Source organism: Balaenoptera acutorostrata, chromosome 17, assembly GCF_949987535.1.
Source record: "Balaenoptera acutorostrata chromosome 17, mBalAcu1.1, whole genome shotgun sequence".
In the NCBI taxonomy this organism is placed as follows: Eukaryota; Metazoa; Chordata; class Mammalia; order Artiodactyla; family Balaenopteridae; genus Balaenoptera; species Balaenoptera acutorostrata.
In genome coordinates, this window is record NC_080080.1 from 38569089 (window position 1) to 38623049 (window position 53961).

Sequence of the window (53961 nt, forward strand, 5' to 3'; positions counted from 1 at the left end):
ATGATGAATGTGGGTTATTCATATAAAAATATTACTTAGGTAATGTTTTTAAAAAGCAGAGCATAATCACACAGACAGAATTCTGTTTCACGCACAGTTCAGGCGTGCAGCTGGTCTCCAGGTGCTCAGCTCACAACTTGGCTGTTCAGGACACTTCCGGACCGAATGAAATCTCTGCTGCTCAACCAGAAGGCAGCAGCCATACTGTACTTATTCGGTGGCTCGGCAGACACCTAGTAGGATCACCATAAACACGTCCATTCATTTCACTGCTACAGAGAATAAGACCATTCCTATCAGTCTTTTTCACAACAGAAATGGACACTTTCCTGTCTATCTATTTACGCAAATTCTGTCACACTGTTTTGCAAGGTATATTCCATGCATTCTCCAGACAATAGGTATGCACAAAAAAAAAAAAAAAAGTGGTGGTCTGTGAAAGACAGATTTCCTTCCTATAGGTATTTGCAGAGCCTCAACTATACAAATATTCATTGTGGATCTGCAATAGGAGGGTACAGTATATGGCCTTCCCCAAATTTATGTAGCCATGAAACACTTTTTTCCCAGGAAACATCTCCAGGGACCAGTGCTCCCAGGAATGTATTTTGGGAAATGCTAGTCTATCCTCTCAGCGCATAGTTCTTTGACCTGCCACCACAAAGCAGAGCAATTGTGCCCTGTCCCCTGTGAGGAGGGCAGGGCAGCAGGGCCCACGCGGGGTGCTGTACGGAATGAGACTCAGTGACGCAGCTCGCTCAGACTTCTGTCATCAAGCGAGCTAAGCCACAGAAGTGGCTTAGAGCCTAGAAAACAAATGAGGAATGGCCCATCAAATATTAACAACCAAGCACCAGGTGACATTTTAATTTATTCTGCTTACAGAAACCAAAAAAAAATTATACTATTTTTTTCAGTCTCATCTGCGTTGGACACAAATACTTTCAGAGGCAGGGTGAGAGGGAAAATGACAGACGTTTCACTGGCTACTGTAGTACTGCTGTATCTCTCCCCAACTTGTCACTCCCAAAGACAGTCACTGCCAAACGCTACTGCAAAAACACAATGCATTTACGTCAATGACACCTAACTGTACATTTAAATAAAAAATTAATACTAATCCCACCTAAGCTCTGCTAGAAATGTATGGCAGAAAACGACGGAGTAAGAGTATGAGTGAGACATGCACAGCCACTAAAAGCTGATGAGCACCTAGCTTCCCTGCAAGTGGAAAAAAGCAGTGATGACGCCACTCTTCCTATGGGGCAGGAGGAGACCCCTCTTTTATACCCTGCTCAAAATGTCAGGTAGACAACGGGACTGCATGAACGTTTAAAAGCAGCTCGACATTTTAGCTATTACCTTGCAGAGGTCATCGCTGCACTGCACGGCCGCACTTCCCAAAGTATGTCCCTAAGAACACGGGTCCTACAAAGTTCTCCTTGAAAACAGAATTTGGGGCTCAAAAAGATTTATAAGATACTATAGACTATTATCCACTTCTTAGAGAATCACAATGTACATTATCACATGGAAGGTTCTAGAAGTCCTTTAAAAAGAAGTGCTTAACTGTATTTATTTATTTATTTATTTATTTACTTTTGGCTGCATTGGGTCTTTCTTGCTGAGTGCAGGCTTTCTCTAACTGTGGTGAGCAGGGGCTACTCTTCATTGCGGTGCGCAGGCTTTTGATTACGGTGGCTTCTCTTGTTGCGGAGCACGGGCTCTAGGCGTGCAGGCCTCAGCACTTGTGGCATGCGGGCTCAGTAGTTGTGGCTCGCAGGCTCAGTAGTTGTGGCAGACGGGCTTAGTTGCTCTGCAGCATGTGGGATCTTCCCGGACCAGGGCTCAAACCCATGTCCCCTGCATTAGCAGGTGGATTCTTAACCACTGTGCCACCAAGGAAGTCCCGCTTAACTGTATTTAACCCAGAGTTTCCCACTCTGTCCTTGGACTCTTTTCCTTAGGTAACATACTTCATAGAATATATTTTGAGAAATGCTCCTCTATGGCTTTGAAAAATTCTTTGCAGAAACAAAGCACAGAAAAATTAAGTAACTCCTGGAATCATGCGCTGGTCAACAACACAGAGGACGAGTGGTCATAAGACCACAGACCACCACTCTAGTTCCATCTCAACACTTTTGCCATAAACTGAACCTGTCTGAAAAGAGGCAACAATACATTTTCCATGATTTCCTTCTTTATGGTGTAAAGCGTTCGGCCTGCTGATCAGAGTACATACAGAATTGAACGTGGCCCACAGGGGCCCATACTTCATGCACAGAGACCAGATGTTTCTAGTCTTTTCCTCTTTTGTAACAATCAAATCATTAAACAACCGTCGTCGCTTATCACGTGACTACAAGATTTTTCAAATAGACTTGACAGCCCTTTGTTCTTGATAGGACACAAGAAAACAATAGAGCTTCTAATTATTTTCAGCAAGAATTACACAGACCAAGAAATCAAAATACAAAAGCTTTTGGCTATATATGCCAAAAAATTTTAAAGTATTACAGCATGGACAGGGAAAGATGGAAATCAAGGACATTACTGGAGTGAGGTAAACATTTCATCCATTTGCATAAATACATAATTTTTTTAATTCTCGTTTCCAAGGAATTTCACATGACATATTGAAACGGAAGACAGCAAAAACAACTCTCCGGTTGTGGGACTTGGCAAACACAGTTATTATCTGTGCCAGGATGTAAACCGACCTCACACCTCAATAGCGATTCTCGCAAATCGATACTGCAGAGAGGCAGGCGGCCTCAGCAACACGAGACCCCTCTCCACTCCTGGCTGGCTGGACAGTGTATCCAGCAAGCCCGTCAAACTAACAAACCCCAGGGCTTCCCCACAGCCGACAGCCATGGAAAAATCTCCCTGTGTGACAAAGCCAAGGAGAACTCTGGAGCAGTGAGAAGTCACAACCGGGAGAGGGCCTGACCACAAGCCCAGGGTCAGAGGCTGGTGTCCAGCTGCAGGGCCCCCCTCTGCCAGGCCCTCAGATGCAGCACAGCCTCGCTTCTGCCTCTTCTCTAGTTTCTTCTTCTCCTTCTGTTTCCGGATCTGGCTCTTGAATGGGTCACTATGCTTGGGTTCCTGGGGCCCACAGTACAGCCGATCCTGGCTGAGCTGGAGGAGGTCCTCCTCAGCTGGAACACAGATCATGGTGTGCGGCTCGGGGCTGCCCTTCCTGAGCAGGGACAACCTGACCCACACCAGGGCCTTGGGGAAGCGGTCGAGGATGGACAGGCAAGCCTCTCTGCTCAATTCTTGCTGCCCTCTGCCAGGAGCTCGCGGGGCTGCCCGACTGTCCCCAGAACCGGGCCCACACCAGGCTGACAGCTGCCTCAGGAATTTTCTACTCCTGCATGAAGTGGGAGACACACGTTTTGAGGATATTTTGTTCAAGGAGAAAATATGCAGTTAGAAGACTGGACATTGCTAGAGTTCATTTGATTTTTTAATACTCTATAGGGGGAAAGGATCAAAACTTCGATTTTTTAAAAATCAAAAATACACATTTACACATTTGTGTAATGATACTTTTCTTTTTATGTGTCTACTATTCTGAGACTAAAGGATTAAAGGTTTAAAGTTGAAGGCAGAGAATAATAAGACAGTGGAGTAGAATCTATGGCTATATTCACAGTGAGAGGATTAGAGTAAAAAGGAACTGATGTTTTGATGAAAAAAGAAACTCTAAGGGACACTTATCTGAAAAGTAAGAAGGAAGGATATGAAATTACTGTACAGAAAAATAAGTATAAAGCAAAGGGGTGGCACTCTTTTAAAATCAGAGCACAGAATAAAGGGTAAATGACAAGCAGAATCGAATAGCCTGCAGCAGCACTGAGAGAAGAACACATTTTACACAGTAACCTCTGTGATATGACAATATCACAGTGAATGGGGATCGAGTCAGCCACAAACGCAGATCATTCAAAAGCAATGGGAAGAAATCTAATTCAACGATTTAAAGAATGCTTGCAGGGGTTCTTCATTACTTAAGATCACCATCGTGAGGGGACTGCTTTGTGAGCAAAGACTAAATAAAAAAGGTCATAAACTCCTTGGTTTAGGTCTACTGATGTGATATTTTAAATCATTTCATCAGTTAGCAACATGCCCCAAATCAAATGTATGTGATTTAGCCTTTTCCCTGGGCCCTCTATGATTCACTGGCTTTCCCTTCCAGAAGGTCCATAAATTCACTTGGGCTTTGTGTAAAGGAACAACGATAACTTTTACTTCCTGTAGCCTGGTCAGTATCAAAAAAACAGACAATCCAAAAACGTACCGGGAAGTCGTGTGCACTTACCTCAGAACGCAGAGGAGACTGCCAGTGGCACCCTGACCCACTACGCCCTCAGTCCCCGCCCAGGCTGGACCATCTGTGTCCATCACTCCCTTGGGCCCGCTGGAGTCGTTTAGGGGTGTGCCCTCGTCATCAGACAGCTGACGAGTCCTTCCAGGCGTGGGAGCACAAGACACCACATCTCTCCTCAGGCTACTCTCCTCACCGCCTGGAGAGGAAGCTGCAGACGATTCGTCTTGGGCCTGGACTCTTGATTCCCAGTCTCGAGTTAACTGCTCCCAGGGACAGCAGAAAGGTGCCAGGGTGCCAAGCTTAACGTAGTTGGGCCGTTTTGCCGGAGGGCGTCTAATGGAAATCAAAGAGGAGGACCAATTTTGAACAATTTAAGATGGATAATCAAAATAACCATGGCCACCGTATTCCACCTCTATTTTAAAAGCAAACATACAAAAAAGTTTTCTAAGAAATACGATTTTAAAAAATAATAATAACCAACTCTACTGGCTGAGCTTTTTCGTTTTCTTCGGTTTTTACCGTAATAGATAATGCACCCACAAAGTCGCCCTTCGTGCACCACTCCAGGGAGTGCCACTCCTGGAGAACTGCAGGTAAAGGGTGCTCCTGGAGCTGTGCAGTGATGCCCCTGAATACTCACAGGGTTTCAAGTTCAAAAGGTACAAAAGGGGGACTTCCCTGGTGGTCCAGTGGTTAAGAATCCGCCTTCCAACGCAGGGGACGCGGGTTCAATCCCTGGTCAGGAAACTAAGATCCCACATGCCATGGGGCAACTAAGCAACTCTGAGCCTGCACACTCAGGAGCCCGCGTGCCCCAACTAGAAAGCCCACGCACCACAACCAGCGAGCCTGCATGCCGCAACTACTGAGCCTGTGCACCACAACTAGAGAGAAGCCCGTGCACAACTAGAGAGCACACCACAACTAGAGAGAAGCCCACGCGCTGCAACACAAGATCCCACATGCTGCAACTAAGACCCGATGCAGCCAAAATAAAAAAAATTTTTTTTTAAAAAGGTACAAAAGGGGTGATGGTGAAGTTTCTCTCTCATCCTTGACCTCTGGAGGACCCAGCTGTCCTCCACAGAGACAATATCATCATCTGTTTCTTATATATCCTTCTAGAGACATTTTATAAACTTACAAGCAGATATGTACATATTTCTTTTTTTACCCATTTTACACAAATGGTGGCAAACCGATCCTGTACTCTTTTGCTTATCTTTATTCATTTAACAAAATATCTTGGAGGTCATTTTATATTAGCACATCAAGACATCCCTCACTCTTCTGCACAAGTCTTATCCCACTGGATGGTTATACCCTAAGTTATTTACACAGTCCTCTCCTGCAGGATGTTTTGGTTCTTTTCAAGCTTTTGCTTCTACAAACGATGCTGCCATGAATGACCTTGAACATGTTGTACAAGTACAAGTATATCCACAGGATAAAGTCCTGGGAGTGGAAGTGCTAAGGCAACAAGCATTATTAGCACTTGCAATTTTGACAGATATTTCCAAACTGCCCTCCACATGGGTGATACCAAATGACCCTTCCAGCAACATGTAAGTGAGGGAGAACCTTCGAAAAACCACAGACTAGTGGGAACCAGGGGCTGCTCTGGTGTGTAATGACCCCAAGAGGTAGGAAGCAGCCTGGCCATGGGCCCTTCTGGGCTGGGGTACTCTGTGGGAGTCCCAGCCTGCACCCTCAGGCTGATGGTCTCCTCGGGGACAGGCCCAGACATTCCTTCCCCCCTTTGTTTCTTACTGTGTGCTATGCCCTAGGACCTCAAATGGAAATGAACCTGTACGCTTAATCAGAGGTTCAGTTTGAGCCTATATTCTGGAGATGGAACCAAATGTGTTCTGGCCTCCTGAGAGGGGCAGCTGGTGAAAAACCCTCTCAGGGTACTTGCCTCACCCAGAAACCTTTAAAAAGAGAGATGGGCAGTTTACAAAAAAAGAGACAAAAAATGGTGAAAACACTTAAGAGTACCCAACCTCACTTGTAAGCAAACAAACAAAAAATGAAAACGGTAAGATGCCATTTTTTCATCTATGTTTTGTTAGTATTAAAAGATTGGTAAGGACTTCCCTGGTGGTGCAGTGGTTAAGAATCCACCTGCCAATGCAGGGGACACAGGTTTGAGCCCTGGTCTGGGAAGATCCCACATGCTGCGGAGCAACTAAGCCAGTGGGCCACAACTACTGAGCCTGCGCTCTAGAGCCCGCAAGCCACAACTACTGAAGCCCGCACGCCTAGAGCCTGTGCTCCACAACAAAGAGAAGCCACCGCAACTAGAGAAAGCCCGCGTGCAGCAACAAAGACCCAATGCAGCCAAAAATAAATAAATAAATTTTTTTTTAATTAATTAAAAAAATAAAAGACTGGTAATAGCCCATGTTATCAAGACGTGAGGGAAAACAGGCACCCTCAGAACTAGAGGTAAAATTCTACACTAATACAAATAGCAATTTGTCAATAGTACATCAAATCCTCAAAGCATGCATCTTTTTTTTTTTTAACCAGAAATCTTATTTATGAGATTGAGCCTAAGGTCCTTCTTTGCCTTCTTTCCCCTACAGCTCCTCTCAAGTGATAGCTCTTTCTTTTTCACACCCCACAGGCCTAGGGGTGGGCACATTCCTCCTGATGCCCCCAGACCGCTTTTCTTCTCCTTCCTGCTCCCCTGAAGCACAAGCCATCAGATAAACCACTGGCTCTCCCTGCTCAGCCAGGTCCTCGGTCAACTCCCCAGGCACCCCATTCCCCACCACTCTGCCTTCCCCTCCATCCCGACCCATTCTCAATGGCTTCAGCGGCTACATATATCATCCTTCTAGTACCCTGGCCCACCAGAAACTTCTCACACCTTTTACTTCACCCACTCTCCTGGTCACACCTTACCTTTGGTCACTGCCAACACCTGCTCCACCTTAAAATCTCAATTTCCAGTATCCTTCATTCAGAATGATGCCTCCTATTTTGCCTGCCCATTTACCTCTCCACGGCAACAATTCCTCAACCACTGGAACTTACTACGGTAAGTCCCCTACATACGAATGAGTTCCGTTCCAAGAGCGAATTCGTAAGTCCAATTTGTTCGTAAGTCCAACAAAGTTAGCCTAGGTACCCAACTAACACAATCGGCTATATAGTGCTGTAATAGGTTTATAATATCAATACTTTTCACACAAATAATACATAAAAAACAAACACAAAAACTAAAGAAAACATTTTTAATCTTACAGTACGGTACCTTGAAAAGTACAGTAGTACAGTACAATAGCTGGTATACAGGGGCTGGCATCGAGTGAACAGGCAAGAAGAGTTACTGACTGGAGGAGGGAGAGGAGGTGGGAGATGGTAGAGCTGAAGGATCGTCAGCAATAGGAGACGGAGGGCAAGCTGCAATTTCACTCATGCCTGATGCTGATGGAACACACGTTCACATCGTTGAAAGTTCGCAACTTGAAGGTTTGTATATAGGAGACTTACTGTATTCGTTTACCACTTCATCACTGCTCACTACCGTCCTCACATCTCTCTCCTTGGAAGCCTAGATGCCACCGTTCCTAAGAGACTCACTCCCTTTACACATACCCCCAAGTCCCTACCCCGGCAAAGCCCCTCCTGGTTACATTCAACCCTCCACTACCCCAGGCCAGCACCTGATTGGCAGAACATGGCTGGGGAAGAACATGCGGTAGTCCTGAAGGGTCTCGCTATCAACACAACTTAAGTGGACTCTTACATTTCTTACAAATCTGATACGTTTCTCCAGTCGATTCTATCTTCCACTTTCCCAGAACACTGTTTATATCAATTCCTCTCTCCTCAAATCTCCAACAGCCTCTCTCCCCCTTATTCCTAGATGATAACCTTGCCTATTTTTCACTGAGAAGACGGTCACAATCAGACTACTACCCAACCTCTGTGCAGAGTCTAGCCTACCTAAATCTGTATTCACATTTTCAGAGTCAGCCTTCCAGCCTATTAAAATAAGACAGCTAAGCCTGATCCTAAGGAATGCCACTCCTCCCCTTATGCCCTGGATGCTACCCCATCTTCCTCACTCAAGGGCTTTGCTCTTGCCATTTCAGCCTCCCTCCCCTTGCCTGGATCCCTCCCACTAGCGTAGAAACATGTACTTCCAGCAAGAATAAGCTCCATTGTAGTTTTGATTTGCATTTCTCTAATGATTAATGATGTTGAGCATTCTTTCATGTGTCTGTTGGCAATCTGTATATCTTCTTTGGAGAAACGTCTATTTAGGTCTTCTGCCCATTTTTGGATTGGGTTGTTTGTTTTTATGTTATTGAGCTGCATGAGCTGTTTGTAAATTTTGGAGATTAATCCTTTGTCAGTTGCTTCATTTGCAAATATTTTCTCCCATTCTGAGAGTTGTCTTTTCGTCTTGTTTATGGTTTCCTTTGCTGTGCAAAAGCTTTTAAGTTTCATTAGGTCCCATTTGTTTATTTTTGTTTTTATTTCCAGTTCTCTAGGAGCTGGGTCAAAAAGGATCTTGCTGTGATTTATGTCATAGAGTGTTCTGCCTATGTTTTCCTCTAAGAGTTTGATAGTGTCTGGCCTTACATTTAGGTCTTTAATCCATTTTGAGTTTATTTTTGTGTATGGTGTTAGGGAGTGTTCTAATTTCATACTTTTACATGTACCTGTCCAGTTTTCCCAGCACCACTTATTGAAGAGGCTGTCTTTTCTCCACTGTATATGCTTGCCTCCTTTATCAAAGATAAGGTGACCATATGTGCGTGGGTTTATCTCTGGGCTTTCTATCCTGTTCCATTGATCTATATTTCTGTTTTTGTGCCAGTACCATACTGTCTTGATTACTGTAGCTTTGTAGTATAGTCTGAAGTCAGGGAGCCTGATTCCTCCAGCTCCATTTTTCGTTCTCAAGATTGCTTTGGATATTCAGGGTCTTTTGTGTTTCCATACAAATTGTGAAATTTTTTGTTCTAGTTCTGTGAAAAATGCCAGTGGTAGTTTGATAGGGATTGCATTGAATCTGTAGATTGCATTAATCATTAGAGAAATGCAAATCAAAATTACAATGAGATATCATCTCACACCAGTCAGAATGGCCATCATCAAAAAATTTAGAAACAATAAATGCTGGAGAGGGTGTGGAGAAAAGGGAACACTCTTGCACTGTTGGTGGGAATGTAAATTGATACAGCCACTATGGAGAACAGTATGGAGGTTCCTTAAAAAACTAAAAATAGAACTACCATACGACCCAGCAATCCCACTACTGGGCATATACCCTGAGAAAACCATAATTCAAAAAGAGTCATGTACCAAAATGTTCACTGCAGCTCTATTTACAATAGCCAGAACATGGAAGCAACCTAAGTGTCCATCATCGGATGAATGGATAAAGAAGATGTGGCACATATATACAATGGAATATTACTCAGCCATAAAAAGAAACGAAATTGAGTTATTTGTAGTGAGGTGGATGGAGTTAGAGTCTGTCATACAGAGTGAAGTAAGTCAGAAAGAGAAAAACAAATACCCTATGCTAACACATATATATGGAATCTAAGGGAAAAAAAAAAAAAAAGGACATGAAGAACCTAGTGGCAAGACAGGAATAAAGACACAGACCTACTAGAGAATGGACTTGAGGATATGGGGAGGGGGTGGGGTGAGATGTGACAGGGTAAGAGAGTGTCATGGACATATATACACTACCAAATGTAAAATAGATAACTAGTGGGAAGCAACCACATAGCACAGGGAGATCAGCTCGGTGCTTTGTGACCACCTAGAGGGGTGGGATAGGGAGGGTGGGAGGGAGGGAGATGCAAGAGGGAAGAGATATGGGAACATATGTATATGTATAACTGATTCACTTTGTTATAAAGCAGAAACTAACACACCACTGTAAAGCAATTATACTCCAATAAAGATGTTTTTTAAAAAAAAAAAAAAAGAATAAGCTCCACAGGGGCAGAGCAGACTTTGCCCGTCCTGTCCTCTGCTGCAGCCTCAGCGCCTAGAAAGGTTTTTGACACATGGCAAGTTCTAAGTAAACATGTGCTAAATGAATAAATCAGACAAATACATAGAGATACAAATGGAAAGCTGTTCACAGAAGCACAGAGCAAAAAATCAGAAAGAACCTAAAGGGCCACTGATAAATCACAAACAGCCATACTGCATTGGCAAACTGTAACTCACTGGGCGAACCTGGCCCACTGCCTGTTTTTGTATGACCCACGAGCTAGGAATGGTTTTTACATTTTTCAATGGTTGAAAAAAACACAAGAGGGAATTCCCTGAAGGTCCAGTGGTTAGGACTCCGCGCTTCCACTGCAGGGGGCCCGGGTTTCATTCCTGGTTGGGGAACGAAGATCCCACAAGCCGCGCAGTGCAGCCAAAAAAAAGAAAAAAGAAAAGAAAAAAACACAGGAGAACAATATCTTGTGGCACATGAAAATGCTATGAAATTCGAATAGGATTGTCCGTAGCGTGAGCCTGGAACACAGCCGTGCCCACTCATTTACACATCCTCTGAGGCTGCTTTTGTGCCACATGGCAGAGTTGAGCAGCTGCCATGGAGACCAAAGGGCCCACAAAGCCAGAAATAGTTATCATCTGGCCCTTTACAGAAAAAGTTTGCCAACTCTTGGTTTAGAGTCATATTTATTGATATGGGAAAAATTTCCATAATATACAGCTAAATGAAAAAAGCAGGTTTCAAAATAGTATATGTAATACAATGCCTTAAAAAAAATTTGTGTCTATGAAAAATTTATATACATAAAAAAATCTAAAGGGTGAGAAATAAGTATTACTGTCAATTATTATTTAACAAGCATGGAGAAGCCCCGGCACACTACAGTAGGCATAGGATGTACAACACACAACGGCTGCCCTCAAAGGGCTTGTAAACCAGCAATCCAGGAACGTATCCCCGTTCACTCACTCACTCATTCATCCATCATTCAAACAATAGCTGGAAAGCCAAGCAGGGCCTGTCTCTGAGGTTGCAGCAGTGCATAGAAGAGCACAACTGTGGAGCTCACAGTCAAGGAAATACAACATTCAATTAGTCACCCATTCATCAGTCAACAAAAAAAAAAAGGTATTAAGGCCCACTGTGCACTAGGCACTGGCTAGATACTGCAGATGCCACAACAAACAAGAGAGTTTTTGTGCTTCCAGAAGTCTACAGTTCAGTAGGAAATACAGGTGCCCTATGTTTCCTTCCCAGAGTATAAAGGAAATAAAGCCCCTCACTGGCCACTCCTCCAATGGAAAAAGAAAAAAGTCTAGATGGATAGATACCAAAATGTAAAAACAGTGCTTATCTCTCTGGATAAAAGGAATACACCAGTTTATAAAGTATTTTTGTTTGTTTCCATACTTTCATTAAAATTCACAGGTATGTACTCCATCTATAACCATTACGAAAAACACAATTTCCATTTTGAGGAGGCAGGGCTCAGTAGCGGGAATCAATTAACAAGCGCCTGGAACTCAGGTCCACAGCTTAGGTGTACACCATCATCAGTGAAGCAAATAACCAAGAGAAAGGTTTGTAACCTGCATGGGCTATAAAATCTAGATATAGGGCAATCTCCTGACCTAAGTAGTATCTTCTTAATTATGTCTTGGGAATGTTGACAAGTCTAGGAACTCCACATTATATAGTAAGAGTCCCTGAAGCCAGGACAAACATGATTGTTCAATGTGTCTTCCCCTTGAGACATCAAACTAGGGACTTCGCTGGTGATGCAGTGGTTAAGAACCCGCTTGCCGGGCTTCCCTGGTGGCCGCAGTGGTTAAGAATCCGCCTGCCAATGCAGGGGACACGGGTTCGAGCCCTGGTCCAGGAAGATCCCACATGCCGCGGAGCAACTAAGCCCGTGCGCCACAGCTACTGAGCCTGCTCTCTGGAGCCCGTGAGCCACAACTACTGAAGCCTGCACGCCTAGAGCCCATGCTCTGCAACAAGAGAAGGCACCGCAATGAGAAGCCCACACACCACAATGAAGAGTAGCCCCAACTCACTGCAACTAGAGAAAGCCCGCATGCAGCAACAAAGACCCAACTCAGCCCAAACTAAATAAATAAATTTATTTAAAAAAAAAAAAGAATCCGCCTGCCAATGCAGGGGACACGGGTTTGAGCCCTGGTCTGGGAAGATCCCACATGTTGCGGAGCAACTAAGCCGGTGCGCCACAACTACTGAGCCTGCGCTCTAGAGCCTGCGAGCCACAACTACTGAAGCCCGCACGCCTAGAGCCCATGCTCTGCAATAAGAGAAGCCACTGCAATGAGAAGCCCGCGCACCTCAATGAGAGTAGCCCCTGCTCACCGCAACTAAACAAAGCCCACGCTCAGCAATGAAGACCCAACGCAGCAAAAAATAAATAAATTTATTAAAAAAAAAAAAAAAGACATCAAACTAGAGAAGCCAGTTTCTTACCTTTCGTACTTTTCAAGAAGATTCTTAGCTTGCTCTTCAGCAAAGAGAATCCCAGCAGGGCAGTCTGGGAAATCACCTGGGACATTAGGTGACCTTTTATACTGAGAATGCACTACAGTCTCTTTTAATCCTCCAACTCTTGCACCTCGATAGATCTAAAAGAAATGCCAGAAAGATCCTGTTACTATACCAACTTAAAGTGAAACTGCTAAATTCTTTGTATGGGGAAACATGGGAAACCTAAATACCCATCAAAAGTAGAATGGATAAATACACTGGGGAACTACCCCATAATGGGTTACCATACAATAGTAAAAATGAATGAAATAGAGCTTCACCAATCAACATGGAAAAATCTCAATGTTGAGTGAATATTGCAAGTTGCAAAAACATTTATACAAGGAATAAAGTTTAAAAACATGTCAAATATAGCTATTTTATTTTAGGATATACACACACACTTAATAAAGCTATAAAAACATGCATGATAGTGACAAACACCAAAAATAGGACTAGTGACTCCTTTAGAAGGAGAGAGGGAAATGGGATTGGAGAGGGATACACAGAGTGCTTCCAATGAACCTATAATGCCTTATTTCTTAAGCTGGATGGCGGGTGAAAGGTACACAGGTATACCTTCTGTATGCTTAAAACAGTTCATAATTTTAAAGTTAGATTTAAAAATATTCCCACTCCTAAATGATTAACTGAATGTCCTTTGCACTATGCATAATCACTAAAATTAATTATCTGCCTGAATCTAACAGTCTTACATGTCATGTCCTTTATGCTCTCTAGCTCAAAGTAATTATTTAACCAGGGGAAAAAAAACACACATTAGATTTTTAATAAAATTTTTAGCTGCAGTTAATAAAAGAGGAATATATGGAACAGCACTTACAAAAAAAACTGTATTCTATACATCTATAAAAACTAAGTCTTTTGGCTTTTAAACTGTAACAAATTTCAAGTAAAGAAACCTCAACATTTTGTTGCCACTACTATTCAAAAATCAGGCCACTTTTAAAACCTCAAAAATTCAAAAAATGTCAGCACAACTCTTAGTAATGAAAACCGGGCTCCAGGGACTCTATGAAGTATCTCATATCCAGGATTATAGCTCAAAGGGCAGAAAACTAGCACTCAATTTCTAGGTCGTGCGTAAAGTCAGGAACATTTTCAGGGCTTGGCATTCACTAGGAATGTATTTTAAATGTTGTAACTGTTGGTCAGCATCGAAGAGTAACTTACAAATGGAATCCAGAAAGCCATGCCCCAGCCCTTTGGGAGGAGGACATCCCAGCCACTTCCCCAGCCTCGTTGGTCATCACCGGTCACTTTTCCTGGCTGTTGAATCAAAAGTATAGGAACCTTGGATTCATGGGGACCTAAAAAAAGCTGCAACCCGGGCACCAGCAATTCACTCCTCTTCCGGTTTAAATCCTGAAGTGGAAGAAAATAATTCAAGACAAACAACCCTAGTCTTCCGGAAGATCCTACTGGGTCTCCCTATAAGCAACTTTAGAAAGTTAAATGCTCTTTTAAAAAGCAAGAAAAAGGTGTTTTCAGTAAATAAACGTGAGCCATTTTAAGTACAAGGTATTCCTCCCAGGATGATTTTCCTCTATACAAGTGCTTTGGTAGAAAATGCCAAATGGTCTTAAATTAGAATATACTAGGTGATTCAAAGTAATAAAATAATATACATTCATTCTGCTAATTCCTTATCTATCAGGATTAATCTCATATTTTGATACTCTGTCCCTACATTTATTTTGGTTAAGATTGGTGGTCATGAAGTAAAAGGGCTATAAACAACAACTTCTCAAGGAGGGGCAAGTGGGAAAATACTCCAGCTTTTAAGAAAATTTCTCAGCAGGTCTTAAAAGAGAAGATACTATAAATTATCTATTAAGTGGACTGCAGGGAGTGGATAACAACATCCTTGCAGATTTTTCTTGCCAGCTGGAGACAGGCCTGCCGCTCAATTGAGAAGACTACACAGGAGACCACCTCCATGCTACAAAGTCTAACTCATGAATGCCCTTCATGCATGATCAAGTCCCGAGTCTCCTTTTTTTACCTTTGGTCAAGTTTCCACTACCTTCTACATATTGGTAATTCCAAAATATCTATCTCTTTAGTCCCAACTTTTCCTCCTGGGATAGAAACCTGTCTCCTGGACATCTGCTCCTGGGACATCCTGAGGCCCCTCAGTTTATCTGAGACTAAACTCATCTTCCCCGCTGCGTCACTCTCTTCCCTGTGTGCCCCGGCTGGCTGAATGACATACAATTCTCACAGTTCATTAGCTCATTCATTCATCCTTTCAAATATTTAGTCTTCATTCATTTCCTTGTTCATTCAAATATTTCCTAAACACCTGTTATATGCCAGGCACTTAGCTAGAACTTGGGAAGACAGCAGTGGCAAGTCAGACCTGGCTCTGGCTCTCTTTTAGCTGAGCTCCTAAAACCAAGCTAGACCATTAGGAGCTAACCCACAGGCCTCCTCCTTTCTCACTTCCCATCTTCCAATCAACCACTGAGTCTACTCAGTTTTACCTTCCAGGTATATGTATTAAACCCCAGCCCCTCCACTCCAGCCATACTGCCACACTTCAGGCCCCCATCATGCCATCTGGACTACTTCAAGGGTCTCTTTTAAGGCCATCCAACCACAAGCCCTCTCTCCAGCTCCTCCGCCCCCTTATCCCCATCCCTAGTCTCCACAGCACTGCCAGAGTGAAATCTGATCATGTCATGGCCCAACTCAAAATCTTCAATGGGCCCTGCATCTTCAGTCCAAATCCAAAAATGTCTCAAGGTCTTTTATGCTATAGCCCCTTTTTATCTCCTCAGTTCCATCTCCTACCCTACCCTTCTACCTGGAGATTCCTGAACATGCCATCCTGTTTTTGGCCTGGGCCCTTGCCCTTGTTCTCAACTCCAACAATCCTTTCTCCACTGTAGCCTTGGCTCCTGGCCCCTGGCCGCAAGAAGTCTGGTTAATTCTGACCACACACTTAAGAGTTAACTCAAATACCAGCTCCTCCACCCAGGAAGCTTTCCCCAGTTTCCCTAGTCCGGGCTCAGTACCCCTTCTTTGGGCCTCCTTTGTGCTCTGTACTTCTTCGACCTAATCCTAGTCATCTACCCCATTATCTAATACAATACCTGGGGCCGACAGGAGCTCAATCATTGTGAAATTAATGACAGAGAACATTTAAGGGGAAAAATAATAAAAGAAAAAAAAATTTAAACCATAAGATTATCATTTCAAGAAAAAGTATTTGTATTAACCTTTTCTAGAGATTATTCTTCTCTAAACGGAAAATAGCATTGTATATATCGTAGGGGATTTAAAAATTGAAAATAAAAGGAAGTCTATGGGATTCTATAAAGTATGAAATAACGTTCATGGTCTCTAGGGTGATGAATTTCAGCCTGTTTTCACGACTTTACCGTTAGTTACCTGATCCGAGATTTTATTCTCTGTGACACTCTTACAGATATCTTGGTTCCAAAGAAAGCTATGCGAACACTCCACAGGCACACCCTCCAGAAGCAGCTGTCTAACTTTCTCATTATCTAAGAGGGAAAAGAAATAGCCTTAAACCACATTCCTTAGATCAGTGAGGTCAAATTCTAAACAATGCCAGGTGACCTTGTGTTACAAGAAACTATTCTACAGGCTTCTCTAGAAGCCTAACTTCTCTAGAGGAATTTATTTACTTGAGTAGAAATTGTTATTCTTACAGTTGGTTTCATAATCTGTGAAACAGCAAAGGCTCCTAAACTTATTTCTTTGACATTTATTTTTAGTCTGTAAGATGCAAATATTACTTTAAATTGCCTCTAAATATCTGCCTGATTCCACATTTAAGATAATCACGTTCTAGGCATCACTGCAGAGGCGAACCATTTCTTGATTATATGCTCTGACGGCACAAATCATATTTTAACTATTGGCTTCAGGGCTCTTTATATCATCCCTGACCCAATGGTCTTGAGCCAACAAATACCATCCTTTTCTTCTGTCCTATTACTTCAAGTCTCTGATAACCCTTTTTTATTGAATTGAATTTATTCCTTTCTGTAAAACATATTTTTCTCAGTCCTTTAAAATGAATATATTTGTTGTGAAATATGTTGTTTCATCCCTTTAAACGAGCTACACCATGCCAAAAAGTACTCTAGTGGGAAAGGAGGAGGAATTTTTTCAGTTATAAACATATATATTGATAGAAGAGACTTCCTACGTGCAATTACTTAAACACTAGGGGGAAAAAAATCTTTCAAATCTTATTTTGTTGGACTGAAGAATTAAAAGTAAAAAGTCAGACAATTCATGAGTTTAGGCTAAGGTCCTAAAATGCCAACATAGAAAGGTCACTCAACCTGCATGGGTCTGATGGCTGAAAAAAATAAGTTGGAAGTGACTTGGCCATAATGTGACAGATATCAGGGATAAACAAGTTAGAAAAAACTAAACTGATGAAAAGATCTGAGATGAAAGCTCCTTAAAAGCAGCAACTGCTTCTAGTGCTGCTGGAAAGAATAACCAGCACCATCTCAAGTGACGTGTGCTGTAAAAGTTCACACAGCCTGTCTAGGAGCTAAAAAGCCCCATCAAACAGCTGTCTGCCGAGAAGGCTTTCCTGTGGAGTGCTGCCACAGATCTGAGTGACAGAGCTGGGATTTTATTCAGACTTGGCTGCAGACAAAAGAGATGGCTAATACTTAGGGTGTAAAGGCATAGGAAAGCACAACTTCATCTTCAAATATTCTAATATATAGTAAGTAAATAGATGAAACAAAGTAGATGGTACATCCAGACAATGGAATATTATTCAGCACTAAAAAGAAATGAGCTATCAAGCCATGAAAAGACAAGAAAGAACCTTAAATGCATATTACTATGTGAAAGAAACCAGTCTGAAAAGGCTACATACTGTGTGATTCCAACTATGTGACATCCTGGAAAAGGCAAAACCATAGAAACTGTTGAAGGATCAGGGGTTGGAAGCAGTGAGAAAGGGATGAATAGACAGAGCACAGCTGACTTAGGATAGTGAAACTATTCTGTGTGATACTATAATGACAAAGCAGAGTATGTCTGAAGGCAAAGGAGGCCTTTTAAGTCAACAGTCTTCACTACTGAGAAAAAAATATTATCAGCTGAGTCAGCACGCCCCTCAGTGTGCCCAGAATGACTGTCAATTCCGAGCGTAATTCTAAGTCCTTCCCCCAAGACTCACATAAAGCACATTCTCTTTCATCTCGGACCAAAGCTAACTGACTACATAACTCCAGAATTGTGACTTAAAGGTTGAATAGCTTATCTTCTCCTTTCTTAAATGTATTTTAAGATCACCAGATTTTAAAATTTTCTTAAGGGTTTCTTAGAGAAGCAAAGGAAATGAATAAAAGATTTAATCATTTGGGATTCAAATGAACCAAAGTTACAGCCTTCAAATTCACTCTATTTTAAATTAAATTTGCAGAACAGTTAAAAAGGCCCAGCTGAAGCTATCAGATATTTTTTCTCCCAAGAGCAGAAACTGAGAAGTCATGGCAATAATGACCAATAACTGGGCACTTGAGAAAGTCAACTGTTTGGGGTACACGGTAATAGAGAGGGTGCAAAGAGAAAGACTAAAAAGAGCCCATGAGCACAATGTAAGGTCAGTGTTTTCCAAAGCAAATTCATCTCTGGAAGACAAAGACTAGTTAAAATAATCTAACAAAGCAAACCAGATGTTAAGGAGAGCAAATACTAAAAGAACAGATAGTAGAGCAGAACTTGTATTTTTAAATTTCACCCAGAAAACCAGTTCTTTACACAGTGAAATGCTGTGTTAATGAAGTTGAAAAGATTCGCAAAAACATATTGTTAATATTTATCAAACTCAAGAAATAAATGATAGGACTTCCCTGGTGGCACAGTGGTTAAGAATCCGCCTGCCAATGCAGGGGACACGGGTTCAAGCCCTGGTCCAGGAAGATCCCACATGCCGCGGAGCAACTAAGCCCGTGCGCCACAACTACAGAGCCTGTGCTCTAGAGCCCACGAGCCACAACTACTGAGCCCGCATGCCACAACTGCTGAAGCCCGGGTGCCTAGAGCCCATGCTCTGCAACAAGAGAAGCCACTGCAATGAGGAGCCCGTGCACCGCAACGAAGAGTAGCCCCCCGCTCACTGCAACTAGAGAAAGCCCGCGTGTAGCAACAAAGACCCAATGCAGCCATAAATAAATAAATAAAAATAAATAAATAAATAAATTTATTAAAAAAAGAAAAAGAAAGAAATGATCAAGTAAACTTTTTCAAAGCACCTGAGGATGTGCATCATCACTTCAGGGTCTTCACTGAAAGAGAAAACCATTTCCATCTCTGAACTCTATTCTACTCTCAATATTTCTGACGCTCTAGTGTGTGGGTGTTTTTCCCACAGCAAACAATTCTCTGACACCAGCTGGGTGTCCTACAATTTAACTCAATCCTGACACTACCTACCTAGAGATAGCATCAGATCCCACAGGTTAAGGGCTCAGTCCCACAGACAGCTCCCACTTCAGACGCCAATTTTAAGTCCTGACCAACTGGCTATAAATTGGCCACGTCCAATAGTTTGCTAGAATGGCTCCCAGAACTCAGGAAAACAGTTTACTTACTACATTACTGGGTGATTTTTTAATAAAAGGATACAACTCAGGAACAGCCAGATGCAAGAGATGCACAGGGCAAGGTAAAGGGGAAGGGGTGTGGAGCTTCCATTGCCCTCTCTGGGCACCCCACCACCCAGCACCTCCAAGGGCTCAGCAAACAGGAAGCTCTCCAAACTCCACTCTAGGATTTTTAGGGAGGTTTCATCAGGTAGGTATGATTGATTCACCATTAGTGATTAAGCTTAATCTCCAGCCCCTCTCCCTTCTCAGGGAGAGAAGGGGTGGGGCCTGAAAGTTCCAACATTTTGGTTGGTTCCCCTGGCAACCAGCCCCCAACCTTAGGGGCTTTACCAAAAGACACCTCATTAACATAAACTCAGGTGTGGTTGAAACGGGCTTGTTAGGAATAAGAAAAGGCTCTCCTTTTAGCCTTTAAGGCTCTTGTCACTTAGGAAATGACAAGAATTTTAGAAGCAAGGTTTCAGGAACCATGGACAAACACCAAAACATGTATTTCTTATTACTTCACAGTATCACATTGCTGTATCTTCTCCTTTCCAAGCTCTCTATAATTCCCAGCACACATAAGAAGATAAATTGTTTATGTTATGCAAATCAGGCAAACCCTTCCTACCTATGGTTTAAATAGCACCAGAATTGATCTGTTTTGTCCAAGTCAAAACAAAGAATGACTTCAGATATGGAAAGATAGACTGGAAGTTATGTCAGAGAATTAAGACCATCATGACCTTCAAAACGAAGAATGACTTCAGATATGGAAAGATAGACTGTAAGTTATGTCAGTGAATTAAGACCATCATGACCTTAAGATTCTTCCAAGGATTAATCTTTTATTAACTGACCCAGCTCATCAAAGTATATTTCTAAAATTAGTTTTGAATTATCATCCCAGATGGTATGTTACACTTGTTAATAATATTTGTGTAATACTAACTCCTTAAAAAGTTTACTTTTTTATATAGCTCACATGCCGATACTTCTTCAAAGAAATTACTTAAAACAGGTTTTAATAAAATACAACAATAACATTGGTGGCCACGATGGTGAAGTTAAGACCCTGAACGTACCTCCTCACATGGGCACACCAAAATTACAACTGTTTACAGGGCAACTATCTACGAGAACGTCTTGAAGACTAGCAGAACAGGCTCTCCACGACTAAAGATAATAAAGAAGGAACCGGGTAGGAGAGGTGGAGACATGGTAGAGTCAAGACACGCACCCCTGGGTAGGCGACCCACAAACAGGAGGAGAATCATAATTGCAGAGTTTCCCCGAGGGAGCAGGGGGACCAAGCTCCACATCAGGTACCCCAGCCTGGGGGTGCTGCATAGAGAGAATGAGCCTGTAGAACGTCTGGCTTTGAAGGCCAGCTGGGCTTGAGAACAGGAGAGCTGGAGGGCTACAGGAAACACAGACTCCACTCTTAAAGGGTACACGCAAAATCTATATGTTCCAAGTCCCAGCACAGAGGCAGTAATTTGAAAAGAGCCACTTGCTGATCTTAGAGAGTTTCCCAGAGAGGCAGAAGGCAATTGGGAGTCCTCCTGGGGACACAGATCTGGCGAGGATGTGGAGAAAAGGGAACCCTCATACACTGTTGGTGGGAATGTAAATTGGTACAGCCACTATGGAGAACAGAATAGAGGTTCCTCAAAAAACTAAAAATAGAACTACCATACAATCCAGCAATTCCACTTCTGGGTATATTTCCAAAGAAAATGAAAACACTAATTCGAAAAGATACATGCACCCTTATGTTCACTGCAACATTATTTATAACAGCCGAGGTATGGAAGTGTCCATCAACAGATGAATGGATAAAGAATATGTGGTATATATACAATGGAATACCACTCAGACGTAAAAAGAATGACATTTTGCCATTTCCAACAACATGGATGGACTTGGAGGATATTACACTAAGTGAAATAACTCAGAGAAAGACAAACAGCATATGATGTCTGTCACTAATATGCGGAATCTAAAAAACAAATGAACGAACATAACAAAACAGAAACAGAGTCCTAGATACAGAGAACAAACTGGTGGTTGTGAGAGTGGAGACATGTGGGGGGATGAGTGAAATAAGATGAGGGAGATTAAGAGATACAAACTTCCAGTTATAAAATAAGTAAGTCATGGGGATGTAATGTACAGCATGGGGAATATGGTCAGTGATATTGAAATAACTTTGTATGATGACAGATGGTAGCTAGACTTATCTTGGTGATCATTTGGTAATGTATAAAAATATTGAACCACTATGTTATACACTTGAAACTAATATAATATTGTAAATCAATTATACTTTGATTATTAAAAAACACAATGACTCATAAGATGGTAAGCTTTAATAGTAGAAATTAAATCATGTTTTTCAAGATAGACTTTAATTTTCCTTGAACTGATTTATATTAAGACAAAAGCCTTAGGAAGAATTTAATACTGCCTTATTCCAAAAAAGGATTTGAGGCAGCAAGAGAAACTAAGTAGAGTTAAACTACAGTTTTGAGATGATTACGACAGTAAACATTTATTGGTGCAGTAGACGCTGTTAACTTTTATGGTTGTTCCAGACCATATTGCTATTAAAAAAGAAAGAGGCAACAATTCATTGATTAAAGTGTTAGGCTCCGTAATTAACTAACTTACCTATATATCTTAAACTCCTCCCTCATCCAATCCGCCTTCCATGTAAAGTTCTGGCAGAGTATTTTAGTGCCCCCTTAATAAGCTATCTAACTACATGTGAAGGTAAAAAAAAAAAAAATTCTGAAGTTGTTTCTACACACACCTGTATCCTTTCTCCAAAAATTCATAAGCTGATTTTAATTACTCTTCCAATTAACCGTGTTTAAATGACAGTAAATACGAGACATTATCACAATTGCTGCATATCGTAAGTTTAGACTAAAATTTTAGCCAGCCCCTACCCATCCCCCACCATGTCACCCCGAAGAACTCCTGCAGGCCACTCTACTGAGTCTAAACCAAGACATCTTACCCTTCAGCACCTGGGATGGCCTTGCCAGGATTCGAACCTGGATCATCTGTATGGTCAGACAGAGGCTTCCAAAGAGCACAAGACCAGCTGCGGGTGCAGATCCCTTCCTCACAATTAAAATTCTGAAAAGCCAGGCATTTTCAGAGAACCAAGTTTGCAGAGACAGGTTTTACTAGATACTAAAAATAGAGAACTCAGGGGAAAAAATGAACATAAGGATCAGGCTACATGTTTACAGCTAAAAGATACTTCCTCATACACCATCTCCTTTGATCATAATCACCTTGAAAGGTAGGCAGATAAAGACTGCCCTAATTCTTCTACAGATAAAGTTACCGCAGAAGTGTCACAGACAGAACTCTTCTAATGGGACTGACTGCTCTAAATAGTAAGGAAAACCAGGTTGTCTCAAGAACTTTACCTTGGCATTTTTCTGGATTGGGCAAAACTTTGGACCTCTTTTGAGGCAAATTTATTCGTGGATCACCAACTGTCAGTCCCAGAATAGTACCTGCTGGAATTTCTGCTGGTGATGTTATTCCTTTAGCAAAAAACAAAACAAAACAAAAAGCAAACAGAAAGTTATTCACAAACACATATATATTTGCTTTTATTTTCAAATTTTTCTAATGAAACTTTCATCTTGGGCTAATTATGTAAAGACATGTATTCCCCTTTTTTTCCCCAAAGATACTTTCAGAGAATAAATTAACGTTCATAAAGAGTGAAGTTTCTTACAAAAAACATTAAATTAACATAACAGGTTATTTTATGACATGAACATGTATGTTCCTGTCAATAACTACAGGAGCTTCACACACAAATGCAATCATGTGAAGGTAAGTAAGATTTTATTTTAGTAGCTGGTACATGCATTTATCTATAGCAATGGAATGCCAATTATTCAGAATACTAACACTTCATTTGTGCTTTCTTGCTGTATTTTAACAAACAGTTACAAGTTAAAAAGCACCACTACATTTAGGTAGCTCAACTGCAAGATGCTCTTTTAACCCATTTCCCACTCTTCCCTTCTTCCCCAGTACAACCCAGTATCCCCCCTGTTATACCTCCCAACAATTCAAAAATGGTTTCCTGTCTGTGATGAAGGGAAACGCTATCAGGATTCCTGCAGGTTTCAATCCACCAAGAGTGAGGTGTCTTCTCTGTGTCCTCTCCCTCCTGGAAAACAACAACTCCTGTTCACCAGACAAATAATGGACCAGACTTAATAATTTGGGTTAAAATGGTTGTGCTATTGGCCCCCATCCTTTTTTCCCTGTTTGTGGGAATGAATCTTTTATGAGGGGAACCAGGGAAACTGTCATATCAGACTAATGATTCTTCTAATTACAGACAAGGACACAGGACTATACTTCTCTCAAGATTTCACAAACTAAGAAAAACATTTGTGGTTTTCTGAGAGACTACCTACCTAACTTACTGCACACCTGTGGTCTCTGTAGCACAGTGCCAACAAGAGATGCCTTGCTCCTTGTTCTTCTCCCACTCTACCAACTTCATCACCACAGAATGAAGCAATAAAATTTTCCTCACCAAAGAAAAACCAAACCAATACCTTTTGAAGAAATCTTCAGCGAAAGGATTTATTACTACTATAGTATTTCTAGAAATCTCAAGAAAGTTACACAAGTATTTTACTTGCCTTTTTTCTGAACAGAACTAGGAATTGGGAAAGGTTTCAAACAGCACTTCAAGTATTGTAAGCATGCCCAGGAAGAGAACCTACAGCCATGATTCATACCAAAGTTCACTGAAGTAGGATGTGCCCGTACAGATTCTAACCTGTAATACATGCGCCCTTTACCTCACACAAACTAGTGGTTCAAAGTACAGGCCCTGGAACCAAACGTCCTAGGTTCGAATCCTCCCTCTGCAACTTAGGAGCTAGCATGGAGTAACAACTCTGCACCAGGCACTGTGCTAAGCCCAGGGGACAGAGTAAAGAATGGGACTGCCCCGTCCTTGCCATCACGAAGCTCAGACTCTAATGAGACACGAACATCGAACAGATAATGCAAACAAATCTAGACGTAAATAGAGGAAATGTGCAAGATGGGACGAAAACAACAGGAGGAATATAATTTAACTTAGGGGATCAGAAAAGGATGCTAGAGGAAAATGATATAGATGTTGAAACTTAAAGAATGAGGAAGGCTTAGCCAAGAAGAGCGATAGAGGTGGGTCATTCAGACAGGCTCTAAGGGAGGTGAGATCTGACATATTCTAGAACCTGGAAGAAGGCCAGGGTGGCTGAAGTGCCAAAGGCGAGGAGAGATGAGGCCAGACAGACATGAAGGTATAAGATTACCAGTCAAATTAAGGGCTCTGGAATTTATCTCAAATACAATGAGAAGCTATCCAAAAGCTTTTAATCAGGAAGTAGCACGATGTGAATAAATTGTCAAAGTATCACTTTGCCTCCTGCGTGGAGAATAGAGTGAAAAGCGAGAGCAATGAAGGAAAGTTAAGAAGCTGCTTCAGGATCCAGGAAAGAGACAACAGTGGTTGAGACTACTGTGGAAACAGGGAAGAGGGAGAGAGAAGTCGTCTTTGTTTTTTAAAGTATCTGTCTTCTAACAGCTCAAACTCTGTTCAGATCTATCACCATATTCAATGTGTCCAATCTGCGAGAGGCACAGGCACTGAGAGGTTAATTGCACAAATACCGAAAAACAAACCGAATCTGAACCCAAAGTGTCTGATTCCTAATCTAGTCTCTACTCTCCAGACCTGCACTGTCAACATGGCAGCCACTAGCCACAGAGAACAGTTTGAATTTAACTGTTAGTTCATTAAAATTAAAGAAAGGAACCAATTCACTTCCTCAGTCACGCTAGCAACTCGGTAGCTACATGTGGCTGGTGACTCCAGAATGGACGGCACAAAGAAACATCACCCTCGCAGAACGTTCTAGTGGACAGAGAAGCACTCAACACACTGTTCTCAACCTGTTAGATATCACCCTTAAAACTGGCCCCAGAAAATATGCATCACACAAGTACAAACAAAAAAAAACTAGCATATACTTTCCAGGATTTTAGGGGCTCCCTGTTAGCTGCCTATGGAGAAGTTAAGAACCTTCTACAAGACTCAGAAGCTGCAGGAGCAGCCTGTATTTAAATAAGAACAAGTCAGTTTACTTATTACATTCACTTAGATTTGCTCTTCTAGGAAAAGGGAAAGATAAAAGTCTTTTATAATAAGAGTAAGTAGGGAAACAAACATTTACAAGCCATGGCCCAAAATGTTACCAAATTACGTTAGGTTTCACAAATTTGCTAAGAAGGAGGTGACCAGAATAAAACATTACAAGCACGTTTACTCTCACAGTGTGGACAGAAGCAGCTTTGAGTGCTTCAGTTAGGATGGAGTGGGAAAGTGGACCAATCAGCCGGAATCTGTTCATCTCCATCGTCAAATCACTGAAAGAAAGAAAAGGTCTTAAAATGGAAACTTCCATCGTATATGATGTCTGTTTCACCGGCAATAACAGAGCACACCTTCACTGAAAACGGTCAGTAGGTTCAGAGCAAATTCAACCCATACCTGATTACAATGCCTGTGGTCGGAGAGACCCAAGAATATGGTTGAAGTGGATCTCTAGTTCCATCACCGATGATTTTTTTAATTGGTTTAGCATTTTCCTCATCATCTTTCCATTTTCTTTTCTTGCCAATTTTCTCTTTGGGCAGGTCAGTTTGGCTTTTTTCTTGGGATGGTGTCAGTAGGGGATCAGGGAGGCAGACAGTCGACTTGGTGGGTTGCATACACTGGCACACTGCTTTTATTTCCTCTAAGATATCCTAAGGATATGTTCAAACATTTTACTTTTAAACTCTGGAATTTAAATATGTTTCAAATTTAAGCTGGTTTAGTGTATGTTATTTTTTCTACCTTTAAAAATGTACATTTTTATTCTTCACAAATTAAACTAAATTTATCATCATCAAAAAGGTTTTTTGATTCCTCTGCACTTAGAACAAAAAAAGAACTCTGAAATGTCAAAGATTAATGAAAACAACATGAATACTCTGACCAGTTTTTTTTTAAAACTAGTTTAAAGAGGAATTTGGAGAAATTTACAGTCTACTGTATAAAAGCAGTGAGTATGCTAAAAAAGGAAAGCTAAGCTAAATGCAGTATTAAAAAATAATCAGAATTACTCAAAACAGATTCTCATCATCAAACAGGCTCTCACAAGCACCTGAATACCAATGAACCAATTCAGGCTGATGGAAGGATTAGTCCCAGTGCACCATTTCAAGCCCTTTGCATAATAAGATTGGTTTTCATCTCTCCTTCTACTTAGAGCTTACTAAAAGTCAGCTCAAGATTTGCTCCACTTAATATTCACATAACTATCCTCCCTATATTCAAATACCAAGCTATCAATCAAACTTTTAGACTATTGAAATTTCTATAGCACTGATTTCCAACAGTAATCAAGAATACAGTAACAGAGTGATGAGGAAATACTGTCAAGGATTATACCTGTTTAAGACTTGGATGAAGCCAGATCCACAACTGCCTGCTCTCAGAAGTGTCACCAGGGGTCCTCTCAGCCTTCCAAATAAATGTCACAGGACCCAGCATTTCTCTAGGATATTTATTTGCCCGGTAAAGCATGAGACTACCTTGGCGCTTTCCAGACAAACAGTGAACTGCTGCAAAAGTCAATCCTGACATAAACAAAAACAAAATTCTAAGATTTCAAGTGCTGAGACTGCAGTATTAGTTCCTGATAGCCATACTGTTATTTATTGTCTATCTCCATGATGGATGAGGTGTTGGTTTTGATCACTGCTTAGATCAAGAAGTCATCAAAACCACCCAAGAAGTTCTCAACAAATATTTGAGTAAATGATTTAATGAGTATTGAGTTTCCTCCTGCCTAAATTCACTCCACCAGAATAATGGTTCTCTCACTTTACACTCAACAATATTTGGAATGGTTTAAAAGCCACCCCAAGCTCTCCTTATATGAACATAGTCATTGGTAACAAGAACTGTCTCAGTAAAGCATGTTTAAATTCCAAAATGCTTACAGCAGACACTTGTTCATGAAATGAATATATATATAAAGACTAAAATAGGACTCTGGGCTTCCCTGGTGGCGCAGTGGTTAAGAATCCGCCTGCCAATGCAGGGGACACGGGTTCGAGCGCTGGTCCGGGAAGATCCCACGTGCCACGGAGCAACTAAGCCCGTGCGCCGCAACTACTGAGCCTGCGCTCTAGAGCCCGCGAGCCCCAACTAGTGAGCCCACGCGCCACAACTACTGAAGCCCGCGCACCTAGAGCCTGTGCTCCGCAACAAGAGAAGCCACCACAATGAGAAGCCCGCGCACTGCAAGGCAGAGTAGCCCCGCTCGCTGCAACTAGAGAAAGCCCGCACACAGCAACGAAGACCCAACGCAGCCAAAAATAAAATAAATTTATAAAAAATAGAATAAAATAAAATGGGACTCAGCCCTGAAACAAGTTTACCTGTGTCTATGCTACACATTAGAGAAAGTGCCTTCAGTATTTCTTCCTCCTTGCCCTTCAACTCCAAACAACAGTAGTAGGATAAATCCTGCAAAAAGAGGGAGATACAATCAAATACTTGAATTTCTATTGAAAATGTAAGTGGCAGTGTCTTACTTTTTAGAAAGAAAATATGTGTTTTATCCCATATTCACAGATAAGTTCGAAGTAGGGTGTAAAAACTACTGCCTCTAAGTAACGGATTATCCCTCCCCAAAACCTACCTAAAGTAAAAAAATCAAAGTAGAATAAGCAAGACAGTAATAAATTCAGCAAAATTATGTTAAGGTTGCTCACTTTGGTTACCTAATTCAGGACCTCAGGATTACTAAACACTGAGCCTAAAGACACATGTGGCAGTTTATCCCATATTTCTCCACTGCTCAGTCTTGACCATGATATTCAAATTTGCCTAAGCAATGTATAAGGAAAACTGAGAGCAATCAGAGTAAGGCCGTACCAATTTAAATAAGATGAAGAGAGCTCAGACTGAGCTAATAAAATCAATTACATTAAAGAACTATAATAATGGTTAATGGATACTGGAAGGTTACTGAGTGCCAGTGCTGGGCTAACTCCTTACATGGACGGCCATTTAATCGTCCCAAGACCTGATGAACCAGGTACTATCGTAATCTTGTTTGACAGATGAGGACACTGAGACAGAGACGGTTACTTGAACAGAGGCATATCATCAGTAAGTGGAGAAGCTAGCGCTCAAGTCAGGCTCACTGACCCCCGAACCAACCCTTCCGCCATAGCGCCTTTAAGCAATTTCCGTACACGCAGCAACTGAAACTAAAATTATAGATAAGGCTCTGACAAACTCACATTAATCAATGCTATCACTCACACACAGAAACCTTCCCAGCAACAGCGATCCACTCTCAGCCGTCAGTGGCAGAGGAACCCCACCAGAGCGTGTACAACTGGGTGACAGCAGAGAATAATGGTTAAGAGCGTGGAACTCTGGAACTAGACTACCTGGGCTCAAATCCCAACTTCACCACTCATCAGTTGTATGGCCGGGGATAAACTGCTCAACGTCTCAGTTTTCTCATTTGTAAAATGGAAATAATGGTAAAACTTACCCCATACTGTTGTTGTAAGGACTAAGTGAGTAAACACATGTAAAGTACTAAAACAGACATAAATTAAGTACTCAAAAATATTTGTTATTACTAGCTATTATTTTTATTACTTAGGACTAATCAAATGTAAAGAAGATATCTGATAACCTCAGCAAAAATTCTGTCCAAAATGAGAAGTAACTATATGTCTGCCTTAAAATTTGAGAGATGACAGAGTACAGTGGAAAAAGCAGAGGCCAGGGGAATCAGCTCCCGATGTAGCACTGGGGAGGGCCTATCTTGCTACGTAGGCCACCAACAAGCTGCGCAGCCCTAGGCAAGTCACTTCATCTCTCTGGATCCCAGGCTCCTCAACAGTCAAAATGAAGAATTTGACTATAATCCATGATTTCTGCTGCTGAGTCTTCATATCAAAGGCTCTTAAAAGGTTCTTGTATTTAGTTTACACCCATTAGGATGGCAATTATCAAAAAAACAGAAAACAACAAGTGTTGGTAGGACATGGAGAAACTGAAGCCCTTGTGCACTGCTGATGGGAATGTAAAATAGTGTAGCCTCTATGGAAAAAAGTATGATGGTTCCTAAAAAAAAAAATTAAACATAGAACTACCACATAATCCAGCAATTCCTCTCCTGGGTATATACCCAAAAGAACTGAAAGCAGGGAACTGAAGAGATATTTGTACACCCATGTTCATAGCAGCATTATTCACAACAGCCAAACGGTAGAAGCAGCTCAAGTGCCCACTGACAGATGAATGAATAAACAAAATGTGGTATATATATACTATGAAATATTATTCTGCCTTAAAAATGAGGGAGGACTTCCCTGGTGGCGCAGTGGTTAAGAATCCAACTGCCAGTGCAGGGGACACAGGTTCGAGCCCTGGTCCGGGAAGATTCCACATGCCGCAGAGCAACTAAGCCCGTGTGCCACAACTACTGAGCCTGTGCTCTGGAGCCCGCGAGCCACAACTACTGAGCCCGCGTGCCACAACTACTGAAGCCCGAGCGCCTAGAGCCCGTGCTCTGCAACAAGAGAAGCCACCACGATGAGAAGCCTGTGCACTGCAACAAAGAGTGGCCCCCGCTCACCGCAACTAGAGAAAGCCCGTGTGCAGCAAGGAAGACCCAATGCAGCCAAAAATAAATAAAATGTAAAAAAAAAAAAAAAAAAAAAAATGAGGGAAACTGACGAATGATACAACATGGATTAATCTTGAAGACATCATGCTAACTGAAATAAGCCAGTCTCAAAAGGAGCTGGCTTACTGTATGAGTCTGCTTATACGAGGTACCTAGAGTAGTCAGATTCATAAAGATGAAAAGTAGAATGGTGGTTGACAGCGACTGGTGGAGAGAAGAATGGGGAGTTAGTGTTTAATGGATGCAGAGCTTTGGTCTTGGAGATGAAAAAGCTCTAGAGATGGATGGTGATGACAGTTACACAACAATGTGAATATACTTAATGCCACAGAACTGTATACGTAAAAATGGTTAAAATGACAAATCTGTTGTTATGTCTAATTTACCACAATTTTTTTTTAAGGTTCTTGTATTGATTATTCTGCTACATTGCTCTCAAGAGGTAGCAGAAGATGCTAATACTAATGGCTTTCAAAAGTTGGCCAAGGAGCTTCCCTGGTGGCGCAGTGGTTGAGAATCTGCCTGCCAATGCAAGGGACACAGGTTCGAACCCTGGTCTGGGAAGATCCCACATGCCACAGAGCAACTGGGCCCGTGAGCCACAATTACTGAGCCTGCGCGTCTGGAGCCTGTGCTCCGCAACAAGAGAGGCCGCGATAGTGAGAGGCCCGCGCACCGCGATGAAGAGTGGCCCCCGCTTGCCGCAACTAGAGAAAGCCCTTGCACAGAAACGAAGACCCAACACAGCCATAAATAAATAAATAAATTTTAAAAAAAAAGAAAAAAAAAAGTTGGCCAAGGCCATTCTGCCATTGAAAGATAGGCCCTCTGCAAAGAACAAATTTCTAAACATGTACTGGAAGAGAGAGAAAGCTACTGAATTAGCAACTGACCGGGGGCGGGGTGGGGTGGGGGGAGGTGCAGGAGAAGATAGGACAGCCAAATAAATACTATTATGCAGCTCTAAAACCAACTGTCCTCTCAAAGAGTTTAAAACAAACTTCCCAGCATAGATGGCTCTCAAATATCTGTGGTGGTGAATGACTGCTGAATGAATCCCGAGCATGACCAACAAGACCCTGCAGGATGTGGTCCCTACTTATTCTCCAGAACTAATCTCGCCCTGTGTTAGCCCTGCTCTCACTCTCTTCATCTTCGTCACAATGAATGTATTTCAGTCCTTCCCTCCTATCTGGCTGCCTCTGCCTTCACCCACTCTGCCATCCCCTTACCCCCTAGAGCTCAGCTCAGCATCACTTCCATGGGGAAGCACTCCTGTTCCCGTTACGAACGCTCACGGTGTTGTATAGTATTCCCTTACAACTGTGTATTTGGCTAATTATTTGATTAATGTCGGTGTGCCCCAATAACTTTAGGCTGCTTCATCTCCAGCATCTGGCAAAATGCCTCTTGCCCAGTAATTATTTTTAAAATGAATAATCTCAGATAGGGCTTTGGCATACCATGAACTAGTCTAAAAGTCTAAATCAGAAAGGGTCTAAATGAAAATAAAGGGGAGCTTTCCGACGGTGACGACCTCCCCACGAGAACATGCCTCTCGCAAAGGATCTCCTTCATCCCTCTCCAGAAGAGGAGAAGAGGAAACACAAGAAGAAGCGCCTGGTGCAGAGCCCCAATTCCTATTTCATGGATGTGAAATGCCCAGGATGCTATAAAATCACCACCGTCTTTAGCCATGCACAAACAGTAGTTTTGTGTGTTGGCTGCTCTACCGTACTCTGCCAGCCTACAGGAGGAAAAGCAAGGCTTACAGAAGGGTGCTCCTTCAGACGGAAGCAGCACTAAAAGCCCCTGGAATCAAGATGAATGGGAAACCATCCCAATAAACACATTTTGGATAAAAAAAAAAAAAAAAAGAAAAAGAAAATAAAGGAGAAAGCAATCGGAAAAGCATACCTGAAGGAGGCAGCGGCTCGTCATTGCTCGATAGCAGGCTCTGTGGCTCTTGACTGTCGGCCTCTCCCCCAGGCAGTAGCCCCACCTCTTGACCATGTGAAACCGCTTCGCGTGCCAGATGTGAGTTTCTAGCCACTTGTTCTTCTTTTGTCTCCGGTTAAATTCTAGCATCCGGTTTATGTGACATCGTCGAGCTTTATGGCACTTATTTTTTGAGTGTTCTTTTTTCTGATGAACTGCTTTCTCTGCCTATAGTTTCAAGAAGACAGGCAGATCCTAGTTTGTAACCATCTCAAAACAAAGTTAAACGTTAGGAATTCAAACAGCTAATTTTAGGTGACGTGGAGTACCTTACAGACTCCATTAGTTTGCTTAATTTTTTAACTTGGTGATTTCTCCAATGAAAGTAGAGGAGGCAACAGAAAGAGTGAAGATTTTAGAAAAAGGCAAACTTAGGAAGGAAACACAGTTCTATCACTTACTAACTGGGCAAGCTTCGGGGACTGGGAAGATTAGAATATTGATAAAATGTTCAACACAGTAACTCAAACTTATTTGCAGCTATTAATATTAGAAAGCAAGAAAGAATAAATCAAATGCTAGCTTTGTGTTGATTTTTTTATTGTTTTTTAACATCTAAGAATATAACTAAACCCAAAACTTAGGACCAAAGATATAAAAGTGGGGAGAACCTGCACATTTCATATCACTTAGGTACTGACAGACAAATGTTAAATGCTATCACTAGGAAACAGACCTCACATGAAATCTAGAAAGAACAAAATTCCTGTTTAGTTTTCATTCTTCATTTCTTCCATAGCTAAGCTAAACTTTTGTGGGAAAAACTCTTTTCCATTAGTTTGTGGGCCCCTTAAGAATAAGGACTTTACCTTAATGGACCCTAACCCCACCACCAGCATAATACCAGTACACAGAAGGTACTTGATAAAGAAATTTTGAATAAATTAGTAAAGACATAGGGTGGTTAGACAATCATAGAATGTCCAAGCCAAGAATTTTGGTAAAGCCAAAAACAATTGGACTTGAACAAAAAATTAAATCCAAGTTCAAGTTTTCAACATTAAAAAAAGACAAAAGGCAAATACTAGGCATTGATGCTGCCTTTTTTAACCTTCCAACTCTCAACTGGTCACACCCACAAAGTGCAGAGTTAAAATTACTTATCTGGTAAGAAGGTCAAATTTTCATTTTAAATCTGGCAGGGGAACATCAACTGTTTAACATCATAAAGAGAGAGAGGTTCCAAATGCTGTATTTAAAAGTAGCTGTAATATCCAACGGCCTGCTAATTTTGGAGGGGAGTGGAGGTGGAGGTGGGGAAGATAATGATTAAACCAAAAAATATGCAAAATGAGCATGCTGTTTTTTAGTCTTCATTTTAATAAATTCTGTTAGGTTAATACTTCTCAATTTCCTTTAAGAACCACTAACCTAAACATTTACATTAAGGGACACTTATACCTCTTTCTGGGCAATCTCCTGTAACCGTCGAGGAAGGCGTTTGACATTGTGACTCATGGCTCTTCGTCTCATGTGCCGTGGCAGCGTCTGGAAAACCAGTGAATTAGAAGATTTCTGGGTCACTGCTTTCAACATGGCACTGATTTCAGCAGCTCGAGCTTGAGCAAAAGTAGAAGCTGTCGAAGAAAACACCACCGTCATTAAAAACTGATCTTGGGGCTTCCCTGGTGGCGCAGTGGTTGGGAATCTGCCTGCCAGTGCAGGGGACACGGGTTCGAACCCTGGTCTAGGAAGATCCCACATGCCGCAGAGCAACTAGGCCCACGAGCCACAACTACTGAGCCTGCGCATCTGGAGCCTGTGCTCTGCAACAAGAGAGGCCGCGATAGTGAGAGGCCCGCGCACCGCGGTGAAGAGTGGCCCCCGCTTGCCACAACTAGAGAAAGCCCTTGCACAGAAACGAAGACCCAACACAGCCCAAAATAAATAAATAAATAAATAAATAAATAAAGGAGTTCCTTTAAAAAAAAACAAAAACAAAAACAAAAAAAACTGATCTTGAATTGACACTTTTCCTGGTAGGTTTCAGAAGGAAAACAGATTTGAAGCACATGAGCTTCCAATTCACCCACTACCCTAACTCCTAATAGATTAACACCAATAGTAGTTATTTCTGTTATATGATTGTGAAACTAAGGATTCGGTTTTACTTTTCTAATCAGAAAAAATTTAGTTAAAAAATAAGGTAAAAAAGAGTTTCTTTAAAACAGAGAGCTGGGCTTCCCTGCTGGCACAGTGGTTAAGAATCCGCCTGCCAATGCAGGGGAAACAGGTTTGAGCCCTGTTCCAGGAAGATCCCACGTGCTGCGGAGCAACTAAGCCCATGCACCACAACTACTGAGCCTGCGTGCCACAACTACTGAGCCCATGTGCCACAACTACCGAAGCTCGCATGCCTAGAGCCCGTGCTCCGCAACAAGAGAAGCCACCACAATGAGAAGCCGGCGCACCACAACGAAGAGTAGCCCCCGTTCACTGCAACTAGAGAAAGCCCGCGTGCAGCAACGGAGTCCCAATGCAGCCAAAAATAAATAAACAAAATAAATAAATTTATTAAAAAAAAATAAAAACAGAAAGCTACATGCAATATAATCACAACCATTCTTAAGTGTAATAATCCCACAAGAAAACAAAGAAAAAACAAAATTTTAAATGATTTTGACTCTAGGGGTTTTCTTCCTTAATATTTCCTGTTTTTTTACAAATATGTGACCATACCTATTTTTAGTTTTCTTTATTGAAAAATAGACTATTTTTTTCTGAATAATAAACAGAGCACTGGAGAAATTTAAGTGAATTCCTCCAAGAAGGCATAAAGAAACACCAGAAGCCACGCTTAAGGTGTGTACAAGGAATACAGGGTTACCAGGTAGTGAGGGGTGAGCGTGAAGGGGGGTATTGGGAAATGAGACTGGAAAGGGCCTGGAGACAGGTACTTACAGGTCTTGGCTGCCCTCAGGGTGCGTTAAGTTGGGTTTTATCTTTGGAGATGCTGTGCTGAGGAGTGTGGATGGTGTTTTGTATTTTTTAAAAAGTGGGGAGGGGGTGGCAGAGACGACTTTAAGACAAAAAGGAACACTTCACAAATCAGAACCTCTAAGAAGACAGTAAGAGAGAGGAGGGAGCCCGAAGGAGGGAGAGCTAGCAGGCCCAGGGAGGCGCTGGCCTGAGTCCAGGCTGGAGGTGAGATGCGCCCATGTGGACGGAGGGGAGGAGAGAGACGGGGAGGCAGGGCCAAGGCCCCAGCGGAGAGAAGGCATTAGAAATCTGGCTGCAGGAGAAACAGAGCTCCCGGTACAATCAAACTTGGCTTCCGTACAAATACCTACCGGTTATATACTTGGGAATCTCCTGAGACGTGCCTTCGGGACCTGCTTTCCATCCTCCCTTTTTTTTAAAGGTTACCCTGGAGGAAGACTGCTCCTTCGCATCAGATTCAGCCAGTGAATGGTGGGTCGTTCTGGTTTGCCGCTGTCTTGAAGTTCCAGAATGAGGCTCTAGTACATTTTCAAAAAAGAAAACAAAAAGAAAACCGTCACTTTTATCAGAGATAAGGATTAGAGTGTTGGGTGAAAACTGATCAGGTTTTTAATCCTGCAACCACCCTGTAAGTGGCTATTACTGTCCTCCCCTTAAGGAGGAGGGATCTCAGGCAGGGAGGTGAGTTGACTTGCCCAAGGTCACATAGCTAGGAGGCAGCACGCTAGCTAATCATGTCAGTGTGACACATGAAAGAACCTTGGGTATAACAGATACGAGGGAAATTTTCTCCATATAAATAGTGCAATGTGGCTTTTACACCTAAGCTCCCTTAAATACTATAATCCACATGATTTTGCATACTCAGTCTTTCATCATAATTCTCTGGCACACTCAAGTTGAGAGCCACTATGCTAAGAAAGAAATAAAAGCAGAGTCTCTATACAAATGTCTAGGCATTCAAACCATTCTGACTTTAACACAATATCTCTATGAATACAGGGAAAGATCAGTAGAGAATTTTACAGCCTTCCTGTTTATTTCCATGGCAGTGATAATTATTAAGCCCCTATAATCATGAAACATGTTGCAAGGTCTGTCATTGTGAGGTTTAAATGAGATAATGTGTGCTACGGCTTCTCATTGGCACAGTGGGCATCAATGTTGGATCTGAATCAATTTTCTATTGCTGCCTGATGAACAGCTATCCCCTTCATACCACTTTACAAGGTTCTAAAATCAGCACACAAGTTAAACGCAGATAAGATGAATGCACTGCATTTCTTTTAGGAAATATAGAAGTGTCATTTAATAATAACTGTTAAGGTACAGATAAAATATATCAGCTCTACAATACCTACAGCCAGTTCTCATTATTCCCAGCAGTTATGTTCTAGAAAGTCACAGCCAACACTGAACTAGTGAACACTGAACCACTGCTCCTAGAGAAAATATGTATCTATGTATGTATGTATATATACATCTCACAGAGATTATGATCTTAAATCGTAAGAGCAACTCATCCTAGTAGATTCTACTTCCTTTCTTTTACAAAGAGAAAATGAGGTTCAGAAGTGTTAAGTGACCTGCCTGAGGCTGCCCCACAATCGGAATTCAAACCCCGGTGAGAGCTGGAGCTTCTTGCACTACACTGCCCTGTCCCACCAGTCTGCTTCCTCCGGTCTTCTCCGTAAGAAGCTGAAGCAGGAAGGCACTGGGAACCTCCACTGGGAATACCCACGTCAGGTGACTCAAAATTTTTCCCACTCTTTGCACCTCCTCGAATGACCATCAAAGTGCCATGAGTACTAAGTTTGGGGTTACAAATTTAGCAACTAGGTGAATTTGCAAATACAAAACTTGCAAATAATGAGGGTCAACTGTATCTATTTTTAACTCAACTCCTTTATCATTTAGATTATGACTATCAAAAGGAGCTGAGGAGCAATCTGATCCAAATGGAAGTATGTGTAGAGAGCACCATGTATATCTTACCTTTTTGAGTCTGGAAAGGTTTTCCACCTCCATTATGGTACTTTACACCACTATCAGCCACAAAGCCAGAGGATAAAGTCACATTGGTGGGCTGGTTTCTCATTTTCTTAGCATGTTTCCTTTCTTTTGCATTAGACATTTCTGGAAAGAAAGTAATAAATTTAGTACAAGGAGACAGAACTTCCTTTCAAAAATAAAAATAAATGGGGCTTCCCTGGTGGCGCAGTGGTTGAGAGTCTGCCTGCCAATGCAGGGGACACGGGTTCGAGCCCTGGTCTGGGAAGATCCCACATGCCGCAGAGCGGCTAGGCCCGTGAGCCACGACTACTGAGCCTGCGCGTCTGGAGCCTGTGCTCTGCAACAAAAGAGGCCGTGACAGTGAGAGGCCCGCGCACCGCGATGAAGAGTGGACCCCGCTCGCTGGAACTGGAGAAAGCCCTCACACAGAAACGAAGACCCAACACACCCAAAAATTAATTAATTAATTAAAAGGAAAGGAGGGGGGAAATTGATAAATGAAGATTAGTGTTACTATACGCATACAAATACATATTTAAAAAAATAAAATAAAATAAAAAATAAAAATAAATGTAATGAGTAAATGTTCATGTGACTCAAAATTTGATTCTTCAATATAATAAATCTCCATTTATTATAGCTGGATTAATGATATCAAAATGTTATCATGAGGGCTTCCCTGGTGGCGCGGTGGTTGAGAGTCTGCCTGCCAATGCAGGGGACACGGGTTCGAGCCCTGGTCTGGGAAGATCCCACATGCCGTGGAGCAACTAGGCCCGTGAGCCACCATTACTGAGCCTGCGCGTCTGGAGCCTGTGCTCCGCAACAAGAGAGGCCGCGATGGTGAGAGGCCCGCGCACCGCGATGAAGAGTGGCCCCCGCTTGCCACAACTGGAGAAAGCCTTCGCACAGGGACGAGGACCCAACACAGCCATACATACATACATACATACATACATACATACAAACATAAAATTTAAAAAAAAAAGTTATTATGATATTGATCTACAGCAAGGACCCCAAGCCCGATTCAACAGAAAATAATAATTTTGTTTTGCACTGTCAAATAATTAAGTCACATACCAGTGTTGACACTGCATAAGGTCTGTTGGAAGAATGAAAAATGAAGTGTGAGATAAGATCCCTATGCCACGGTAAAAAAATTAAATTAGCTAAACCAGTTTATCAAAATTCTTAGGTGAAACGAGTCACATGAATCAATGAAATATGGGACACACTATTCAGATATGGTAACCTCACCAAAAACTGAACATAAATTACTGATGTTTTCATTTCTACTGCTGAGATGAGGCCAGCTGTACCTTTAATTAATTTATTTATTTATTTAATTATTTTTTAAATGTATTTATTTTGTTTATTTATTTTTGGCTGTGTTGGGTCTTCGTTGCTGCGCACGGGCTTTCTCTAGTTGCGGTGAGTGGGGGCTACTCTTCATTGCAGTGTGCAGGCTTCTCATTGCAGTGGCTTCTCTCGTTGTGGAGCACGGCTCTAGGCACGCGGGCTTCAGTAGTTGTGGCACGCGGGCTCAGTAGTTGTGGCTCATGAGCTCTAGAGCACAGGCTCAGTAGTTGTGGCACACAGGCTTAGTTGCTCCGCGGCATGTGGGATCTTCCCGGACCAGGGATCGAACTCGTGTCCCCTGCCTTGGCAGGCGGATTCTCAACCACTGTGCCACCAGGGAAGCCCTGTACCTTTAATTTAGAATAGCAAAAAGATTTCAGTTTGAAGTAAGAAGGACAAAGGACAAAAACCTAGTGGAGCCTGATTACACAGTAGTTTCTCAACTCTCAAACTCAATGTCCCCTTTCTTTTACTGAATAGTTTGAACACCTGTTTTCTGTTTTTAAATGAAATTCATTAATTACGTAACCTACTAGACACATAACTTTTATCAAAACATGTCCTACAATATGTGTCCTCATTGTGATGTAAAGGAGAACTAAAAGTAATTCTAATAAAATAATATCTATTTTCTGTATATAAATATTTCACCATAACTAGATGGCATTATGAAATAGAGATATTTTCAACCCAGGGAGATAATCACTGACACAGGCACCAACACAGGCATGGGCACAATCTGTAGAGCTGGAGAAAGGTCCTGAAGCCCCCATGCAACAGTCATTAACTCTTTCCTTGCTGACTGTAGGGAGGTCGGACACAGGGAATGGTCCTGCAGGAAAAGGGGGACACTAGGAGGCTGGGAAGCTCAGAGTAGCAGAACCAATCTATTCTCCAAGCATTTAAATGTTTTAACACTAGTCTTTACTCATACCTAAACATAGAATTACATGTCTGGGGCTTCCCTGGTGGTGCAGTGGTTAAGAATCCACCTGCCAATGCAGGGGACACGGGTTCGAGCCCTGGTCTGGGAAGATGCCACATGCTGTGGAGCAACTAAGCCTGTGGGCCAACTACTGAGCCTGTGCTCTAGAGCCCGCGAGCCACAACTACTGAAGCCCGCGCACCTAGAGCCCGTGCTCTGCAACAAGGGAAGCCACCGCAATGAGAAGCCCGTGAGCAGCAATGAGGACCCAACGCAGCCAAAAATAAATAAATAAATTTATTTTTTAAAAAAGGATTACATGTCTGCAACAGCTACAGAGGCAAAGTAATACCGGTGTGTTGTACTAGTACCTCTAAGAGAAGGTAGTAATGCCACTGGCGACATAATTTCCCAAATTGGTAAACACTCTTTGGTAAAGTACAAAATTCTTTAAAAAAATACAATCTTGCCTCATTTATTGTATTCCTGGAAAATTCAGTGTATATTAAATCCATGAAGCCGATGCTTTCATGCAAAGCAGAGTCAGGTACTGCACCCTGCAGGATGGCTAACATCCCTGACCCCTGCCCAGTAAATGGCAGCAGTGTTACCCCAATCATTATGCCGACCAAAACACCCGCACAAACTTTCAAATGCCACATCCGGATTTGCACCACGTCCAATAAGTAGCACTGAATTAACTACCTTCCATTCACTTACCACCTTTCCAATGCAAGACTTCATGCAAAATGAAGAGTAACCTATGTGGCATAGTGTTTAAGAGCCTTCACTATCTTCCTTAACACTTTTTAGTTGTATAATCTTGGGAAAGTTACTTTCCCTCTTTGAGCTTCGGTCTCTCCTTCTATAAATGGGAATAATCAGCAGGTTGCTATGAGTGTTAAATAAGGTAATGTACATAACACAAATCATGGGACTTTGCATAAACTAAGGGCTCAGTTTATGGTAGCTCTTATTCTTAAATAATGAATGAAATAACAGAGACTTATGTCATTTCACTTTCTCACTCCATTCTGCTTTGACCTAAATGAAAGACAACCAGATCTACACCCCAAAACATTTTTCAAACTAAAAAATATGTAGGAGGTAAATGGAGTTCTACAGAGCTTGTTGGCTAGTGAAGGACATGATTCAGATCAGTCTGTATTAAGAACCATTCAAAATTATCCTACAAAACAATTTAATCCACCTGCTTGAATCAGAACTTGCCCAGCAAAACAGAGCACTACCTGGGAACCCTGGGTGGGACACCAGGGTTAGGGTAACCTTCAGAAGTCACATCTCTGAGCTTAGGTTCGAGAGCAAAAAATTAGCAGATTGAACTAGCAATGATCCTCAAACAGTTCTGACAGCAGAAGAGAATGAATATAGAATACATCCTTATCAAGTCTGAGGATTTAGTTTAAAATAGCTTCCAGAAGGAATCTTAACTCTTACCTTAACATTCATGTGAATTTTATATCTACTCCTAATATTCACAGTTTGTGTTTGTTTTCATATCCATTTAGTCAAAATTCTAATGAGCACTAAATATGTATCAGGCTTTATAAAAGTGTTTTCTCCCAAATCTTCAAATTGGACATGTCATGTTGATGACAGCATATGATCCCCTGGTTGATCAGACACACCCTTTGGTAGAGTGGACTCTGGTTTGAAAAACTGGGGATTAAAAGGGTTATGTCTGATTTCTTTCAATCTAAAAAATTGGTGACTCAGACTTAATATAAAGTCTGCCTTATGAATACAGGTATGTTGTTTCACAAGAAATATTTTACTCAAGTTTAATTATTTGTAATGCTCCAAGAAAGCACCTTATTTAAAGAATCATATGGTGAACTGTTTTGTAAGCTAAAAAACACCTCCTAATTATCCAGTTTAATCAAACTTAACAAGCTTTTGGGTACCTACTATGTGCATAATAGCTTTGGGCTGTGCGTATACCAAAGTAGTACACGGATGCGGCCTCCTTCCTTAAAGAATTAGTCATCTCAGGCAGCCAACACTTACTGAGAACTTCCTGTGTCAGGCATTATTCCCCATGCCTCACTCATCTAGTCTCACAACTCCATGAGGTAAGTACTAGAACTATCCTCATTTCATAAATGAAGAAACTGAAGCACAGAGAGGTCACACGAAGCTTGTCGTTGTACTGGGATTCAAACCGGGCAGTCTGGCTCTATTCACTATTTTTTTTTTTTAAAGATTTATTTTTTTTATTGATTAATTGATTGATTGATTGCTATGTTGGGTCTTCGTTTCTGTGCTAGGGCTTTCTCCAGTTGTGGCAAGCGGGGGCCACTCTTCATCACGGTGCGCGGGCCTCTCACTGTCACGGCCTCTCTTGTTGCGGAGCACAGGCTCCAGACGCGCAGGCTCAGTAATTGTGGCTCACGGGCCCAGCCGCTCTGCGGCATGTGGGATCTTCCCAGACCAGGGCTCGAACCCGTGTCCCCTGCATTAGCAGGCAGATTCTCAACCACTGCGCCACCAGGGAAGCCCTATTCACTATTTTTAAAACAAAGAAAACTTAGGGACTTCCTTGGTGGCGCAGTGGTTAAGAATCCGCCTGCCAATGCAGGGGACACGGGTTCGTGCCCTGGTCCAGGAAGATCCCACATGCCACGGAGCAACTAAGCCCGTGCACCACAACTACTGAGCCTGCGCTCTAGAGCCCGCAGGACAGAACTACCGGTGCCGTGTGCCACAACTACTGGAGCCCACGTGCCTAGAGCCTGTGCTCCGCAACAGGAGAAGCCACCGCAATGAGAAGCCCGCGCACCGCAACTAAGAGTAGCCCCCGTTCGCCGCAACTAGAGAAAGCCTGTGCGCAGCAACGAAGACCCAACGCAGCCAAAAATAAGTAAACAAAAATAAAATAAATAAAAAAAAAAACTTAAAGAATAAGACCACATATAATAAGAGACTAAATTTTGCAGTATAGCACAATAGGAAACTGGATAAGGGAAAGAAAAAGTGTGAATCTGCAGGAAAAGTCAATGAGAAAATAGGATTTCACTAGTTGGAACTTAGAGAAGAAAGTATTCAGGAATCTGCTTTGTGAATTCAGGAGTGAGGATGCTGGATGACTAGACTAGAACGGGAAGAGACAGTAGAAGGAGATAAAACTGAGTAGGCAAGGGGAGGCCAAAACTCTAAACCAATGAAAAAGCCAGAAGTTGGAAAGCCAAAACCTTAGCAGTATGTAGAACAAAAGGAGGGGGAATAACGAGGATTTTCTTATATTCCGTTTCAGAAGCAGGGTAGGGCAGGGATTTTGCCAGTCTTTTTCACTGCTGCATCTCCAGGACCTAGCCTTGCACAAAGCAGGGACTCAATATATATACTTGTTGAATGTACATGTGCACGCATAAATGGAGTGAAACGTGCCTATAGTGCGTATATTAACAGTAAAAAATACTTAGCCAAGTGCCACCGCTTCTGATACAGCATGACCGAATATCTGCCAAGAGAACAGCTCTGGGGCCATTTGCTGCACCAAGACCTATAATCTCCTACCTGAAATCAGATCCCAGTCGCTAGGCTTCTGCTGAGATAGAAAGGGAACGCAGAGACACCTTGAAAATCTTGGGGAGCTCTCCCAGAGAAGGGAGCATAGGAGGGGGGAGGTGAACAATGCCCAGGTCTCATTGTGGTCCCCTCAATGACCCATCTTATTCCTTTAAGATGTGCAAGCCTGCTCCCAGGACGGCCTCTACCCGGAGGGGCAATGCAGAGAAATGACAGACACAGTGGGCTCGGTCACAGGGGCTTAAGTGTAAGTAGATGAAGTAGGGGGTCCCCGGAGAAAGAGAACCAGGCATGGATTTCTTGACATAAGAGAAGCCATTTTTGGCCCAAGCCATTTGGTGATCTAAGCCTGGCCACAATGCTTGCCTTTAAACAAGTCTCAGTAATAGTGATCTTAAGGGAACTAAAGAACAAACGACTGTTATCAGGCAAGAGAAGTAACAATAGTAAAAATCAGTTGTAAACGCCCATTTCTATTTCCATGACAAAGGTTAGCCTGAAGCACTTTCTTGACCTGTTTTGCATAATCTGAACCCCCTCGGGCACTCAATCACCAGATCAACAGAACCTAACTGATGATGACGTTGACCTTTCTTATGACCCTCGTGGTTTCAACTAAAGCTTGGACACTGTTGACCTCAGCCACAATTCAATGCTGAATTCCCCTCTGCTGGAGCCCCTTCATGAATATGCATGTATCCTTAGCTTAAAACTTCCCCAATTTTTCTGTTGGGGAGATACTGCTTTGGGAAAGATCCCCGGTGTTCTCCTTACTTGCAGCAAGTAATAAATCCTTCCTTCTCCTGATCTTTGTCTTGGTTGGTTTTTTTGGTTTTGTTTAGTTTTGTTTGTCTTGACACCCACCGAGACGTGAACCCAGTTCTTGGGTAACAGAAAGAGGTGCCATGAAGGAAGAGGGGCCCCTGCGCAGGCAGCAAGAGAAGAAGAGTAGGTCAGCAGGGTGTGAGGGAGAGAATCCGAGGGGAGCCCGGCCAGTACTGCGGCGCCGGTGGGGACCACCACACACACTCCCCCATACTTGCGAACCCTGGCGGACGCCAGCCCCTCACGACCTACCTGCCAGACGCTCCCTGGTCCCAGGTCAGGATGACAATGTTCTACCACAGTCCCCGACGCGACGTGCGCGCCGAGAGAGCTGGAGGGCGCATGCGCCACTGTGACTGCGGCCTCCACGTGGCCCGGAGTCGCACGGAAACTATAACTCCCAGAATGCCGAGCGAACTCCTCCTCCCCCGCCAACCAGCGACTCTTTAAAGCAGGGATTCTAGCCCCAGCTGTTTAGACCCGTGAGACACGAGTAGGAGCCGCATATGGGGTAGTTGTCTCCGAGGGGCGGCAAAGAAAAAGGATTAGCCATGTCGTCTTTGATCAGAAAGGTGATCAGCACCGCGAAAGCCCCAGCGGCCATTGGTCCCTACAGGTACAGGAGGCCTCTGGGAGCTGAGAAGGACGCGGGGTCGGTGGGGTCGGAGGTTGTGGGGTCGGAAGTTGGGGGCTTGGGCCAGTCCGGGTCCGAGCTGCGGCGGGTCTTTGGGGTTCACCGGGCAACCTCATACAACATGCTGAACCCGGAAACGGAACCCGGGAAAGCGGGAAGCCCACCGAGAGACCCACTATGTGTTATAAAATTATCAATTTTGTATTTAAAATTATAAAGAAAAAAGATAACGGTCTGCAAATCAGGGGAAATGCCATGAAATGAAAGATAGGAAAGTTGGGAGCATGTTGGAAAACAAACTATAGAGAACTAGAAAATTAGAAATGAGAATATCTTGTTTTCTAAATAACCGTGAAATGGGGTAAAACAAATTTTACATCTGAATTTAAATTGATATTGTTTTCTTTATCAAAAAAAATTTTTTTAACATTTAATGCCATTGAATTGTGTACCTTAAAATGGTAAATTTTATTTTTATATAAATTTATTTATTTACTTATGGCTGTGTTAGGTCTTAGTTGCGGTGCACGGGCTTCTCATCGCGGTGGCTTCTCGCGTTGCGGAGCACGGGCTCTAAAGCGGAGGTTCAGTAGTTGTGGCACACGGGCTTAGTTGCTCCGTGGCATGTGGGATCTTCCTGGACCAGGGCTCGAATCCATGTTCCCTGCATTGGCAGGTGGATTCTTAACCACTGCGCCACCAGGGAAGTCCCTAAAATGGTAAATTTTATGTTTGATGTATATTTTTTATCACAGTTAAGAGAAACAATGGCGGGGCTTTCTTTATCCAAAAACGAATAAATTGCCTTTGAAATTGATGTGTTTGGCTCTCTTTCAGGTCTCAGTGTAGCTTATGCTTTTTCCTGTGATCTTATCCTAATTCTGATATTTAGTATCCTCATTACAGAAATAATCAGTTCCAAAAGTAAGCACTTTGCAGAAAAGTGTACCCTCACAGGTGGATCCTTAATTGACCCTTCAGCAGTGATTAACCTTGTCTAATTACTTATTTTCTTAAGAGTGCTCTTGGCATTGCTTTCTTTTGTTTGTTTTACAGCTTTATTGAGTTGTAAGTTACATATAAAATTCACCATTTTAAGTGTAGAGTTCCATGAGTTTGGATAAATGTATCGAGTCATGCGCCTACTACCACAATCAAGTTTTTGAACATTTACATCACCCCCGCAAACCACCCCCCTTGCAAAAAAAAAATCCCTCATACCCGTTTGTGTTCAGTTCCCACCCCTACCCCTGACCCCAGGCAGCCACTAATCTACTTTCTGCTGCTTTTTTTGTTTGTTTTTTCTAGAATTTTATATAAGTAGAATCAAATAGTATGTAGTCTTTAGTTGGATCTATCCGTGGGTGTTTTTTAATTTTTGTTTTTCCTTTTTGCTACCATGAATAATGCTGTTCTGAATATCCATGTAAAGTCTTCGGACATATTTCTTTTGAGTAGTTGTCTAAGAAAGAAGTTGCTGGGTTGTATTTTTTTTTTTTTTTTTGGCCGCGCCTCGCAGTTTGCGGGATCTTGTGTCCCCCACCAGGGACTGAACCAGGGCCCTCGGCATTGAAAGCGGGTCCTAACCAGTGGACCGCCAGGGAATTCCCAGTTTAAATTTTTAAGAAACTGCCAAACTATTTTCCAGAGTGTGTGTACTATTTTGCATTCGCACCAACAAAGTATGAAGGTTCCAGTTTCTCCACATCCTCATCAATACTTGTTACTATCAGTGATGCTTTATTGTGTGTGATGGTATCATAAGTATGGCTTTGGTTTGCATTACTCCTTCACTTTTTGTATGTCTTCTTTAGTGAAGTGTCTGTTCAGATCACTTGCCGATTTTTTACTGAGTTGTCTTTATATTATTGAGTTGTAAGAGTTCTTTATATTTTCTGAATACAAGTCCTTTGTTAAATATGTGTTTTGCAGATATTTTCTCCTAATCCGTGACTTGGGCTTTCATTTTCTTAAAGATGTCTTTCAGTAAGCAAAAGGTTTTAATTTCAATGCAGTCCAATTATCAATTATTTTATTTTACATTTTGTTCTTTTTGTGTCTTAGCAAAGAAATCTTTTAGCATTGAGTTTTACATTTTATATTTATGTTTTACATTTATCCTGGATTTCTGTTCATTGCAGTCAGGCTGTGTTAGTCGACAGGACCATTTACATTTCAGGACAGCTAGGCATGGATCCTGCAAGTGGACAGCTTGTGCCAGGAGGGGTGGCAGAAGAGGCTAAACAAGTGAGTCATTTTCCACATTTGAAGTTCCCTTCTCTACTCCTTTTTAATATTGAGTATTAAGAATCCATTTGGCTGATTTGTTTATTATAGAGATAATCAGATAAGTACTTTTTAAATTACTGGTTGACTTCAGACAGTTTTATGTCAGTAGAAAGTTGGAAATGTGATGAATCATTTAACAACCTAAAAAAAAAAAAAGATTTTACTTTCCAAGGTGACCTTAAACCTGAATTATTGGATATCAACTAAACTTATTGTGGTAATGATTTCACAGTATATACATGTATCAAATCATCATGTTATATACCTAAAACTAATAAATGTTATATGTCAATTATATTTCAGTAAAATGGGAGGTAAAAACCCTGAATTATTGAAAACATCTTGCCACTTCCACATGGGTTGGGAAATTGTTTTATCAGGGCCAATGACCTGCAAAAAAAAAAAAAAATCCACCACCACAAAAGTAAAAGTCAACATTTTGTTAGAAAGAGAAATATCAAAGGTTACATGCAGTACGTTTTTTTAAATAAGAATGGGGGATATAATTTTAATCCAATAAATGGAATTAAATTATAATTTAATACATTCACTGAGTCATTTGTAATATCCAAAGATAGAAAACAACCTAAATGTCCATCCATGAGGAGCTAGTTAAATAAATCATGCTAGATCTGTACAACTAAATTCATATGGAAAGATCTCCAAGATAAATTATTATATGATAAAATAAAACCAAGATGCAGAACAGCATGCACAATAAGCTACCATCTGTGTGTGTGTCTAAGGATACATACATTTATGTTGGTACAAGCATTGACTGTCTCTGGAAGGCTATACAAGAAACTAGAAACAGTGGTTACCTTTGATGAAGGAAACTGGGGAGGGGGAGTAAGGGTGGAAGACATCTTTTCACTGTATATGCTTTTTTATAGCTTTTGAATATTTTGTCTTATCTATGTATTACCTATTTAGAAGATTAATTTTTTTAAATCATCAACTATTATAATGTGACCAATCAAAGTGGAAGAATGAATCGAAAAATAATAAAAAGGAAAAAAACCTTTTTAAAATCAAATATTGCTTTAAAGAAAACAGGTTTTAATGCTTACTAGCTCATACTTATCCTCAGAGTGATATGGAATTAGGAGCCCCAGTAATAATTTCTGTTTTAGCTTAGTGGACTTTGGCTGAGAATTTCACCATTCTAGCACTGAGGAAGAGACTTCAGTCTTTTTCCTCACAAAAGGAGGCAACTTCTCACTGTATTTCAGAAAGATTCATTCCATTAAAGAAAGCCAAGAAGCAATTCACTTGTATAGAGGTGGCCTACAAAGAGTAGAATTTCCTAGAAAAGGGAGATTTTTCTGCAACATAGGCTATTTAAGGAGATATTAGTAAAGATGGCTAATTGAATTGAATTAAAGCTTCAATGTAGCATCAGTGCCTTAGGCCTTTCTTACCTCTGTTCACAGGCTCTTACAAACATGGGTGAAATTCTGAAAGCAGCGAGCTGTGACTTCACGAATGGTGAGCAACTTGATATTATTTCACATTTCTGTTTGCTATTTCTTTGGTCTTTTTGAAGAACACATGGCATCCAGTAATATGTCATGCCATATCTTTGTTATTTGTAGTTGGTTTAATTTCAGTCCCATTTTAATCAAGAGAGTCCAGAGCCATATACATAATATCAATGAAAAATTAATCATTAGTCAATCTAAGAAAAAAATGGAAAATTTTATTTGACCCAACCTGAGGATTATAACCTGGCAGACTTACAGAAAGATCAGAGGACTGTTGCGAAGAGGTAAGGGGAAAGGCCAGAATATATATGATTTTGGCAAAGGGGTACATGCAATCAAAATGGTACACATCTTGGTAGAAGGTTACTACTGTTCGCGAGGAACAGATATCTTAGTTAATGGTTTTAGTGCTTCTCTTAGTATGGGAACATGTGAAAAACTAGGTTCATAAAATTTTCTCCTGAAAATATCTGAGGGCCGGTTCTGCCAGTTTTCCCAGAGCACAAAGTGCCTTACCCTGATCTTTTCCCTGAATTTCTTTCTCAATGTATTGTAGGTCAGCGACTGCAGTGGCTAATGACTTGATTCTTGTAGCACTGGATGGTGGGCAACATTCTTACTTTACAATCCCCTCTCTTTCGATCTTAATTTCAGCCAAGGTTTGGGAGGCATTTCGTGACCAATTTGTCTTGCGGTGCTAGAAATGCTCATTCCCAGGTCGGGCGAGGGTTTCACTGATATGCCACTCAATGTGCTATTAGTGGACTAAAGCTCTGTTCATAGTAGCCAAAAGCCAGGAAATGATTCTCTCTTGTTGCTTCTTCCCATATCTAGAATTACAGTATTATAATCATTGATCCTGTAGAACTATATTTTAGGTGAATAATTCCAAGTCATCTAGTTATTATTTTTATGGGAGGCTCAGTCACATTTGATAATGCAAGAAACAATAATCTTGTAAAATAGGCAGAACACAAGTAATATAGCGAGTGACATTAATAAGGTCATAAGTAAGTAATGTTATGTTCTAAGGGGTTACATGGCTAGCACCAGCAGAAGAAGAACTGAACGTTATGGTTGGGCAGGTATTTCTATTGTTGGAGGGGTCCGGCTAATGCTCAGTGCAGATGCACACTGCACACTAGAGGGGACAGAGGAGGACTAAATGGGCAGAGAAAAAATTTTTATGTTTAAATTTTTCTTGTCTTGCCTTAAAATATGAATTTTATTTCATCAGCACTGTTTTTCTAAGTAACATTTTGGGATTAGACCAAATAACTAAATAAACCTAATGACAATGTATATATCTCCTAGTGGTAAAAACAACTGTTTTGCTGGCTGACGTAAACGACTTCAATACTGTCAATGACATCTACAAACAATGTAAGTAATTTGGCTTTATTACTGTTTTCCATTTTAAAGAGAAATATATCTATTAACCTTAATAAGTGTCCATTATGAATTAGGAATGTTGGGAGATGCAAAAGAAATGGTCATAGATCCTGTCCTAAAAGAATTAATAGCCTGATTAGAAACACACAGTGTGCCCCCCATGAAAACATCCAAGATATTTCTGTTGCATTCCCTAGAACAACATACTACAACCGGACAAATCCATTTCCCTAAAGCTTAATTTTGTTACACCCTTCTCAGGCTTTCTAAGCCCTCCTAATCATTTTTCAACACATAGATTGTATTTATTATCGCTGTGATAAGGTCTAGCCACCACCTCTGTTCTACTCTCTCAGAATCATTAGCTGGTTAGTTAATATTTCTGTGCCTTGGTTTCCTCATATGCAAAGTGGGGATAAAACCTTATAAGGTTGTTGGAATCTTAAATGAGTTAATACAACATGTAAACATGTTAGAACAGATGCTGGCACGTTGTAAGCACTCAGTAAGTGTTATCTGTTATTATTAACATTGCTGTCCTAGTGGGGAAAATGAGTATCCCTACCACCTGGTGAGATAAGACAAAGGTATAACACGGAAAAGGCATCATTACTTACAATTATCACTTTAAAAACAACCTCCTTCATGTCAAACAAGATCAAAGTGTCAGAGTATGTGAGTATTTTCATTTTTTTTCCCAGAAAACTAAGATATTTTTTTAAATATTAAACATCATGGGAATCATGGCAAAGTATTTTATCAAACAAATATAAGTATGAGCTGCTTTTTTTCCACGTCGCTTATATCTAAGAACTGACACATATCTGAAGCACTTACCAGATTCTTGATCCTGCCGTGTTGAGTTTCAGCATAGTATCTGAAAACTAAAATGAAATTCTTTTAAATTTAGATTTCCAGAGTAATTTTCCTGCAAGAGCTGCTTACCAGGTTGCTGCTTTGCCCAAAGTAAGTACACATTTGTCTTAAAATTAAGAAAATTAAAAATCAAGGCCACACATGGACATGAACACAACAGAATCAGAGTACTTAAATTGTGAGAAAAAGTAAAATAGCAGCTGTATTGTTTTACTGTTACTTAGAGACTATAAATTGAGCCAGGTCTGTGAGTTCTGCAGTAAAAATTTTACTTTTCTATCGTATAATAAAAAATCTAGGGAATTCCCTAGCGGTCAGTCCAGTGGTTAGGACTCTGCGCTTTCACTGCCAAGGGCCCGTGTTTGATCCTTGGTCTGATCCTTGGTCGGGGAACTAAGCCCGCAAGCCACGCGGCGTGGCCAAAACAAAAACAAAAACAACAAAAAAAAAAACACTAGACCTTCTATTAGAAAAAATCATCTGAAAACCAGTGGCTCATAGATTTCCCACCATTCCTACTTTGGTATTCTAGTCAAACTAGAAGCTCTTCCTATGCCCCTTAGCAGCACAGTATTTCTACCTATAAAGAAGCAGCTATCATGGACTTCTGGCAGTTTTCCACTAAAGAAACTTATCTTCTATGAGTGGTATTTTTGTTGCTTTAATTTGTTGTTACTTGGAATGATCAGTATCATCAAATTTATTAAGGTATAGAATGTGATAGAAGGAGCTCCGAACTTGGAGTTATAAGACATGGGTTTGAACCTATGCTGTTTAGTTTTGTGTCCTGGGATGGGTTAAATGACCTTTCTAAGCTACAGTGTATCAATCCTCTGCATTGAGAGAACCCCTGATAACAGAGCTGCTGTGGGAATCACATAAGCTAACATAGACGAACACATTGAGCATGGTAACCTGGCCTACTGTAGATTCTTGGTGCATGTGCCCCCTCCTTTACTTCTTTGATAAGTTCAATGTTAAAAATGCATATGTTAAAAATTGCGTATGTTTTTAGTAGGTATTATGGCTCTCTCTTAATTTATTCATTATTTTCCTGACAGGGAGGCCGTGTTGAGATTGAAGCAGTAGCTGTCCAAGGACCTCTCGTGACAGCATCACTCTAAGTGGGCCCAGTGTTATTTAGCCTGGAATTTTAATAATGTTTTTAAATTAACGTCTTAATTTTTACAGTATTTGTTGGAAAGTGTAAGGTTGACTGAAATATCTGAAGTTATTATGGAAATACCATATAATAAGGGGAATTGAACATGAGTTGAAGATTAATGATGAATCTAGTTACTGATGTTATAAATTACACTTCTGTAGCACTCATATTACTGGATGTGGGAAAAGAGACACACATTAAATAGTTACTCAGAAAAATAAAAGTAAAGGGAAATAGCATGTAGGAAAGATGAGTTACTATTCCTGAGAAATAATAAAGAGCACACCTAATTCAATTAAACTCTATTAATTTAATGATGTGAACTATTTAGTTCTCATGTCAGATACATGATTCTGCTTTTACTTGAGTAAAATTAAAACATTTAAGTTTGAATGGTAGAGGTAAAGGAGAAGAAACTGGACCAAATTTTATATGGATAATATTTTTCTAATGGAAATAAAATAGCATGCAGATCTTCCTTTGTGTGATTCTGTTCACTTATTTTTTAACAGTTTAATGTATACACTAAACCCTATTACCTAAATAAAGGTGGGGGAACTATGAGGTTTAAATTCCAACTTTTTTCTCAAAGCTTACTTCTGGCTTTACATTTTTACACCGTGGTAATAAGGCTATGTATAACCATTTTGTGTTTGTTCTTTGAAGTCTTTTAACATTTTTAGAAACTACTACATGAATACCTCCTTGTTGTAGAATAAATTCCAACACAGAATTATGTAGATTAAAAAGTAAAAGTCCCAGGACTTCCCTGGTGGTGCAGTGGTTAAGGATCCACCTGCCAATGCAGGGGACACGGGTTCGAGCCCTGGTCCGGGAAGATCCCACATGCCATGGAGCAACTAAGCCCGTGCGCCACAACTACTGGAGCCTGTGCGCTTAAATCCCGCGCACCGCAACAAAGAGTAGCCCCCACTCGCCACAACTAGAGAAAGCCCGTGCACAGCAACGAAGACCCAAAGCGGCCAAAAATAAATATATATAAAAAAAAAAAGTAAAATTCCCCTTCACTCACTGGCCATTCCACTTACCTCCCCAAAGACAACCACCACTAAGAGTTTTGAGTGTAACCAGCAGATAGTTTTCTATTCATTATATACTTAATCATGTAGTTTGGTTTTGGCTTGTTGACATAAATGGAGCTTTACTGTTTATATTATTCTACAGATTGCTTTCTTCTTGTCTTGAAGGTCTTCCATGTAACTACATATTGAGCCTACCTCATTTTTAAAGCTGTTGCGGAGTCATCTTTTGTGTAAATGTGCCTTAGGTGATTTAACCATTGATCCAAACAATTCCATATTTGCAAAATTATCATATCAATGCTGCTGTAACATTCTTACATACACGTAACATTTTACATATACCTATTTGTTTGAGGTTAATTTAGAAATGTCATGCTAATTTGAAAAGTTTGGTAAACCAAAAGATAATATTAGAAGCACTTGGGAAGAGCAGTTTTAACACATTGACTAGAGATGTATTAATGTCTATTGTTACCTGAACGTTATTGACCAGAGAGACATATCAATATCACTTAATAACAAATCACCGGCCATAGGAGTTAGTTTCTGCAAAAATCACCCAGTCAATAACGAGTTTAAAAGCACAGACTTTGGAGTAATTCTAACGGGATTCAAGGCCCAGATCTACCACTTAGTAGCTGTATGATCTTGAGCTAGTTATTTAACCTCTTTAAGTCTCAGTTTCCTGAGAGATAATTGCACCTTCTCAAAGGGATGTTGTAAGGATTAAATAAGATAATGTATATGGAAAGTACTTAGCAGTGTCTAGCATACAGCAAAGGATCAAAAAAGCTGTCACTATTCATCAGTATTTAATAATTATCATATAGAATAATGTGCTAGATGGAAAAGTTTCTGCTATTTACATACCTAAATTTATTGACATAAAAGATAAGGATGAGGATTCTTCAAGGATGTAGAGTTGGGGAGTATAGCACTATGAGTTGATAAACAAGATTAGGCCCTGAAAATTATTTTAGACATTTTTACATGAAGCAGTACAGTAGAGTAGTCAAGGGTGTAGGCTCTGGAGCCAAACTACTTGATTTCGAATTCTATTCCACCACTTATTAGCTTTGTAACTTTGGGCTAGTTACTTAAGCTCTCTGTTCTGTTTCTTCTGTAAAACATCTCCTTTGTTTCATCTGTAAAATGGGGATATTACTAGGACC

General features: G+C 41.3%; 3 protein-coding genes across 5 annotated transcripts; 2 read left to right on the top strand and 1 right to left on the bottom strand.

Annotated features, from left to right (window-relative positions):
* Positions 1–853: 853 nt before the first annotated feature.
* Positions 854–44276, bottom strand: POP1 (POP1 homolog, ribonuclease P/MRP subunit). Of its 3 annotated transcripts, none has more exons than XM_057532158.1 (16): positions 44159–44276; positions 37228–37368; positions 35583–35750; positions 33694–33869; positions 32212–32460; positions 28019–28106; positions 27024–27211; positions 26079–26335; positions 25861–25954; positions 23579–23690; positions 22930–23049; positions 16284–16399; positions 14061–14252; positions 12810–12964; positions 4334–4675; positions 854–3379 (listed from the first exon to the last, which is right to left on the bottom strand). In XM_057532158.1, exons 2-16 carry the CDS (start codon positions 37364–37366, stop codon positions 2725–2727), a joined length of 3051 nt encoding a protein of 1016 aa, XP_057388141.1. In that variant the 5' UTR covers positions 37367–37368; positions 44159–44276; the 3' UTR covers positions 854–2724. The 3 variants fall into 3 exon arrangements, with proteins under 3 accessions (XP_057388141.1, XP_057388140.1, XP_028020548.2); XM_057532157.1 differs by having other exon boundaries at positions 25855–25954; XM_028164747.2 differs by having other exon boundaries at positions 25843–25954.
* LOC103005654 (40S ribosomal protein S27) lies at positions 31820–32171 on the top strand. The gene has a single exon (XM_007164959.3). The coding sequence runs from the start codon at positions 31846–31848 to the stop codon at positions 32098–32100; it is 255 nt and encodes an 84-aa protein (XP_007165021.1). The 5' UTR covers positions 31820–31845; the 3' UTR covers positions 32101–32171.
* Positions 44277–44309: 33 nt separating the features above from the next.
* RIDA (reactive intermediate imine deaminase A homolog) lies at positions 44310–52219 on the top strand. Its single transcript, XM_007164958.3, has 6 exons — positions 44310–44522; positions 46682–46787; positions 48263–48317; positions 49628–49696; positions 50616–50671; positions 51643–52219. Exons 1-6 carry the CDS (start codon positions 44458–44460, stop codon positions 51703–51705), a joined length of 414 nt encoding a protein of 137 aa, XP_007165020.2. The 5' UTR covers positions 44310–44457; the 3' UTR covers positions 51706–52219.
* Positions 52220–53961: the final 1742 nt, after the last annotated feature.

Excerpts from the sequence above, each read along its gene's own strand:
- LOC103005654 (XM_007164959.3), top strand. The coding sequence starts at position 31,846 with ATGCCTCTCGCAAAGGATCTCCTTCATCCCTCTCCAGAAGAGGAGAAG.
- POP1 (XM_028164747.2), bottom strand. The coding sequence starts at position 37,366 with ATGTCTAATGCAAAAGAAAGGAAACATGCTAAGAAAATGAGAAACCAG. Across the intron at positions 35,751-37,227 it reads ACCTTTCCAGACTCAAAAAG|AGCCTCATTCTGGAACTTCA; the intron begins GTAAGATATACA and ends AAAATGTACTAG. Across the intron at positions 16,400-22,929 it reads CAATCCAGAAAAATGCCAAG|ATAATGAGAAAGTTAGACAG; the intron begins GTAAAGTTCTTG and ends TTTCCCTCTTAG.
- RIDA (XM_007164958.3), top strand. The coding sequence starts at position 44,458 with ATGTCGTCTTTGATCAGAAAGGTGATCAGCACCGCGAAAGCCCCAGCG. Across the intron at positions 48,318-49,627 it reads GAGCTGTGACTTCACGAATG|TGGTAAAAACAACTGTTTTG; the intron begins GTGAGCAACTTG and ends TATATCTCCTAG. Across the intron at positions 50,672-51,642 it reads AGGTTGCTGCTTTGCCCAAA|GGAGGCCGTGTTGAGATTGA; the intron begins GTAAGTACACAT and ends TTTTCCTGACAG.